The sequence below is a fragment of the Triticum urartu genome, chromosome 7A (genome assembly GCF_056163025.1).
Source record: "Triticum urartu cultivar PI428250 chromosome 7A, HENAU_Tu73, whole genome shotgun sequence".
Lineage (NCBI taxonomy): Eukaryota > Viridiplantae > Streptophyta > Magnoliopsida > Poales > Poaceae > Triticum > Triticum urartu.
This window is the reverse complement of record NC_141879.1, coordinates 171,899,748-171,971,836: the sequence shown is the minus strand read 5'-3', so window position 1 is coordinate 171,971,836 and position 72,089 is coordinate 171,899,748.

The following is a 72,089-nucleotide window of genomic DNA, read 5'->3' as shown; positions in this document are numbered from 1 at the left end:
TGAATATGATTATTACAAGAGTTGATCTACCACGAGATCGTAATGAATAAACCCAGAGGTCTAGTTTGTGTGGCTATGATAATGATTGTCGTCCCTCCGAACTAAGCCCTTCGGTTTATATAGACAGCGGGGGGATCTAGGGTTACATCTGGTCGGTTACAAAGAAAGGAATCTACTTATTTGATCACCAAGCTTGCCTTCCACGCTAAGGAGAGTCCCGTCCGGACATGGGTGCAGTCTTCGGTCTTCGTATCTTCACAGCCCATCAATCCGGCCCATATCCAATAGATCGGACACCCGAGGACCCCTTAGTCTAGGACTCCCTCAGCGGGCCTTCCCCTTCTCCGCGGCCGAGAACCTCTTCGCCGGCGCCATGAGTGTCGTTGAAGCAAGGAAGAAGAAGGAGCACGAGGAGCGAGGGGAGAGATGGGCGACGGGGGCTCTACTCCCCCTTTCCCATTATAGCCGAGAGGAGGCCAACCGCCGACCTCCACGATCTAAGGTAATAATGACCTTTTTCTGCATGCAGCAGAGACTCATCAAGTCGGGCAGTTGACCAGGCGGCATGGGGAAGTGGAGAAACCCATGTCCAATCAATAGCCACGCGACAAGCGAGGCTGCAGGCTGTTGGGGCCCGCGGCGCTCCGCACTTGCCCCTTGGCTTCACCTGAAGCCAAGTCCGAGTGCGCCTTGGGTCCGGGGGCTACTATCGACGTCCTGGGAATGGGGGTCCCCAAACTTGCCTGCCTGCGGCCCATGGCGTGGCTCCACCAGCGGCCCTGTATTGGCCATCTCCGCCAGCAAACACTCAAGACCCTCATGAGGGGCCGAGCCTCGCGAGGCGGACGACGCAAGACCTCCTCGGGGGCGGCCTCACCAGGCTGGCTCGCGAGGGTCGGAGAGATCAAGGCAAGGGGCACCTCGCGAGGTTCCTCTGACGCAAGCCATGATGATCAACGCCAGGCGGGCACTAGGCAGGCGCCAGCGCGCGCAATGTCCTTGTTTCCCCTTTGGTGCTAAAGAGGCAAGCGCAGGCGCGGAGTCCCAAGGCGTCAAGCAAAGGTTTCCATATCGGTGCAACGAGACCAAGACCAGCAGGACGACAGGATGTTGGTCACCGTGGAGCCCCGGACGGCGTCACCACCAGAGCCTTTGGCAGGCGAAGACCATCTTTTGTCAGGATAGCTTGTACTAGCTGCACCCCTTCAAAGTGGCCGTTGTGGGATCCCTTCCCACCTAATATTTGGGGAGAGGACCTGGGCCACTATAAATAGGACTAGCCACCACCTTAGAAGAGAGGACGATCCTATACCGCATCAACTGACCAAGCACAAGAGCACCTCTCCTCAGGAGGCTGTTCTTCCCTTGTAACTGTTCATCCTCAGCCCAAGAGGCAATCCACCACACACACTGGAGTAGGGTATTACACCATATCGATGGCCCAAACCAGTATAAACCTTGTGTCCCTTTTGTTCTTCGAGTTCGACGCACTAATCCTAGAGGGAGGAGAGATCTTCGTGCGCACCCTAGTGTTCGAACCTTAAGGGTTTTGCCGGAACCCGAAATCCGACATCCATCTTCGGTAAGTAACTTTGCATTGCAATTTTGCCTCAGTAAATTACTGTAAGCCGCCTTGTGACTTATCATATGTGGTGCATGCAGGCCCCAGAAGATCTAACCTTGGTCAAAGACATTCTAGTGAAGCTGAAAGCGGTTTATACTCTGGTGGAACAGCTGTACAGAGGCACACAATGATCATTAGCAGTTATCTCACATAACAAATAGCTGCCTTCACTTATCAAGGATGTCTTGGACAAGTTGACTGTCATGCCCAAACAGATTGAAGAAATGAAGCGATCCGCAGCTCGACTGCTTTGAGCCGGGCCAAGGCATGGAAGGCGGAGCTAGACCCGGAGGAACTAGCAACTGGTTGTCCTAGCTTGAAAGAGGACGAGTCTCCCTTTGACGCCAGCGACTTTACCAAATGTGTAAAGGACATGTGTCCTTTAGCAACCAAGCTGGCCGAAGAGACAGACTTGTCAAAGTATCAACCGGCTTACACCAAAGAGAATGCAAAAGTGAAGGCGCCGACTTATGAGATCATAGAGCTCGTACCTCCAATACGTAAGCACACTTTCGCTCCTGATGTCGATTCGTCTGATCTTATAGATGATGAAGCTGAATTCAAACCTTTAACTGGCATTGACTGGACATCGTCTGACTTCCATACTTTGGAGGGAGTAGAAGAAGAGCCGGTGCAGGATGACCAGGAAGCTTCAACTCTCCAAGACTAGGGCAGCTGATCCACAGGGCGGTTCTTCAAACTACAGCATGGCATTTCCTTTTGAAAGAAACTCTTGACCATTTCGGCTTGGAAAGCCGTGTAATAGGCTAGTTAAAACAATGATCTGCCATGCCATCGTGCATGTTTATCGTTTTTGTTTTTGAGAACTGTTGATGAAATACTTGATTTTCTACCGATGAGTTAACAGAAAATACCATCATCCTTTCCGGTGATCATATGAATTCCAATATTCCTGCACATATCTTTAAATAATATTTGCTCTGGCGGTTTAAGCCAAGGTGGGTCATAATGCCCAACAAAATATTTTCTGTCCACTTTGAAGTCTATAACTAGGGCGGTTATCAAACCTCGCATATTCATATAACATGTAAAAACATACATGTGAAATTGGTTCATACTGCCGGCTTACATCGCCATATCCTGTGAGAGTGACAGCCCAAAGACTTATAGCGCACAACTCCAATTGCGCAATCAAAGTATACTGGCGAGTTAATCGTCCAAAGCTAGGACGGGTTATCAAAACCCCAAATATGCTCAAATATGAGTCATAAAGATTAAGGCTACATGGCTTGTTTTAAACCATATGTTAATATGGAACAAGGATATGAATCCAAACAATGTTCAGAGAAAATAACAAATAAGAAAAAACAAGGCTTTCATAGGCCGCCAAGCCGAAATTTCAAGTGCTTTCAAGGGCCGCACAACTACTCTGTTAATCCTTCATTCAAACTTGTAAGCCGTCCCTCACATGACCAACTGCCATTTTAACCTCGACAAGTTCAGGGTCTTTATTACAAGATTGACTGTTGAGAGTACGGTGGGTAATTACAAGATTACCTGGGCAGAGTGACAAGGACATATAGGCATGATAACCCTGAATTTGGTGTTTACACCTGGCATACAAGCCGATCAAGATGGTAAGTATAGCTATGGTCATTGAACAGGAAGCCTCCAAGTGACCTATAATGAGCCCTCAAGGAAGGATTCCTATGTTTGAACTGCGCACTGCAACAAGTTCTCTTTGGTAACCTTTGATTTGGGAAGGAAGCCCCCAAGTGATTTATAACAAGGCGTGTAAGCCGGATCAAGAGGGTAAGCACATCTATGCTCATTGAGCAGGGAGCCCCCAAGTGATCTTATGAACTGTCAATAAAGACTCAGATACTCAGAAATGAAACGACAGAGGCCCTGAATTATCAGGAATGCCGACTTTATTATACTGACCATAATATATACATTGATGAAAGTATGTACAACACAAGAGCCAGTGGCTCAAGTGTAATAAGGCCGAAGATGAGCAATGTTCCAAGGCCGGCGGGTCTCCTCCTCTGATGTGTGTGTGTCCTTGTGGTCTCGACTATCAATGAGGTAGTATGACCCATTGTTCAGGTTTTTGCTGACCACAAAAAGCCCTTCCCAATGTGGGGATAATTTGTGCATATCTGTTTGATCCTGGATGAGCCGGAGCACCAAGTCAACTTCTTGAAAGGTCTGGGTTTTAACCCGACGACTATGATAACGACGCAGATCTTACTGGTAAATCGCCGAACGAGCTGCCGCAAGGTCATGCTCCTCATGCAGGAGGTCGAGATCATCCTGACGTGCTTTTTCCTTATCAGCTTCAACGTAAGCCGCCACACGGGGCGAGTCATGATGGATGTCAGTGGGAAGAACCGCCTCTGCTATGTAAACCATGAAGAAGGGCGTATAATTAACCCGTGGATCTGTTGGGGGTAGTATTGATACTCCAAAGCACCGAGGGTAACTCCTCCACCCAACAACTCGGCGTCCTCTGCAAAGGGACCATAAGCCGAGGCTTTATGCCTCTCAAGATTTCTTGATTGGCCCTTTCGGCTTGACCATTGGACTGGGGGTGAGCCACTAATGAAACGTCAAGACGAATATGCTCTCATTGACAGAATTCTTTCATAGCACCCTTAGACAGATTAGTACCATTATCAGTTGTGATGCTATGAGGGTAGCCAAAATGGGAAATCACCTTTTAAATGAATTGAACCGCCGTTGCCGCATCACACTTGCTGACCGGTTCTGCCTCAACCCACTTTGTAAACTTGCCAACCGCCACCAAAAGGTGGGTTTTTTTGTCCTTGGATCTCTTGAAAGGTCCAACCATATCCACCCCCAGACTACAAATGGCCAAGTGATCAGAATCATCCTCAATTCTTGAGTCGGCACATGAGCTCTTCTGGAAAATTTCTGACAACCGTCACATTTGCTAACCAGATCCTCTACATCAGCATGAGCCATCAGCCAATAAAACCCATGACAAAAAGCCTTAGCCACGAGAGACTTAGAGCCGGCATGATGGCCACAATCTCCTTCATGAATCTCTCTTAGAATCTCACGGCCCTCCTCAGGAGAAATACAGCGCTGAAGCACCCCTGTGACACTGCATCGGTGTAACTCACCGTTGACAATGGTAATTGAATTAGACCGTCGGGTTATTGGCTGGCCAAAGTTTCATCCTCAAGTAACTCACCCCGGGTCATATAAGCCAAATACGGAACTGTCCAGTCAGGAATAGCATGAAGATCCGCCACCAACCGTGCCTCCGGGTCGGGCATAGCAAGATCCTCTTCCGTAGGCAATTTAACTGAAGGATTATTCAGAATATCAAGAAAGACATTAGGTGGTATTGGCTTACGCTGAGACCCTAGCCGGCTTAAAGCATCAGCCGCCTCATTTTTCCTACGATCAACATGTTCCACCTGATAACCCTTGAGGTGACGAGCCATACCATCAACCACCCGACGATAAGCCGCCATGAGTGGGTCATTGGAATCCCAAGTTCTTGAGACTTGCTGAGCCACCAGATCTGAATCGCCAAAACACCTGACTGGCTTAGGTTCATCTCTTTGGCCATCCGAAGACCATGGAGTAAGGCCTCATATTCAGCTCCATTGTTAGTGCAAGAAAACATTAGCCTTAAGACATAACAAAACTTATCACCTCGTGGGGAAGTCAAAATAACTCCAGCCCCCGAGCATTCCAATTGCCTGGATCCATCAAAATGAATAGTCCAGTACAAATTATCAGGATTTTCCTCTGGCATCTGCAACTCTGTCCAGTCATTGATGAAATCCACAAGTGCATGAGACTTGATGGCTGTCCGAGGCAGATACTTCAAGCCATGGGGTCCAAGCTCAATGGCCCACTTGGCCACCCGGCCTGTAGCTTCTCTATTTTGAATAATATCCCCTAGAGGAGCAGAACTGACCACAGTGATGGGATGACCAAGAAAAAAATGATGCTTCAACTTGCGACCAGCCATGAACACTCCAGAGACCAGCTTCCGCCAATGTGGGTACCTCTGCTTAGACTCAATTAGCACCTCACTGACATAGTAAACCAGCCTTTGAACCAGATATTCCTTGCATGATTCCTTCCTCTCCAGAACAACTGCTACACTAACGGTTCTGCTGTTAGCATCCACATATAAAAGCAAGGGCAGTCTATCAATAGGAGCTGCAAGAACCGGTGGCTCAGCTAACTATTTTTAAGCGCCTTGAACGCCTGATTGGCAGCATCACTCCAGACAAAGCGATTTGTTTTCTTCAATACCTGGTACAATGGAATAGCCTTTTCTCCCAGGCGGCTTATAAGCCAGCATAACGCCGCAATACAACCTGCCAAACACTGGATGTCGTTAATACATGCCGGTTTAGCCAAAGAAGTGATAGCCTTATTTTTCTCCAGGTTAGCTTCAATACCTCTCTCAGAGACCAAAACCCAAGAGCTTGCCTGCGGGCACACGAAAGACACATTTGGCTGGGTTAAGCATCATCTTGTAGACCCGGAGCTTGTCAAAGGTCTCCTTCAAATCATCTAACAAGGTCTCCTTCCTAGATTTCACAACGATATCATCCACATAAGCATGAACATTGCGTCCAATCTGGTTGTGGAGGCAATTCTGAACACAACGCTGATAAGTCGCCTGGGCACTCTTGAGCCCAGAAGGCATAGATACGCTGTAGAAGGCTCCAAAGGGAGTGATGAAAGATGTCTTCTCCTGGTCCTTAACTGCCATCTTGATCTGATGATAACCAGAATAAGCATCTAAAAAACTCAACCGCTCACAACCTGCCATAGCATCAATGATCTGATCAGTACGAGGGAGAGCAAAAGGATCAGCCGGACATGCCTTGTAAAGGTCCGTGTAATCCACACACATACGCCAAGTGCCATTTTTCTAAAGTACCAGCACCAGATTAGCCAACCATTCAGGATGAAAAACTTCCACAATAAACCCGGCCGCCAAGAGTCAGGCCACCTCTTCTCCAATGGCCTTGCGCCTCTTTTCATTAAAACAACAAAGGAATTGCTTGACCGGTTTAAACCTTGGATCAATATTTAGAGTGTGCTCAGCGAGTTCCCTCGATACACTTGGCATGTCTGAAGGCTTCCATGTAAAGATGTCCCGGTTCTCACGGATGAACTCGATGAGCGCACTTTCCTATTTCGTATCCATATTTGCACTGATAATGAACTGTTTGGAAAAATTGCCAGGGAGAAAATCGACCTGCTTGGTGTCATCTGCCGACTTAAACTTCAAAAAAGAGTCATGCTCTGTGGTTGGCTTCTTCAAGGGGGTCATATCCGCCGGGTCAACAATATATTTGTAAAACTTCAAATCCTCTGTTGCACAAACAGACTTAGCATATGCAGCATCGCCCTCTTCACATTCCAAAGCTATCTTCCTATCACCATGCACCGTGATGGTACCTATGGGAGTCCTGGATTAAGGGGTCCTTGGGCGTCCGGCCTATGTGACATGGGCCGGACTAATGGGTCATGAAGATACAAGACAAAAGACTCTCTCCCGTGTCCGGATTGGACTCTCCTTAGCGTGGATGGCAAGCCTAGCGTGCAGATAAGAAGATTCCTTTCTCTGTAACCAACTTTGTACAACCCTAGTCCCTTCCGGTGTCTATGTAAACCAGAGGGTTTAGTCCATAGAGGAAATCATAATCTGACAGGCTAGACTTCTAGGGTTTAGCTATTACGATCTCATGGTAGATTAACTCTTGTAACCCCATACTCATCAATATCAATCAAGAAGGACGTAGGGTATTACCTCCATCAAGAGGGCCCGAACCTTGGTAAAACTTCGTGTCCCCTGTCTCTTGTTACCATCAACCTTAGATGCACAGTTCGGGACCCCTACCCGAGATCCGTCAGTTTTGACACCGACATTGGTGCTTTCATTGAGAGTTCCACTATGTCGCCACCAAAAGGTTCGATGGCGCCATCCATCATCTGCAACAATGCTACCCTGGGGGAGGTTTTTCTCCCTGGCCAGATCTTCATATTCGGCAGCTTCGCACTGCGGGCCAACTCGCTTGGCCATCTGGAGCAGATCGACAGCTACGCCCCAGGTCACCAAATTAGTTTTGGAAACCTAGATTATGTCGCTGATATCTGAGGAGACTTGATCTTCCAAGGATTCACGATCCCAACCTCCGCTCCAGCCATAGAGCCAGAGCTCCTCGTCAGGACCGAAGACGGGATTTCTAAACCCGCCAAACTATCTGTGGCCACTAGGCCCAGTACAGGAGAGCCGGAGGAAGCAGCGTTGCCGGCAACTATTACAAAGTTGGACCCTTCACCGGATACTGGCTCCGAACTCTCGGAGTCAGCATCGTGTGAGCTCGTCCAAGGAATTCCCTTCCCGCCATACTCCATGGATTCCTTTCTCCCTCAACAAACCTTGCCTTTAAGCGAGGCTCTGGACTTGATGCGATACCTCGTGATTACGGAGGAGCAATGTCCAAACTATGCCCAGCCCGGACTAGGGGCTGAGAGCGGGAAATTTTACGTCCCACCCACCACCCACTTCATCGCCATAGTTGAGGACTTAATTGACATGCTCGATTACGGCTCCGAAGATATCGACAGTATGGATGACGATGCCGGAGAAGAGCAAGCCAAAAACCCATCGTTTATGGGACGCTGGACGGCCACCTCTTCGTATGACGTGTACATGGTGGATACACCCAAGGAGGGTGACAGCGATAATGAGAAACAACCAGTAGAGGATGAACCTCCCGAAATACTACCAAAGCGCCGATGGCGCCGCTCTAAATCGCGCCACAGCAAAGACATCAATACCAGCACAAGAGACAAAAACACTCCGGACGATGTCGAAGACAAAGAAAACCCCGTCGAGCAAAACTCCGAACAAGACGATCGGGAAGATGGGCAAGTTAGCCCTAATAAACATGCTGCAAACAAAGACTCGGAGGACAGTAATTAACTTCCACCCTCCGAGGATGAGGTGAGCCTCGGTGATGAAGACTTTATCGTGCCTGAGGAACCTCTCGAGCAGGAGCTCTTTAAGCAACGGCTAATAGCCACTGCAAGGAGCCTGAAAAAGGAGTAGGAGCAGCTTCAAGCTGATCAAGATCTGCTCAACGATAGATGTACTGATGTCCTGGAAGGAGAGGAATACGACCTCGAGCACCCAACCAAAAGTTACCCGAAGCGTAAACTGCTACCTCAATTAGATGACGAGGCACTTGAGCCTGTACCATCAGCGCGTAATGCGGCTGATCGACCACCACGTGGCCGGGACAAAACGGCAACTCAAGACGAACACCAGCACGTCCCACCTTGCTGTAAAGGAGATAAAATAGCTCGGGGATACACGTATGACCTGTGGCGGGACCTGAAGAATAAAGCAGGCCCGGCCAGATCGATCTACGAATCACGGGGGCGTGCCCCGATGCGCGACGACGGCTATCAAGTCGAACATGGCAAACACAATCACGTCCGGGCCGAAAACCGTAGACGGACTCCATCCGAACTACGTCATGATCTGGCCCGATATAGAGGCGCTGCACACCCTCTCTGCTTCACTGATGAAGTAATGGAACATGAATTCCCAGAAGGGTTCAAGCCCGTGAATATCGAATCATATGATGGAACCACAGATCCCGTGGTATGGATTGAAGACTTTATTCTCCATATTCATATGGCCCACAGCGATGATCTTCATGCCATAAAATACCTCCCCCTAAAACTCAAGGGACCAGCCCGACACTGGCTGAACAGCATGCCTGAAAACTCTATTGGCAGCTAGGAAGACCTAGAAGACGCCTTCCGCGACAACTTCCAAGGCACATACGTCAGACCTCTGGATGCCGATGACTTAAGTCACATAGTCCAATAGCCCAAAGAGTTGGCGGGGAAATTGTGGACTAGGTTCTTAACTAAGAAAAACCAAATCGTCGACTGTCCGGACGCCGAAGCCCTAGCGGCCTTCAAACACAGCATCTGCGACGAATGGCTTGCCCAACCCCTCGGCCAAGAAAAGCTGAAATCCATGGCGGCCCTCACAGCACTCATGACCCGCTTTTGCACGGGCGAAGACAGCTGGCTAGCCCGCAGCAATTACAATGCAAGTGAACGTAGCACCTTGGAAGCCAGAAATAGCAACGGCAAGCCTCGACGCAACAGGCACAAGCGTTGAAACAATGGTGACAATACTGATGACATGGCGGTCAACGCCGGATTCAGTGGCTCCAAGTCCGGTCAGCGGAAGAAGCCATATAAAAGGAATAATCAGGGCCCTTCCAGCCTAGACCGCATACTCGATCATCCATGTCAGATCCATGGCACCCCTGATAAACCAGCCAATCATACCCACCGGAGTTGTTGGGTCTTCAAACATGCCGTCAAGTTAAATGCCGAAGACAAGGAGAAGGGGTCGCAAAGCGAGAATGACGATGAGGAGCCCCATCCACCGAACACAGGGGGACAGAAGAAGTTTCCCCCTCAGGTCAAAACGATGAACATGATATACGCTACCCATATCCCTAAGAGGGAGCGCAAGCGCGCCCTCAGGAACGTCTACGCGATAGAGCCAGTCGCTCCAAAATTCAACCCATGGCCGTCATGCCCGATCACCTTTGATCGCAGGGACCATCCGACCAGTATCCGTCATGGTAGTTCAGCCACACTGGTTCTCGACCCAATAATTGATGGATTCCACCTCACATGAGTCCTCATGGATGGTGGCAGCAACCTCAACCTGCTCTATCAGGATACAATGCCGCAAAATGGGCATCGATCCATCAAGGATCAAGCCCACCAAAACTACCTTTAAAGGAGTTATACCTGGTGTAGAGGCCCGTTGCTCGGGCTCAATCACATTGGAGGTCGTCTTGGGGTCTCCGGACAACTTCCGAAGCGAAGAGTTAATCTTTGATATCGTCCCCTTCCGCAACGGCTATCACGCACTGCTCGGACGAACCGCGTTTGCTCGATTCAATGCGGCACCATACTATGCCTATCTCAAGCTCAAGATGCCCGGACCACGTGGTGTCATAACAGTTAATGGAAACATGGAGCGCTCCCTCCGTACCAAGGAACACACCGCGGCCCTGGTAGCGGAAGTACAGAGAAACCTGTTAAGGCAGAACTTTAATTCAGCGGCCAAGCTCCTGGACACTGTCAAACGAGTCCGGACTACTCCACCGCATGACAGTACGGCTCGTCAGGTGTTAGACTAGCAATTCGACCTCCATCTCAGCCTCGACCAACTGGCGGCATACATACCGCGCGTACATAACGACACACTAAAAATACCATGGGCAGAGACAGAGGAATAACCACAATAAGGCTCGACCTTCCCGGGACACACATACTTTTACTTTTCTTTTTATCCTTTTCAGTTTTCTTTTCATAGGCCTCTCTTGACGGCCTGATGATCAGTCCTTTCGAAGGACGGGTATACCAAGGTGGCAAGTAGCATAGACGTGTGGGGAAATCTCTAGATGTTCTTCTTAACGTTCATCCTACCTGTTTTCAGGACCCGTACACAACCCCCCTAGGTCTCGGCATGTTAAATAGCCACTGTTGCTTATCTCACTATTTGTACAAATACACTTTGACGTATTAATCAAAATTATAATGGAAACAGTTTGCGGCCCAACTTATGTGGGACTAGCTTACTACTTCATTTTTATTTATATTTTTGCATCCGTACACTTTGGTATGTTGTAATTCGCTAGGGGCTTTATTGCGCCCCATGCCATGGCAACAAGTCCGAACACTTTTTACAGTATAGTTCGCCCCCCCCCCGAATTTAGCATTATATGCATTGACTCTGAATCATGTCTTTGGTCAATAGTTGGGTTGCCTGGCTCCTGTGCTTACTACCTTACGTTCCGCTCTATCGGCTAGGGTAGTAAAGGGATAACTACTGCGATTGTGTCCTGGTTTATCCGGATGAGCACCTCAGTAGAGAAAGCTGAAAACTGACTGTCATGATGCGGCGTGAGCCGGTCAGCTCTTCGGAGGTTAAAATCTCTTGCGATTTTTCCACATTATGTGATGGATCGGCCTTCACCCGATAAGGTGTCTACAACACCCTAATCCAGACTAACGAATACTAGGGGCTGCGCCTACATTTCTATTGTCAAACTCCTATGGCTAAGAGAGGGTGATAAAGCCAGATAGTCCGATTGCCTGGTTCATTGCGCTAAACACCTCCTTCAAGGACCAATTTCTTGGATCAAGAGTGCTTAGATTCCATCTCGAACACCCCCGTACTACCTACGTGGGGGCTGAAGCCGACGACTGGCCAACTCTCAGATTTAATAAAAATGGCCCCACAGGAGGTAAAAATCCAAAATAAACAACAAGCATTATATTACACATCAGTCCTGTTTTCATCATACAGGGCGGGATAACACGAAGGTACTCATTCAAAGATATTGTCTTTTGAGCACTGGCCCTCTACAATGCGGGATCCCTTGAGGACATCATCAAAATACCACTCCGGCGTGCGGTGCTCCTTGCCAGCGGGCGGTCCCTCGATCGCAAGCTTGACAGCGTCCGTCTTCGCCCACTATACCTTGACACAGGCAAAGGCCATCCTCGCACCTTCGATGCAGACCAACCGCTTGATGACGTCAAGCCGGGGGCAGGCATTGACCAGCCGCTTCACCAGCCCGAAGTAGCTACTAGGTATGACTTCGGCAGGCCATAGCCGGATTATCAAATCCTTTATGGCTAGTTCGGCTACCCTATGCAGTTCCACCAGCTGTTTTAGCTGATCGCTAAAGGGAACCAGATGTTCTGGTGCAAGGTATCCCGACTAGAACAACTTCTCCGTTGAGCTCCCCTCTTCGGCTTGGAAGAACTCCGCAGTGTCCGCAACACTGCGCGGTAAATCCGCAAATGCTCCTGGAGAACTCCAAATCTGGGTTAGTAAGATATACCTCTTCTTCACATATTTTCTCTACATAATGAAGGCCTTACCAGCCGCGATTTTGCTGGCCTCTTGGATCTCCTGGAGGGCGCCTTGGGTTTCGGCCCGGGCATCTTGTGCACTTTGACGGGCCTTGGCGAGTTCGGAATCTTGATCCGCAACATGGCGCTCCAAGGACTCATATTTCTTCATGGCGTCCTGGAGCTCCCGCTGGACCTCACCGACCCTGGCTTCATGCTTTTCACGGGCGGCTTGTTCCTTTGCCGCTCTCTCCTCGACCTCAGCCATCGCCTTCTTGAGGGCCTCCACCTCGGTCTCCGCCCCTAATAAATATCTTGGCACTATGGTTAGTACAAGTCATTCATCCTTTCCAGATATACACAAGGACATTGCATACCTTGTTTATCTTCTAGCTACTTTTTTCCACGGCCAAGTTCTTCCTCAGCCCGCTCCAGACTCTGCTTTAGTCCGGAGGCCTCAGCAGCAGGAGAGTTGGCGGCCAGCAACGACGCCTGCTTATTCACATACAACATATTTAGTTAGTCTCCTATGAAAATTACTTGATCCTCTGTCCGGCTTTTCTTTCCGAACACCGGACAGAGTCTCAGGGGCTATTATCTATACTATGACATTCTTTTTATATAATTGCGTCGCTTACCTCACAGCCTGTTAGAAGGCTTGTGTAGGCTTCGTTCAATCCGCTCTTGGCGGACTGAACCCTTTCAACCACCGTACCCATGAGGGTACAGTTTTCCTGAACAATGGAAGCACTTCGCAACGCTTCCAATAGAGTATGCGGTGCCTCTGGATGGACAGAGGTCACCAGTGGAATTGGCGCACCTCCTTCCTTCAAAGGAGGCTGCCTGCCGGATTTCAGAGCCATATAGGTCTCCAGTATCGTATTCGGCTGGGGGCCGAATTGGAGATGGCCCCCATCGCCAGTCTCCATGGGGATCTGCTCCCCCATGTGTCCGACGGCCGAGGTATTGTCCTCTGGCGCCCCCGTGACGGCCTCCTATGCCTCCCCCTGAGCCGGGAGTGTCCTTCGGGACAACACTTCAGCGTCTTCCACAGTCTTGGGAGAGGAGGCCGCCGGAAGAGTCCCAATGTCCGCCACCTTCGGATCCAGCGAGTTTCCTGAAGATGAGGATTGCTCGAGTTCGGAACGAGCCGGACTGCATGTGCAGGATTCAACATGTTAAAACTATAAAGTAAAGGAGCTAGATATTTGAGTGTGTCTTTGATTACTTATGATTCGGCCAGGGGCTTATCTCTGGGGCTCCACTCAGAGCTGCTATCAATCTCCCACAGGGTTGTCCGCGGCGGAGGCCTTCCCCTTCTTGGACGCCTCTGCCTCCAGATGCGTGGAGGCCACCCTTTTCTTCCTTTCCCCCTCAGAGGGAGAATCGCTTTGCTCCTCTTCCTCGTCATTGGTGGCAGGAGGGGAGTGGGTGTCGGCATCTTCGGACGTCACGTCCGAAGTGCCGTTGCGGCGGAGACCACCCCTGGTCCCCTTGGCCTACTTCTCTAGCGCCTGATAGGGCGTCGGAACCAGCATCTTCGTCAGAAATGGGATAACTGGTTCTTCGGGCAGCAGAGCGGGACACTGAATCCGCTCCGCCTTCTTTGTCCAGCCCTGAAAAAACAAATAGGGAAGTTTAGACATCTTCCTTGAGTATGCAAGTAAAGGGTACACCTTGAAATACGGAAAACTTACCGCACTAGCGGGATGGGCCAGGTCATGCCCGAGGTCCTCATTCATCACCGGCCACGTATCGTTGGCCTTGAAGAGCACCTTCCAGATGTCTTCATGCGTAGTGCCGAAGAACTGTTGCAAGGTCCAGTGCTTGGCCGGGTCGAACTCCCACAAGTGGCAAGTCCGGCTTTGGCATGGCAGGATCCGGCGAGCGAGCATCACCTGAATCATGTTGACAAGCTTGATGTCCTTCTCCACCATGCGCTTGATACACATTTGGAGTGCTGTCAGCTCGTTTGACAAAGACCAGTCCAGGCCCTTCTCTAGCCAGGAGGTGAGCTTCATCGGGGCGCCCAACTGGAATTCGGGAGCCACGACCCAGGTGGTGTCGCGAGGCTCTATGACATCGAACCACTGCTGTTGCCACCCCTTGACGGTCTCCACAAAGGTACCTTTGGGCCATGTGACATTGGGCAGCTTGCTCACCATGGCGCCTCCGCACTCTGCATGTTGGACATCCACCACCTTCAGCTTCACGTTGAAGACCTTCAGCCACAGTCCGAAGTGGGGAGGGATGCGGAGGAAGGCTTCGCACATGACAATAAATGACGAGATATTGAGGAAGGAGTTGGGGGCCAGATTGTGGAAATCCAGCCCATAGTAGAACATGAGCCCGCGGACGAAGGGGTAGAGAGGAAATCCCAACCCATGGATGAAGTGGGGGATGAACACGACCCTCTCATGGGGCTCCAGGGTGGGGATGATCTGTCCCTTGGTCGGAAGCCGGTGGGCGATCTCCTTGGCTAGGTACCCGGCATCCCGGAGCCTGGTGATGTCCTTCTCCTTGACGGAGGACACCATCGACTTGCCTTGCGCTCCAGATCCGGACATGGTCGGAGTGCTTCTTGGAGGCAGAAAGGGTGGAAGTTTGGGCACTGAAGCTTGAGAATGGATGGGCAGAAAGGAAGATGGCGTGGGTGAAAGAGGTGAATCCTTATCCCTTTACAAAGGCAGTGAATATCAAGTGCCTCCCTGCTCGCCTTAAAACTCGCCTATTCCCCAAGGGTCATGCAAATGGCGAGGTTGGGTTACCCACGCCCGTATTGATGAGAATCCTGCAATAAGGGGGCACGATCTCTGCCTTGACAAGACGTGCCAATAAAATCGCATCTTGAAACATGGAGCGGGAGACTAAAAAAAATGGTTCGAAATAATGACCGGGCTATGACATGATGTCACGCTACAAAAGTTGTCAGTGAATCGTACTCATAAAATATTATACTCTCTGCAGTATATGTGGTGTTTGTTTTAAAGATTCGGACATGTTCTCTATGTTCGAGAGATGTTTTGGAGTGTTCGGAGGAGGATCCCGCCTTGCAATGCCGAAGACAATCTGCGCGCCGGACACCTCGTCATTGAAGCATGGTTCAGGGGCTACTGAGGGAGTCCTGGATTAAGGGGTTCTCGGGCGTCCAGCCTGTGTGACATGGGCCGGACTAATGCGCCATGAAGATACAAGACAGAAGACTCTCTCCCATGTCCGGATGGGACTCTCCTTGGCGTGGATGGCAAGCCTAGCATGAGGATAAGAAGATTCCTTTCTCTGTAACCGACTTTGTACAACCCTAGTCCCTTCCGGTGTCTATATAAACCGGAGGGTTTAGTTCGTATAGGAAATCATAATCTGACATGCTAGACTTCTAGGGTTTAGCTATTACGATCTCGTGGTAGATCAACTCTTGTAACCCCCATACTCATCAATATCAATCAAGCAGGACGTAGGGTATTACCTCCATCAAGAGGGCCCGAACCTGGGTAAAACTTCGTGTCCCATGTCTCCTCTTACCATCAACCTTAGATGCACAGTTCGGGACCCCCTACCCGAGATCCGCCGGTTTTGACACCGACAGTACCCTTACGACCCGACATTTTAAGTTGCAGATAAACATAACAAGGCCGTGCCATAAATTTGGCATAAGTCGGTCGTCCGAACAAGACGTGATAAGGGCTCTTGATCTTGACCACCTCAAAAGTCAATGTTTTGGCCCTATAGTCATGCTCATTACCAAAAGCCACTTCCAAGGCTATCTTACCCACCGGATATGCCGACTTACTAGGCACCACCCCATGAAAGAAGGTAGAAGGTGGCTTAAGATCTTTGTCATTCAAATTCACGTGGCAAAAAGTATTATAATAAAGGATATTGATATTGTTGCCCCCGTCCATAAGCACCTTTGTGAACTTGTATCCTACAACCTGAGGAGCAACCACCAAAGCTAGCTGACCCAGGTTGTCAACCCGGGGCGGGTGATCCTCATGGCTCCATACAATGGGCTGCTCTGACCATCACAAGTATCGAGGGACTGCCGGCTCAACCACACTTACTGCTCATTTATGAATCTTTTGGTCTCGCTTGCACAAAATCGTGGTAAAGACATGATATTGACCACTATTCAGTTGCTTTGGATTGCTCAGTTAGCTGGATTGCTGCTGCTAATTACCCTTATTGGGGTGCTGATTAAAACCACCTTGATTGCCTTGGCCTTGAAATCTAGAGTCTGAGCTGCCACCTCCAAAACCAAGCCCATGAGAGCTGGATCTTGACCCGCCATTCGGGCCATGATGGTCCTGAGAAAAGCCGGAATTTCTATACTCCTTCATGATGAAACAATCTTTCCATACATGAGTAGCCAGTTTGTCTTGAGAACCACGCTTTGGGAAAGACTGATTCATTATCGCGTCAAGGTTGAACTTTGGCCCACCAAACCGGGGCATTGATGATTTCCCCTTCCGACGCTGATTGTTATTCTATTAGTTGGTATTAGCCACAAAATCTGAACCGCCGTCAGTTTGCTTGCGCTTACCATTATTGCCTTGGTTCTGACCTGCCGCGTTGTGTTGTTGTCCCTTTACATTACCGCTCTTCTTCCCCTTGCCAGACTTCTCCTCATCATACTCAGGGTCTTTAGTGTTATCAGAGTTGGCATATTTGATGAGAGCCGCCATGAGCTCTCCCATGTCATTGCAGTGCCGTTTGAGTCACCCCAGCTTCTATTTGAGGGGAAGGAACCGGCAATTCTTCTCCAAAATTAGGACGGCTGAGCCATCGTTGATGCTTTCTGATGAGCGGATATTGGCCGAGATCCAGCATACCCAATGGGCAGTTGACTCGTCCTCCCTCTGGATACAAGTGTCTAAATCAAGAATCGATAGAGGCTGCTTGCATGTGTCCTTGAAATTCTGAATAAAGCACGTCTTCAATTTAGCCCATGATCTGATGGACTTAGGGGGGCAGTCCCTTTAACTAGGTGCGAGCTGGCCCATCCAACATCATGGTGAAATACTTACTGCACACATCATCATTGACATCCAACATCTCCATGGCCAGCTCATAGCTCTTGATCCAAGCCTTTGGGGGTTGATCCGTTGTGTAATTGGGCACCTTGCGGGGGCCCTGAAAGTCCTTGGGAAGATGCTCATTACGCAAAGCCGACACTAGACACGGCACACCCACGGTCCTAGAACTCATCCCAGCTTCTATAGATACCGACGAGTTATGCTGAGGTTGCCGATGAGCCGCTAACTGACCTGCTAGCTCAGCCCTCTCGGCGTGCCTTGGCATGATCCACCAAAGCCCGAGCATTATTCTCAGGATGTGGCAGGTTATGCCCACGGGGCTGGTTACGGTGCCGCTCACTGCTCGACACCGCCGGTGACTCAATGCACCGGCTATGACTTCGGCTATGGCGTGGGGTTGAATGAATCTTCTCATGGCTATATGATTACGCCACTTGTTGAGCTACCGCGGTTTGAAGAAGTTCCACGGCCTTCCGCACCTCAACCACCGCTGGAGACTTGCCTTGCACCGGGAGAGCCGCCAGCCACGACGCCACATCAATCATGTTATCTAGAGGTTTAGAATAATGAGCCGGCGGTGTCGGCACCTGCTGAGGTGGGGTTAAATTCAAACGAGGCGGGTCTGCGACACGTGGTTGAGCAGTCGCCCAAGTCACAGGCGCCTTGACAACCCGGGTTACCTCATGCGGATTACTTGGTCCGGCCCCAGGTGTGTTGAAAAGATTCCTCGCGCCGTACTCCAAAGGTAAGCGACTCTGGTGTCTCCTGCGAAGAAAAAGGTTTGATGCAGTATGATCCAGTATTAACCGGAAAGTTTCTGCTTGAATCCATTGCGATTCAGCATCTAAGGCGGCTCGCTCTATTGCCATCGTAGCATTCTCAGCGTTAAGCTCCTCCTTGTCCTGAGCTATCTCATCTTGCAGTTTCGTGACGTCCACCTTATGCTGTGCTTGAGTCACCGGGGTCACATCTGTCGCTAATAGAGTTGCCAAGGCATCCAAGAGCTCGGACAAAACCCGAGCCGGCAGGCGCACGGAGCCGCTCGCTCCGGCCGTCGCCTTAGCCGTTGAACCGGAAGTCATAGCTGCAGCAGTTGATGAATTGAGCACCGGTTGTGTGCCGGCCATGGAGATCGCGACTCTGTTTGACGGCTCGTAGGGGTCCGGAATACTGTTACCACCGGAATAGCCCCCAAGCCCGCCGTATTGCAGTTGATGCATTGAGTTGTTCTCACCAGCCGAGGACTCATCATCAGAGTAGATGGCCATGTCTCCACCGGATACAGATCCTTCCTCAAGATCTGCTCCGTGAATAAAACCAACAAAAGTGTGCTTCACGATGGCTTGAACCTTGGTGGGTTACACACGTCGAGCCGTCTCGATGATGTTGGTGCAGGTGTCCGGCTCAGGCTTCGACTCGCCGATCTTGCCGATGAAGACGTGGATTCCGCCGAAGGGGACTCGGTACCCGTATTTGATTGAATCGGCCTCGGGACCCCAGCCTGCGTCGTCGATGTAGATTTTTCCGCGGTGACTCTTGGTCATCCGGCCCACGGCATGTCCCTTGATCCTTGAGAAGGTGCCCTTCAAGAACTCGAAACCACCATGCGTTGGTCCCACGGTGGGCGCCAACTATCGTGGTTTTGTCATGATAGATGCCCTAGCGAAAGGACTTAGGTGTGGAGCCATCGCAGCTAGGTTAGCTTAAAGGGGTTGAACGGGAAACAAGAGAAACAAGGATTTACCTAGGTTGGGCCCCTCTCAAAGATGTAAAAGTCTACTCCTGCTTCTAGTTGTATTACTTGGGTTTTGATCACCAGGGAGAGAATACCCTTGACCTAGCTATCGATTGATTGTTTCTTGAGTTAACCCGTAGCCGGGTCACCCCTTTATATACAGGTTGATGCCCGGCGGCTTACAAAGTCCCGACCGGCTCACACAAACGTGACCGGCTCGGTTTCCAACTAAACATGCCTTACAAAACAAGTTCTCATATGGCGGTTTACACCTTTGGGCCTTGAGTCACTTCCGGGTCTTGGTCCTTTAGACGCCTTGAGCCTCCTCACCTTAAGCTGCCAATGGTGTGACCCGGCCCCTCCTGGGCGGGTTATACCTAGGAGCTATATCACCAACAAACACATATTTTGTTTTTTGTTCACACCTGCATGAAAGTGATTCCATGGAAAAAATTTGCATGTATGTAAGAAAAATCAATGTTCCTTGCCAAATTTTTATTGGATTTTTTAATTCTTTTACTAGATTTACTATTTAGCTCAAGCTCACAATAGCACTTTCGCGCTTCTTTAAGTTACTATCAGTTTTACATTGATTATCTATAAACAGTCGTAATAAGTAAATGAGATATACTGGGTTCTTCAAAGACTTAATTAGTCTTAAATTCTAAGCGATTTTATACGATAACTAGGCAGGTTGGCATGTGTTATGTATTATCTCAAGAAAAGAAATGAAACATCACGAAAAATTGAAGTAGGAGCATGGTAGGTGGCAGCTTAGAGCATCTCGAATAGCATCTGTATATTTGAATGTCTATATATTCATATACACAATGGTCTAAAAAGATTCCCTTATATACACGTCCAGTTTTGCATCAGAATGTCTATATACAGGGACCATGACAGGTGGGTCGTCGCTGGGGAGAGGAAGAAATCAGGACTGCAGCTGAGTTTAGATGACACCTTCACAATGTCCAGGCGTGGACATTATCGAGGTCGATTTAGAGGATGTGTATATTTGGACGACCATATAGACAAGCTCTTGGACGCCTGTTTTGGGCTCACGTAGTGGAAAACGAGTATAGACATCCATATAGACAAGCTATTGGAGATGCTCTTAGTGGTCTCACCTATGGGTTGTCATTTTCAAATTTTGCTGCCATGCTCACAAATATGAAAAAAAGTTCTCATTCTCATATTTGTTCTGAGTTTCAACAGAAGTTTTCATTTTCAAAAGTTATCCAAATATTCAAAAAATATTAGTTCTCCGAATTTTGTTCAAAGCTTTTTTAAATGCACCTGTTTTCAAAAAATATTTACATATTAAAAATTGTCCGTGTTTTCATATTTTTCTAGAGTTTCAAAAAATGTTCACATTTTCAAAAATTCTTCACAAATTCAAACAATGTTCGAGTTTCTAAAAAAATTCTTCAAAAAATTGAAAAGTCCATGTTTTAAAAATATGCATGATTTTTTTGGGGGATTTCATTGTTTCTATTTACATCAAAGTACTCTTTATTGCAAGGTGGTTATTATATTATTTTTTACAAGAGTATCAAGAATCTCTATGGATGGATCTTTCATCCACCCCGCACACACCTTAATTCTAGCTAGTTTGGCTAAATCATGGATAACACAATTAGTTTCTCTAGAAGCATGCTCAAAAATAATATGCGGAAAATCAAATGCAAGGTGATATATATCATAAAAAATTGCCACCGATAGACCAAAAGAACGACCTTTATTCTTCGTTGTCTCTATCACACCAATGTTGTGGAGTTCACCTCTATGCGGTTACACATGACGATAGTTGCCAAATTGAGACCGAACCGTAAAGCCAGTGCCTCAGCCATAAGCGCATCTCCGCACCAATCAATTTCCCTATTTCCTGCCATGACGAATCTCTAATGACAGCGCCATACGATCCCTGAGTAAGTCTGGGTCAAAAGCCCCATCCAGGTTTAGCTTCACATAGTTGCTCCTTGGTCTTTCCCAACCATGTGCTTGATCGTTGCATTTGCATCACTCGCCATAGTAGCAACCAAAGCTCTGATTTCCATTGCTATGAACTTATATTCCTGGACCTTTACATCATGCACCAATTTTCTCCTTTCCCACCATAAATACCAGGAACCAATAGTAGTTGCTTCCATTGAATTTCCCAGACCGAGGACCACAAATTCTTCAGATGGTTGTAGCAATAAATATTCTAGCACAACTTCCCCCGCATGATCCACATCGCATGCTTTATCAATAGCAAAGTCCAAACTTAGTAATTGTCATACTTCTTTAGCTTTTGCACAAGTGAATATCAGGTACTTGGTATCCTCCACTCCTATACTGCATGTAGAACATTGTCCACTGACTTTTATATGTTTGTTAGACAAAGTCACCCGACATGGTAGCAATCCTAACAAAGTTTGCCAGAGGAAATTTTTAACCTTGGCAGGACAATTTAAACTCCAGATTTCCCCCAGATTGGTGAATTCCGTGAGGGTTTGACTGTTTTTTCTCCTGGTATTTTATGTCCATATTGGTTGTGCCACTCCGCAAAATAGGACGATCTCACTGAGAATGTCACATTTTTGCACAAGTTCCATGCTACGAAGTCCAACATATCAAATTCTAGGAGCAGACTGACAATGATCAATGCCAAGTCAACTTGTCATAATGTTTGAGAAACCAACTCTTCATCCCAACGACTCATAACAGGGTCAATGAAATCACTTAATTTTGATAGTATATTGCCTCCACGAGCCGTGATCACTTTCCTGGTAGGTGAGTTAGGGATCCATTCATCATCCTAAACATTGATCCGACTACCATCACCGATCCTCCATATATGGCCTCTTTTTACTATCTGCACCCCAGACATAAATACTTTGCCTTTTGAATGAGGCTCTCTTTTTCAGAGTTGCATTCAAAATATCACAATCTGGATAAAATTTGGCTCTAAGAACACATGCACAAAGGGAATTAGGATTATCAATTAATCTCCAAGCCTGTTTTGCAAACATGGCTAGGCTAAAACAAGGAATATCTCAAAATCCCATTCCACCTTTCTTTCTTTAGCACTAACAACTTTCACCATGCAAACTAGTGCATTCTCCTATGATTGTCACTGTCACCCCACCAATTATGCGGCACCGCTTCTGTAATTCCTCTACAAATCTGTTTTGGAATTTCGAAAACCCACATTGGATAAGATCGTATAGCCTGTACAATTGATTTGAGTAGCACTTCCTTTCCTCCTGTTGAATGTTGCCTTTCTTTCCATCCCATAATTCTTTTCATAGCTAGATCCAGCAAAAACTGGAAACAATCTGTCCTATCTAAATCCACTATGGATGGTAAGCCTAGATAGGTATCAGATGGTGCCTCAGTCATTATATACAAACTGCCACAAATTTGTTCCTTCATCTCAACTCTAGTATTAGGTCTAAAACAGATACTTGACTTGTCCACACCAATCTTTTTCCCAAAGCGGCACAATATGATGCAAGAATTTCTTTCAGCATTCTCATTATTGGCCTTCATCGGGATTAATGAATCATCTGCAAACAATAGATTAGTGATGGTTAGTGCTCCCCTACAAACCTGCACTCCATCAAGCTTCCCTTCTTCCTCAACTTTATTTAGTAGTCAATCTTTCAGTACATAACAAAAACAAATAAAGAGACAATGGTTCGCCTTATCTCAAGCCTCTAGACCGTTTACAAGTTTCTGGTTCTTCTGTGTTAAAATGTACATGGTATTCCACTTTAGTAGCACACTGCATAACCAGTTTAACCCACTCTTCATGAAATCCTAAGTTCAGCGGAATACCTTCTAGAAATGGCCATTCAACTTGGTCATATGCCTTCTGCATGTCCAGCTTCACTGCACACCAACCATTATGGTCATCTCTCCTATTCTTTATCGCATGAAAAATTTCATAAGATACCAAGACATTGTCTGTGATCAGACACCCAGGAACAAAAGCACTCTGTGTTGGTCTAATCATGTGTGGTAAAACAACTTTCAGCCTTGCTGCTAGCATCTTTGAGATTACCTTGTAAATAACATTGCATAGACTGATAGGCCAGAATTGAGTCACTTTCTCTAGAGAATTTATTTTCAGGATCAAAACTATAGAAGTGTCATTCCACCCTGATGGGATTATACCTGAATTGATAGACATCAACACTTCATCAACAAGATCTTCTCCAAGCATGGGTCAAAACCTCTTGTAAAATAAAGCGTGCAAGCCATCCGGTCCTAGGGCCTTCAGATCGCCAATACCGAATAGTGCCTTCTTGACCTCTTCGGCCCAATAAGCATTAATCATGTCATGTGTTACTCTTATTTTAACTAATGCTAAGACATTTGAATAGGATCATCAACTTCATCTGTGAAGAAACCGGAAAAGTACTGCATAATATAGTCACTAATTTCAGCCGTACCTTGAAGCCACACTCCCCTGTCATCGAAAAGCTTCTTTATACAATTTCGTTTCTTTCTTGCCATGGCCGCATTGTGGAAAAACTTTGTGTTTATATCGCCAGGTAATAACCATTCCAACTTGCCTCTTTGAAGCCAGAAGATCTCCTCTTGCTCCATAATATTCTCTAGAGGAAGAAGAATTTCCTTCTGCCTAGTAATGGAACCGGGAGACAAAACTCCATGGCTAAGTTTCTCAGGTTCCCTTTTCAATTTACCCACCCTCTTCTTCGGGCCTTTTAAGACATCTTTGTCCCATTGGTGCAAATTTGCATGTACCACATTCATCTATCAGCCCAGGACGGTCCCAGGCCAACTAACTTCACTTTTTCCCACGCCGTATTAATGATTTCATTCATTATTTCTAATGGAAATATGCCCTAGTGGCAATAATAAAATGGTTATTATTATATTTGCTTAATCATGATAAAGTTTTATTATTCATGCCAGAATTGTATTGACAGGAAACTTAAATACACGCGAGGATACATAAACAAATACCGTGTCCCTAGTGAGCCTCTACTAGACTAGCTCGTTGATCAAAAGATGGTTAAGGTTTCCTAACAATAGACATGAGTTGCCATTTGATAACAGGAACACATAATTAACAGAATGATGTGATGGAAAAGACCCATCCGTTAGCTTAGCATAAGATCGTTCAGTTTATTGCTATTGCTTTCTTAAATGTCAAATACATATTCCTTCGAGTATGAGATCATGCAACTCCCGGATACTGGAGGAATGCTTTGTGTGCTATCAAACGTCATAATGTAACTGGGTCATCATAAAGATGCTCTACATGAATCTCTGAAGGTGTCTGTTGAGTTGGCATGGATCGAGATTAGGATTTGTCACTCCATATATCGGAGAGGTATCTCTGGCCCCTCTCGGTAATACACATCACAAGAAGCTTGCAAGTGAAGTGACTAGGGAGTTAGTTGCAAGATGATGTATTACAGAACGAGTAAAGAGAGTTGCTGGTAACGAGATTGAACTAGGTAGAGATACCGACGATCGAATCTCGGGCAAGTAACATACCGACAGACAACGGGAATTACGTATGTTCTCATAAGGTTCGGCCGATAAAGATCTTCACAGAATATGTAGGAACCAGTATGGGCATCCAGGTTTCGCTATTGGTTATTTAAATGAGAGGTGTCTCGGTTATGTCTACATCATTCTTGAACCCGTAGGGTCCTCATGCTTAATGCTCGTTAACGATATATTATTGTATGAGTTATGTGAGTTGATGACCGAATTTTGTTCAGGTCCGGATGAGATCACAGACAAGACGAGGAGGTCCAAAATGGTCCGGAGGTAAATATTGATATATAGGATGACTGTATTTGGTCACCGGAAAAGTTTCAGAAGTACCAGGTATTTTTATCGGGGTGCTGGAAGGGGTTTCGGGAGGCCACCGGCAAGCGGTGGGCCTTATGGGCCAAAGGGGGGAGAACACCAGCCCACAAAGGGGCTGGTGCACCCCTCCACCACTTGCCCACGCACCAAAGAGGGAAGGAAGGAAGGGGAGGCGCCCCAAAGGCAGCCATCCCCCTTTACTTCCCCCATGCACAAATATGGAAGAGGGGATTCAGCCAGGGCAGGCGTCGGCCACTTGGGGCGACCTAGGGGCTGCCTCCCCTCCCCCCTCAACCTACATATATGAGAGGAGGGAGATGGGCAACACACACCATGATTCCCTCGCCGTGTGAAGCACCCCTCTCCCTCTAGTTCGTCCTCGGTCATATTTTCTTAGTACTCGGCAAAGCCCTGCGGAGATAGTTGCATCAGCACCATCACCGCGCCGTCGTGCTGCCAGATCTCATCTACTACTTTGCCCGTCTTGCTGGATCAAGAAGGCGAGGACGTCATCGAGCTGAACGTGTGTTGAACACGGAGGTGTCGTACGTTTGGTACTTGATCGAGCGGATCTTGAAGGTGTATGACCACATCAACCGCGTTGATAAACGCTTCCGCTTACGGTCTACGAGGGTATGTGGACACACTCTCCCCTCTCGTTTATATGCATCTCCATGAATAGATCTTGCATGTGCGTAAATTTTTTGTTTGTTTTCCATGCAACGTTTCCAAACAGTGGCATCCGAGCCAGGTCTATACGTAGATGATATGCACGAGTAGAACAGAAAGAGTTGTGGGTGGTGATAGTCATACTGCTTACCACCAACGTCTTATTTTGATTCGGCGGTGTTGTGGGATGAAGCGGCCCGGACCAACCTTACATGTCCACGCACATGAGAACGGTTCCACCGATTGACATGCAACTTGTTTTGCATAAAGGTGGCTGGCGGGTGTCTGTTTCTCCTACTTTAGTTGAATCGAATTTGACTGTGGCCAGTCCTTGAAGAAGGTTAAAACAGAAAACTTGATAAATCACCATTGTGGTTTTTTGCATAGTTAAGAGCGGTTCTTGCTAGAAGCCTGTAGCAGCCACGTAAAACTTGCAACAACAAAGTAGAGGACGTCTAACTTGTTTTTACAGGGCATGTTGTGATGTGATATGGTCAAGACATGATGTGATATATCACTATTGCAGGATGCTGCTAACGTGACACTACGATCAGAGACCCTTCGACGAAACTATGTGTGATGAAATAATCGCAAACGAAGGTGTAAAAACTGTCAAAAAGGTGCAAAATGTTTGCGATGATGGATGCATCAAACACGGTTTGGATTTTAGTTGCATGTGCGATGCAGGGCATACGGTTCAGTTCAATTAACTGTTTGCAATGAGGAGGAACAAAAGAAACGGTCAGCCAGATGGAGGTGTGTGCAATATACAACATACGGTTCACTCGGATGAATTTTTATGATTAGGAAACCCAAAAGAAATGGTCAGCCAGATCAAGGTGTGTGTGCTATACGGCATGCGGTTCACTCGGATGAAATGTTTGTGTTGAGACAAGAGAACAGAAACGGTCAGCCAGATGAAGGTGTGTGCGATGTACAATATACGGTTCACTTGGATGAACTATTTGTGATTAGGCAACACAAAAGAAACGGTCAGCCAGATCAAGGTGTGTGCGATATATGGCATGCGTTTCACTCAGCCTTGTCGTCAATGTGTCACCTCTGTGGCAACCGTTCGCTCCCCACTAGCCTCTTCTTGTACTGTGGCAACCGTCCACCGCCTCGTCCCCTTTCCCTCTCGATTTGGAACTATTGTCGCACGCTCTTCCTCCCACCATTTGCCTTCACCCTTCCTTTGTCCATTGTTCGATCATCTTCTCCATGGAGGGAACAGGCTGGAAACGACCCCATTATTCTTGCCCTAATCTGAAAGATGACGTGGTGGAGGAACTCATTGATCGGTGCGACGTCACACCTCGACTAGCATGGCAGGTTCATTCAAGACCATTCTCGACTCAACTAATAACATCATTACAAGCAACCCAAGGGTACAGGAGCGGTTTGATCTCCCCTATCTTGTTCGCCGTGACCCTGCTGACTGGCGCGGGGACAACGGAAGCCTCACCTTGTGCAAGTTGATGCCGCTTGATAATGATACGTGTGATTTTAAGATGCCATCGCTTGAGGGCAAGGCTTGGGCAGGTGCAAATGAAGATTGGGTTTTTTATATTGGGTACAACTGTGAGTGCGAACTTGTGAATGTGTACACTCGTCACCGGGTTCCACTTCCAAAAATCTCAGACTGCCCAGAGATTGAGGACACAAATGATCTACGTGAGTTCAAATATGATCATGGTAACTGTCATCTACAGAAGATAGCAATTTGTCGAGTTCCCAACCGCTCTTGGAATTACACAAACTATGAAGTTGTTGCTATCTTCGACAAGCTTGTTGCCTTCCTTACTTCCACGCCTCGATGGATATTTCTCAAAAATCAATTTATGTACATGGATGAGTACTGTGATGCAATTCAATACGAGGGTCTTGTGTTTGCTGCCACCACTCATGGCACTGTTTTTGCATGGAATCATCATGCTTTTTGTATGTTTGTCTTCCACCGTAATTATAATTGTTTCATCCACATGCATGCGGGTTAGCTAGTTTCCCTTTACTAATTAATTAACCTTCTTGTGTTTCCAAGGTCCTGTGAACATTCCACCAGCTATACTTGAAATTTTTTATAACCAAGGGGGAGATGACGATGCTGATGATCATGAGCATGAGGACGAGTAGGACCCATATACTCAGTGGTGCCTGGCAACTTATTCCAATGGATCACCTCTTATTGTCTGTATATAGGGTACTGCTGATGTTACTAAGGAAGCAGGTGTTGTCTCGCATGGTCGCACTCTCCGAACCTATTCCAACATCCATTGCAGGGTATTCGAGATGGATACTAGTGTACTAGCGCCAACACCTTCTCCCTGGTTCAGTATTGAAAGTCTTGGAGGAAACTCGCTCTTCCTCAGATAAAACTATCCAATGATGGTGAAAGGCGATCCAGCTGCTGTTGACACAATGTTACTACCATTTATGAGAAGCAACTATATATATACCTCGGTCATTGCTATGCTTCCCTACCATCGCACTATGGGTCCTGATATAGCCCGCTTCAGCTTGGATGATCAGTCCTGCGTTGGTCTCGAGATTGACAGTAGCTGGCCCTTCCCAGAGAATCACTTCTGGTTCAAAGCAAGCGTTTCCAACGCCGACGAGTGTTGAGCTGAAGTTCATTTCATCGCTTTGTTATTTGTTGTGTGAGAAAAACTTTACTTTACTAGAATGTTTTGTTGGAAATGATCTATAATCTAACGTGTATCCTCGTTGTCGTTGTGGGTTTGATGACTTGTTGTATGTAATCAATGGTACATTTTCATATGTGTCCATCAACTCACGCCGGCTAGTGGTGTCCATATGAACAGTGCCAGTGATTTTAGTTGCAAAAAATATATAGTGCTAGTGATTTTTAGCTGCATATTTTGACAAGTCGCAGTGTTACAAGGATGACAAATGGCAATGTTACTAGATAAACAAATGTCAATCTTTCCAGTTTGACAAATGGCAACATACCCAAAATGATAGATGAAAATCTTACCCAATTGTTTCTATGTGGTTGCACACGGGCCATGCAAAACAACCGTTTGCGTTGAAGGGATGCAGAAATCCTGCTCGGCACATTTTCGCTTGGCTTCCTGGGGAAGCTGTCGGTTTGCATACGAGTGTTCTAACTAAAACGTTTGTGATGAGTGTTTTATATTTAAAAACCATTCACATTTTTTCCAAAAGAAAATCATTTGATAAGTCTATACATTAAGAGAGAAAAACGCAAGTTCGTTCAAACCATATCTTTCATTCAGTCACACCGCGAATTTATATTCATATGATCGAGAATTCGAGATACAGTATTAAACCCAAAAAACTATTTCCGGCGGTGGTGGAGGCGGCGTGCCGCGCTGTCTTCTCCGGGACGCCGTTGTTGAAGTCTTCAAGGCAGCCCCAAATGTTCTTCACTTGTAAATCAAACATCATGTCATCGCACGATCGACAGGCGGGGCGCCGGAGGACGGCAACTGGCGCCGCTGAGAGGTAGCGGCCGACAGCAGCGTCCCATGCCGCTGAGGGGGGCACGCGCACGAGCACGGGCACGGTGGGTGCAGCCAAACATACGGGGACCGACACCGCGGTGGGTGGAGGGGCGCGCACGAGCAGGGGCACGGGCGCAGCGGATGCGGCCAAACGCATGGGGGCTGGGGCCACGGTGGGTGGAGGGGCGCGCACAGGCACGGGCGCTGCCGTTGGCATGTACATGAGCTCGCGTGGGTCCACGAAGACCTCGCTAACGCCCGCGGCTTCCAGCTCTATGATAGTGCCCGGCGACCAGCTCGTCAATGCTACAGGGATGGTCGCTGGCGCGGGCGCGGGGATGGGAGCTGGGACGGGAGCGGGGGCAGCAACCGCCGCGGCCAGCTTGTTCTGGGCCATGTCCATGGGACCCCATTCCTCCTTATTTTCTATCTCCTCCGGGTTGGAGTCGACTTCACCAAACTTGAAGATGAGTGGTAGATGATAATTCTGCACCATGGCGTTGGTGGAGGTCTGCAGGAGGGAGGGGAATGGGAGGCGAACAGTAAGGCCGCCCGTATTAAACAGCGGCTCGGGCACCATTAATGGAGAGGAAGGTGGGAGGCCATGTAAGTCAAAGGGCTCACTTCCCAGTGAGCCCGCGCAACGTATAGCTTGCACGCTTCCCGGTGAGCCTGCGCATTGGAGGACAGCTTGCACGCCTCTCAGTCAGCCGGCGCACCGAACTCCGCTCGCACGCCTCCCGTTTAGTCAATTCAAGCAGCTGTCCGCAATGAACCTCCTATAGCCATTAAAACGAAGACACGTGGCGCCACATGAATGGTTAACAGAACGCACATGATTTGAATTATACAACTATTTGAGATATTAAAGTGGCAGCTATTTTTTCAAAATGTCTTTGTTGGCTGTTATTCGAATGCACCTTCTCTCAAAATGGACACGAAAAATACCACGACATGTTGGGTGCCATTCCTTGAAAGCATGCCAAGTTTCATGAATTTCAGACAAGTTTTTGATTTACAAGAATTTAAAAACAAAGTATCTCAACGTTTGGTCGGCAATCAACGGTCCCCTGGTGTTTGAAATTCATTCCAATTTCTTGCATGGGAACTAAGCATGCACCCAAGGACACATATTTGAATTTTCAACCAAGTTATATGCATTAGAGCATGTGCATGTAGTTCAAATTTGAATTATTCACACTTGAAAACTCAATTAATGCATTAAAATGTCCAAACGAACCCCGGAAAATCCCAAGAATTGACACAACACTCTTGTTGTTCTAAGTTGACACAATAAATTTTTTGAAAGCAATAAGAGGCAATGGATATCGTTTCGTCCCCAAAGGTGGGACGTTCCCTATCGAAACCATCACGCTTGTTGTGAGAAGCTCTGGTTTGTGGGAAGCATATCCCCAAACTTGCCCCAAATGGGACAAAAAATTTACCACGGCATGTTGATGCCGCTCCATGATAGCATGCCAAGTTTCATGAATTTCAGACGAGCTTTGGATTTACTAGAATTTCAAAACCAGGTATCTCAATGTTTGCGGCCGAGTGACCGTGGCAGGGTGTTTGACATTCATTCCCATTTCTTGCATTGGACCTAAGCATGCACCCAAGGACACATATTTGTTTTTTCAACCAATTTATATGCATTAGAGCATCTGCACGTAGTTCAAATTTGAATTATGCACATAAATGCATTGAAATATCAATTAATGCATAAAAATGTTCAAATGAACCCTGAAAAATCGAAAAAATTGACACATCACTCCTGTTGTTCTATGTTGACACAAGAAAACTTTTGAAAGAAATAAGAGGCAATGGATATCATTTCGTCCCCAAAGGTGGGACGTTCCCTACCGAAACCATCCGGCTTGTTGAGAGAAGCTCTGGTTTGCGAGAAGCATATCCCCAAACCTGCCCCAAATGGGACACAAAATTTACCATGGCATGTTGATGCCGCTACATGATAGCATGCCAAGTTTCATGAATTTCGAACAAGCTTTGGATATACTAGAATTTTAAAACCAGGCATCTCAATGTTTGCGACCGTGTGACCGTGGCAGGGTGTTTGACATTGACTCCCATTTCTTGCATGGGACCTAAGCATGCACCCAAGGATAAAGATTTGATTTTTCAACCAATTTATATGCACTGGAGCATGTGCATGTAGTTCAAATTTGAATTATGCACATAAATGCATTGAAAACCCAATTAATGCATAAAAATGACCAAATGAACCCCGAAAAATCTCAAAAATTGACACAACACTCCTGTTGTTCTATGTTGACACGAGAAAAAAATTGAAAGCAATAAGAGGCAATGGATATCGTTTCGTCCCCAAAGGTGGGATGTTCCCTTCCGAAACCATCATGCTTGTTGTGAGAAGCTCTGGTTTGTGAAAAGCATATACCCAAACCTGCTCCAAATGGGACAAAACATTTACCACGGCATGTTGATGCCGCTCCATGATAGCATGCCAAGTTTCATGAATTTCAGACGAGTTTTGGATTTACTAGAATTTAAAAACAAGGTATCTCAATGTTTGCGGCCGAGTGACAGTGGCAGGGTGTTTGACATTCATTTCCATTTCTTGCATGGGACCTAAGCATGCACCCAAGGACAAAGATTTGATTTTTCAACCAATTTATATGCAATGGAGCATGTGCATGTAGTTCAAATTTGAATTATGCACATAAATGCATTGAAAACTCACTTAAGGCATAAAAATGTCCAAACGAACCCCGAAAAATCACAAAAAATAACACAACACTCATGTTGTTCTATGTTTCCACGAGAAATTTTTTGAAGGAAATAAGAGGCAATGGATATCATTTCATCCCCAAATATGGGGCGTTCCCTACCAAAACCATCATGCTTGTTGTGAGAAGCTCTGGTTTGTGAGAAGCTTATACCCAAACCTGCTCCAAATGGGACAAAAAATTTACCACAGCATGTTGATGCCGCTCCATGATAGCATGCGGAGTTTCATGAATTTCAGATGAGTTTTGGATTTACTAGAATTTAAAAACCAGGTATCTCAATATTTGCGGCCGAGTAATGGTGGCAGGGTGTTTGACATTCATTCTCATTTCTTGCATGGGACCTAAGCATGCACCCAAGGACAATGATTTGATTTTTCAACCAATTTATATGCACTGGAGCATGCACATGTAGTTCAAAATTTGAATTATGCACATAAATGCATTGAAATCTCAATTAATGCATAAAAAATGTCCAAACAAACCCTGAATAATTCCAATTCTTTTAGGACGCACATATAGTTGCATGTTTACTGCAAATAAAAGGTCTAGCAATTCAAACACCGTCCATGGCCGCTGTGACCCCATTATGTAATTCAAATGAAGACGAAAAATCAAGTAGATCCCACATAGTTTATTATAACCAACCGTGTGAGATGCAGCACAAAATATCTTGGAGCACTGCCAAAATATATTACGCATACGGCTTACGCGAGAAGGTGTGGCGGCTATAGTCCACAGCCCGCTCTAAATAAGGAACCATGTCTGATGACACTTTGCGCACCAGTTTTTTCGCTGAAGCGATTCCAAATTTTCGGCTTCCGTGGAAATATCTACCTCCCCGCCCCTCCACCTAACCAAAAGCCACATTTCCCCTATTTCCGCCTTCTTTTCCAAGTTGAAACCTTCACTCCTTGCTTGCAGCACCGCCTCCTCACCGGCGACCCTCCTTCACGCTGCTCGGCCTCGCCTATCCAGGCAGGTAATCCACACCCGACCCCATCCTCCTCCTCCTTCTACATCCCACATGCCCCGACCACCGGCGCGAGCGCGACACCTTCCACCCAAATCACCAACCCCTCCACCAAATAAGAAAAAACTTAAGCCATGGTGCACGCAACATAGCTAGGATCTGAAGGAGCATTTGGCAGCAGAGAAGCAAATTGCGGCCGCATGTATAGATGAGGTCGCGATGGCTACCATTTTGCCGACCCCCAGATCTTAGAGGAGCACCTCGCCGTCGAGGCCACCGTTAATGCCTCGCGCACCGACACTGTGACGCGGTTGGCTGCTTTAAACGATAGTTCATGGCGTTTTCTCGAGGCCATCGTTGGTGCCTTCGACGAAGACTATGAGGTGTTTTCTCAGCGTGCACGTGCTTAATTATCTCATCTCGAGAGCCAACAGGTTGGTGCCCGGAGCGGCTCAAGCAACTCACCACTATAACGAGGGCACCCATGATGCAGAAGTCTCACCCTCTTCCATGTCCAAGGAGCCAATTGTCATCGACATCTCCGACAATGAGGAGTAGCTTGTCTTATTATCTCACTATAATGACCCATGTTCAGTTTGCTAGCTACTGCCTTTCCTTAACAAATTCTAGTGAATTGTGCTATCTACTTTTACCATGAAATCTTCTGCTATAATGTATATGTTCTATATGTCGTGCAATGTGGTGTTCAGTTAACTGCTTGGTTCAATTATGCAAATGTGATGTTCAATTCTTCAGGGTGCAATATTGCCAAGTTGTTAAGCATGCTTGGTTTGGTTAACTATATGATCTTATATTACGAGTATGTTATATTGTGCAATGTGGTGCTCAGTTAACGTTTGGTTCATTTGTTGTGGTGTTTAGTTAATTGCTTGGTTCAATTCTGCAATGCGATTTTCAATTGTTGTGGATGCATTCTGTTATTGTATACCATGTGAGAACTAAATCAAATTTGGATGTACTAAATACATGAGAAACAAATACAATTGCTATATTTCCAAGTTGTTAAGCATGCTTGGTTTGGTTAACTGTCTGATCTTCTATTAGGAGTATGTTATATTGTGCAATGTGGTGCTCAGTTAACATTTGGTTCATTTTTTGTGGTGTTTAGTTAACTGCTTGGTTCAATTCTGCAATGTGATGTTCAATTGTTGTGGTTGCATTCTGTTATTGTATACCATGTGAGGAATAAATCGAATTTGGCTACACTTAATACATGAGAAACATATACAAGTGCTATATTTCCTAGTTCTTAATCATGCTTGGTTTGGATAAATGGGTTTTCCATGTGGCTTGAATTAATCTGATGAATCTGCAATGTGCTTATTTATCATCAACATATTTTACCGATAGCATGCGAACCCTTACTTAACCTGATGGCTAACTACCTTATATGTGTTGCAGGGAAACAATGGGAAGAACTGAGGTTTACAAGATGGTACTAACTATTATACCTTGCCTTTTTTTATTCCTTTGCCCCATTTCCAATATAGAGAAGATATTTATGCACATCCTTGTTTTCAGGGTTCACTGATGATTACCTCTCAAACCACCTCTGTGGTCAGGAGGCAAGGAAAGTTTTCATACAACACCCATGGTTCAATATTGAAGTGTTCCTGAAGAGGTAGAAGGATGGACAGTCAATCATCCACAGGCACTGGCCTAAAGTTGCAACGACCTTCAACATGAATGAAGGCTCAATATTCGCCTTCCGCTTCAGTAGTTTTCCAGATGAGATGCATCTCTCTATGTACCGTCTATGATGCTAATTTCGAAAGGTTCTAGATGTTGCATGGGAAACTTGCTGCTGGTGCAGTGATACGTCTCCAACGTATCTATAATTTTTGATTGCTCCATGCTATATTATCTACTGTTTTGGACATTATTGGGCTTTATTATCCACTTTTTTATTATTTTTGGGACTAACCTGTTTTAGGGTTTCAAAGAAAAGGAATATCAAACGGAGTCCAAACGGAATGAAACCTTCGGAAACGTGATTTTGTCATCAGATAAGACCCAAGAGACTTGGACCCTCCGTCAAGAAAGCCACGAGGTGGTCACGAGGGTGGAGGGCGCCCCCCTGCCTCGCGGGCCCCTCGAAGCTCCACCGACGTACTTCTTCCTCCCATATATATCCACGTATCCCCAAACGATCAGATACGGAGCCAAAAACCTAATTCCACCGCCGCAACTTTCTGTATCCACGAGATCCCATCTTGGGGCCTGTTCCGGAGCTCCGCTGGAGGGAGCATCGATCACGGAGGGCTTCTACATCATCATCCAAGCCTCTCCGATGAAGTGTGAGTAGTTTACTTCAGACCTACGGGTCCATAGTTAGTAGCTAGATGGCTTCTTCTCTATTTTTGGATCTCAATACAATGTTCTCCTCCTCTCTCGTGGAGATCTATTCGATGTAATCTTCTTTTTGCGGTGTGTTTGTTGAGACCGATGAATTGTGGGTTTATCATCCAGTCTATCTATGAATAATATTTGAATCTTCTCTGAATTCTTTTATGTATGATTGGTTATCTGTGCAAGTCTCTTCGAATTATCAGTTTGGTTTGGCCTACTAGATTGGTTGTTCTTGCCATGGGAGAAGTGGTTAGCTTTGGGTTCAATCTTGCGGTGTCCTTTCCCAGTGACAGAAGGGGCAGCAAGGCACGTATTGTATTTTTGCCACCGAGGATAACAAGATGGTTTTTTTATCATATTGCATGAAACTATCCGTCTACATCATGTCATCTTGCTTAAGGCGTTACTCTATTTTTAACTTAATACTCTAGATGCATGCTGGATAGCGGTCGATGAGTGGAGTAATAGTAGTAGATGCAGGCAGGAGTCGGTCTACTTGTCTCGGACGTGATGCCTATATACATGATCATACCTAGATATACTCATAACCATGCTCAATTCTGTCAATTTCTCAACAGTAATTTGTTCACCCACCGTAGAATACTTATGCTCTTGAGAGAAGCCACTAGTGAAACCTATGGCCCCCGGGTGTCTTTCTCATCATATCAATCTCCATTACTTTATTATTGCTTTGCTTTTTTACTTTGCCTATTACTTTTTACTTTGCATCTCTATACCAAAAATACCAAAAATATTATTTATCATCTCTATCAGATCTCACTTTCGTAAGTGACCGTGAAGGGATTGACAACTCCTAAGCGCGTTGGTCGCGTTGAGCTATTGTTTTTGTCTAGGTACAAGGGACTCGCGCGTGGCCTCCTACTGGATTGATACCTTGGTTCTCAAAAACTGAGGGAAATACTTACGCTACTTTGCTGCATCATCCTCTCCTCTTCAGGGAAATCCAACGCAGTGCTCAAGAGGTAGCAAGAAGAATTTTTGGCGCCGTTGCCGGGGAGTCTGCGCAAAAGTCAACATACCAAGTACCCATCACAATCCCTATCTCCCGCATTACATTATTTGCCATTTGCCTCTCGTTTTCCTTTCCCCCCCAATTCACCCTTGCCGTTTTATTCGCCCTCTCTCTCTATCCTCCCTCCCTCTCTATTTGCCCCTTTTTGCCCGTTGATACGACTCCAACGTATCTATAATTTTTGATTGCTCCATGCTATATTATCTACTCTTTTGGGCATTATTAGGCTTCATTCACTTTTTTATTATTTTTGGGACTAACCTATTAACCGGAGGCCCAGCCCAGAATTGCTGTTTTTTGCCTGTTTTAGGGATTCGAAGAAAAGGAATATCAAGCGGAGTCCAAACGGAATGAAACCTTCGGAAACGTGATTTTCTCATCAGATAAGACCCGGGAGACTTGGACCCTCCGTCAAGAAAGCCACGAGGCGGTCACGAGGGTGGAGGGCGTGCCCCCCTGCCTCGTGGGCCCCTCGAAGCTCCACCGACATACTTCTTCCTCCCATATATATCCACGTATCCCCAAACGATTAGATATGGAGCCAAAATCCTAATTCCACCGCCGCAACTTTCTGTATCCACGAGATCCCATCTTGGGGCCTGTTCCGGAGCTCCGCCGCAGGGGGCATCGATCACGAAGGGCTTCTACCTCATCATCCAAGCCCCTCCGATGAAGTGTGAGTAGTTTACTTCAGACCTACGGGTCCATAGTTAGTAGCTAGATGGCTTCTTCTCTCTTTTTGGATCTCAATACAATGTTCTCCCCCTCTCTCGTGGAGATCTATTCGATGTAATCTTCTTTTTGCGGTGTGTTTTTTGAGACCGATGAATTGTGTGTTTATGATCAAGTCTATCTATGAATAATATTTGAATCTTCTCTGAATTCTTTTATGTATGATTGGTTATCTGTGCAAGTCTCTTCGAATTATCAGTTTGGTTTGGCCTACTAGATTGGTTGTTCTTGCCATGGGAGAAGTGCTCAGCTTTGGGTTCAATCTTGAGGTGTCCTTTCCCAGTGATAGAAGGGACAACAAGGCACGTATTGTATTGTTTCCATCGAGGATAACAAGATGGTTTTTTTATCATATTGCATGAAACTATCCATCTACATCATGTCATCTTGCTTAAGGCGTTACTCTGTTTTAACTTAATACTCTAGATGCATGCTGGATAGCGGTCGATGAGTGGAGTAATAGTAGTAGATGCAGGAAGGAGTCGGTCTACTTGTCTCGGACGTGATGCCTATATACATGATCATACCTATATATTCTCATAACTATGCTCAATTCTTTCAATTGCTAAACAGTAATTTGTTCACCCACCGTAGAATACTTATGCTCTTGAGAGAAGCCACTAGTGAAACCTATGGCCCCCGGGTCTCTTTCTCATCATATCGATCTCCATTACTTTATTATTGCTTTCCTTTTTACTTTGCCTCTTACTTTTTACTTTGCATCTCTATACCAAAAATACCAAAAATATTATTTATCATCTCTAACAGATCTCACTTTCGTAAGTGACCGTGAAGGGATTGACAACTCCTAAGCGCGTTGGTCGCGTTGAGCTATTGTTTTTGTGTAGGTACAAGGGACTCGCGCATGGCCTCCTACTGGATTGATACCTTGGTTCTCAAAAACTGAGGGAAATACTTATGCTACTTTGCTGCATCATCCTCTCCTCTTCAAGGAAATCCAACGCAGTGCTCAAGAGGTAGCCAGAAGAATTTCTGGCGCCGTTGCTGGGGAGTCTGCGCAAAAGTCAACATACCAAGTACCCATCACAATCCCTATCTCCCACATTACATTATTTTCCATTTGCCTCTCGTTTTCCTCCCCCCCAATTCACCCTTGTCGTTTTATTCGCCCTCTCTCTCTATCCTCCCTCTCTTTCTCTATTGGCCTCTTTTTGCCCGTTTGCCTTTTTGTTTTCTTCTGTGTTAGTTTGCTTGTTTGTCGCGATGGCTCAAGATAATACTAAATTGTGTGACTTTACCAATACCAACAATAATGATTTCCGTAGCACTCCGATTGCTCCTCTTACCGATGCTGAATCTTGTGAAATTAATGCTTCTTTGTTGAATCTTGTCATGAAAGATCCATTCTCCGGCCTTCCTAGTGAAGATGCCGCTACCCATCTTAATAGCGTCGTTGATTTGTGTGACATGCAAAAGAAGAAAGATGTCGATAATGATATTGTTAAATTGAAGCTATTTCCTTTTTCACTTAGAGATCGAGCTAAAGCTTGATTTTCATCTTTGCCTAAAAATAGTATTGATTCATGGAACAAGTGGAAAGATGCTTTTATCTCTAAGTATTTTCCTCCCGCTAAGATAATCTCTCTTAGAAACGATATTATGACTTTTAAGCAACTTGATCATGAACATGTTGCACAAGCCTAGGAGAGAATGAAATTAATAATACGTAATTGCCCTACTCATGGTTTAAATTTGTGGATGATTATACAAATTTTTTATGCCGGATTGAATTTTGCTTCTAGAAATCTTTTAGATTCGGCCGCGGGAGGCACTTTTATGGAAATCACTTTAGGAGAAGCTACTAAACTCCTAGATAATATTATGGTTAATTATTCTCAATGGCATACTGAAAGATCTACTAATAAAAAGGTGCATTCGATAGAAGAAATTAATGTTTTGAGTGGAAAGATGGATGAACTTATGAAATTATTTGCTAATAGGAGTGTTTCTTCTGATCCTAATGATGTGCCCTTGTCTACTTTGATTGAGAATAATAATGAATCTATGGGTGTGAATTTTGTTGGTAGGAACAATTTTGGTAACAACGCATATAGAGGAAATTTCAATCCTAGGCCTTATCCTAGTAATCCCTCTAATAATTATGGTAATTCCTACAATAATTCTTATGGAAATTATAATAAGATGCCCTCTGATTTTGAATCTAATATTAAAGAATTTATTTCTTCACAAAAGAATTTTCATGCTATGATTGAAGAAAAATTGCTTAAGATTGATGATTTGGCTAGGAACGTTGATAGAATTGCTCTTGATGTAGATTCTTTGAAACTTAGATCTATTCCACCTAAGCATGATGTTAATGATTCTCTCAAATCCATGAGAATTTCCATTGACGAGTGCAAAGAAAGAACCACTAGGATGCGTGCTAAGAAAGATGCCTTTATAAAAGCGTGTTCTTCTAGTTCCTATGAAAATAATGATGAAGATCTAAAAGTTATTGATGTGTCCCCTATTAAATCTTTGTTTTGTAATATTAATCTTGATAATGATGGGACTGAATATGATCCACCTTTACCTAGAAGGCGTTCTAAGAAATCTGAATCTTTTGATCTTGATGCTAAATTTGTTAAAAGTGGGATTGAAGAAATTAAAACCCTAGATGTTGCTAAACCCACTATAATGGATTTCAAGGAATTTAACTATGAAAATTTCTCTTTGATTGATTGTATTTCCTTGTTGCAATCTGTGCTAAATTCTCCTCTCGCTTATAGTCAAAATAAAGCGTTTACTAAACATATTTTTGATGCCTTGATGCAATCTTATGAAGAAAAACTTGAATTGGAAGTTTCTATCCCTATAAAACTTTATTATGAGTGGGAACCTACTATTAAAATTAAAATTAAAGATCATGAGTTTTATGCTTTGTGTGATTTGGGTGCTAGTGTCTCTACTATTCCCAAAACTTTGTGTGATTTGCTAGATTTCTGTAATTTTGATGATTGCTCTCTAAACTTTCATCTTGCGGATTCCACTATTAAGAAACCTATGGGAATAATTAATGATGTTCTTATTGTTACAAATAGGAATTATGTGCCCGTAGATTTTATCGTTCTTGATATAGATTGCAATCCTTCTTGCCCTATTATTCTCGGTAGGCCTTTCCTTATAACGGTTATTGATATGAAGGAAGGGAATATTAGATTTCAATTTCAATTAAAAAGGGCATGGAACACTTCCCTAGAAACAAAATAAAATTACCATATGAATCTATCATGAGAGCCACTTATGGATTGCCTACCAAAGATGGCAATACCTAGATCTATTCTTGCTTGTTATGCCTAGCTAGGGGCGTTAAACGATAGCGCTTGTTGGGAGGAAAACCAATTTTATTTTTATTCCTTGCTTTTTGCTCCTGTTTAGTAATAAGTAAATTAATTAGCCTCTGTTTTTTTGTGTTTTTTGTGTTTAATTAGTGTTTGTGCCAAGTAGAACCGCCGGGAAGACTTGTGGAAAGTCTTGTTGAACTTGCTGTAATAACAGAAACTTTAGCGCTCATGAGAACTTCTGTCATTTTTATTTGGAGAGTGATATTTAGTTAATTATTTTTTCATATGATTAATAGATAAATTCCTCACGTCCAGAAATTTATTTTAGAATTTTTGGGGTTCCAGATATTGTGCTAGCTACAGATTACTACAGACTGTTCTGTTTTTGACAGATTCTGTTTTTCGTGTGTTGTTTGCTTATTTTGATGAATCTATGGCTAGTAAAATAGTTTCTAATCCATAGAGAAGTTGGAATACAGTAGGTTTAACACCCTTATAAATAAATAATAATTTCATTACAGTACCTTGAACTGGTCTTTTGTTTTCTATTGCTAACGGAGCTCACGAGTTTTCTACTTTAAGTTTTGTGTTGTGAAGTTTTCAAGTTTTGGGTAAAGATTTGATGGATTATGGAACAAGGAGTGGCAAGAGCCTAAGCTTGGGGATGCCCATGGCACCCCAAACATAATCGAAGGACACCTCAAAGCCAAAGCATGGGGATGCCCCAGAAGGCATCCCCTCTTTCGTCTACTTCTGTCGGTAAGTTTACTTGGAGCTATATTTTTATTCACCACATGATATGTGTTTTGCTTGGAGAGTCTTTTATGATTTGAGTCTTTGCTTGTTAGTTTACCACAATCATCCTTGATGTACACACCTTTTGAGACAGCCATACATAATTTTGAATTTGATATAATACTCTATGTGCTTCGCTTATATCTTTTGAGCTCTATAGTTTTACTCTAGTGCTTCACTTATATCTTTTCAGTTTTATAGCTTTGCTCTAGCACTTCACTTATATCTTTTAGAGCACGGTGGTGGATTTGTTTTATAGAAACTATTGATCTCTCATGCTTCACTTAGATTATTTTGAGAGTCTTAATAGCATGGTAATTTGCTTTATAATAATATGCTTGGTATTCAAGATTTGTAAAACTTTCTTTTGAGTGCGTTAAATACTAAGAAAAAAATTGATGCTTGATAATTGTTTTGAGATATGAGGATGGTGATATTAGAGTCATGCTAGTTGAGCAGTTGTGAATTTGAGAAATGCTTGTGTTAAAGTTTGTGATTCCTGTAGCATGTACGTATGGTGAACCGTTATGTGATGAAGTCGGAGCATGATTTATTTATTGATTGTCTTCCTTATGAGTGGCTGTCGGGGACGAGCGATGGTCTTTTCCTACCAATATACCCCCCTAGGAGCATACACGTAATACTTTGCTTTGATAACTTCTAGATTTTTTCAATAAGTATATGGGTTCATTGATTCCATGGATTATACGCACTTTCCTTCCTTCCACCATTGCTAGCCTCTCTAATACCGCGCACTTTTCGCCGGTATCATACACCCACCAAATACCTGCCTCAAAACAGCCACCATACCTACCTATCATGGCATTTCCATAGCCATTCCGAGATATATTTCCATGCAACTTTCCACCGTTCCGTTCATTATGACACGCTCCATCATTGTCATATTGCTAGCATGATCATGTAGTCAACATCGTATTTGAGGCAAAGCCACCATTCATAATTCTTTCATACATGTCACTCTTGATTCATTGCATATCCCAGTACACCGGCGGAGGCATTCATATAGAGTCATATTTTGTTCTAAGTATTGAGTTGTAATTGTTGAGTTGTAAGAAAAATAAAAAGTGTGATGATCATCATTTTTAGAGCATTGTCCCAAGTGAGGAAAGGATGATGGAGACTATGATTCCCCCACAAGTCGGGATGAGACCCCAGACGAAACAAAGAGGCCATAAAAAAGGAGAAGGCCAAAACAAAAAAAAGAGAGAGAAAAAGAGAGAAGGGACAACGTTACTATCCTTTTACCACACTTGTGCTTCAAAGTAGCACCATGATCTTCATGATAGAGAGTCTCTCATTCTGTCACTTTCATATACTAGTGGGAATTTTTCATTTTAGAACTTGGCTTGTATATTCCAATGATGGGCTTCCTCAAAATGCCCTAGGTCTTCGTGAGCAAGCGAGTTGGATGCACACCCACTTAGTTTCTTTTGTTGAGCTTTCATATACTTATAGCTCTAGTGCATCCATTGCATGGCAATCCCTACTCACTCACATTGATATCTATTGATGGGCATCTCCATAGCTCGTTGATATGCCTAGTTGATGTGAGACTATCTTCCCCTCTTTTTGTCTTCTCCACAACCACCATTCTATTCCACATATAGTGCTATATCCATGGCTCATGCTCATGTATTGCGTGAAGATCGAAATAGTTTTGCAAATGTCAAAAGTATGAAACAATTGCTTGGCTTGTCATCGGGGTTGTGCATGATTTAAATACTTTGTGTGGTGAAGATAGAGCATAGCTAGACCATATGATTTTGTAGGGATAGTTTTCTTTGGCCATGTTATTTTGAGAAGACATAATTGCTTTGTTAGTATGCTTGAAGTATTATTATTCTTATGTCAAAATGAACTTTTGTCATGAATCTTTTTGGATCTGAATATTCATACCACAAGGCACAGCAAGGCACGTATTGTATTGTTGCCATCGAGGATAACAAGATGGGGTTTTTATCATATTGCATGAAACTATCCCTCTACATCATGTCATCTTGCTTAAGGCGTTACTCTATTTTTAACTTAATACTCTAGATGCATGCTGGATAGCGGTCGATGAGTGGAGTAATAGTAGTAGATGCAGGCAGGAGTCGGTCTGCTTGTCTCGGACGTGATGCCTATATGCATGATCATACCTAGATATTCTCATAACTATGCTCAATTCTGTCAATTGCTCAACAGTAATTTGTTCACCCATTGTAGAATACTTATGCTCTTGAGAGAAGACACTAGTGAAACCTATGGCCCCCGGGTCTCTTTCTCATCATATCAATCTCCATTACTTTATTATTGCTTTGCTTTTTTACTTTGCCTTTTACTTTTTACATTGCATCTCTATACCAAAAATATTATTTATCATCTCTATCAGATCTCACTTTCGTAAGTGACCGTGAAGGGATTGACAACCCCTAAGCGCGTTGGTTGCGTTGAGCTATTGTTTTTGTGTAGGTACGAGGGACTCGCGCGTAGCCTCCTACTGGATTGATACCTTGGTTCTCAAAAACTGAGGGAAATACTTACGCTACTTTGCTGCATCATCCTCTCCCCTTCGGGGAAATCCAATGCAGTGCTCAAGAGGTTGCATGCAGTTGTGTAATGGGGTATACTACTAGGGAAAAGCCTATACACAGAATCTTACCAGCAGCGCGCTTTAAAATCAGGCGCTGCTGCTAAGTAGCAGTAGCGCGGGTTTTTAACCCTCGCTACTACTAAGTTGATAGCAGTAGCGCTGGTTTTTTTACCCTCGCTACTACTAAGCGGTCTCTACCGTGCCCCCCGGGACATGCCATAGTAGTAGCGCGGGTTTTTAACCCTCGCTACTACTAACTTCATAGCAGTAGCGCTGGTTCTTACCCCTCGCTACTACTAAGCGGTCTCTACCGTGCCCCTGGGCCATGCCATAGTAGTAGCGAGGGTTATAAACTCGCGCTACTACTAAGTTTTTACCCCTCTGTACTACTAAGAGGTCTCAACCGTGCCCCTCCGGGACATGCCATAGTAGTAGCGAGGGGTAAAATCCCTCGCTACTACTAAAGGTCCCATTTTGAAACTCTACCCCCCCCCCCCCCCCCGTGGATCGCCTTTTCGGTTTTGTAAAAAGCAAAAGAAATGATAAAAACTTCAAAAATTAAAATCCTTCGAGATGTAGTTATGTTACTACATCTAGTAGTTAGGAAAATTTATAAACTTAAATTTGGACATGTTTTGCAAAAAGTGTAGGGAAAATGTAAAACGACTATAACTTTTGCATACGATGTTAGAAAAAAACGTATAATATATCAAAATGTTTCAAAAATTAAAATCCTTCGAGATGTAGTTATGTTACTACATCTACTAGTTAGGAAAATTTAAAAACTTAAATTTGGACATGCTTTGCAAAAAGTGTAGGGAAAATGTAAAACGGCTATAACTTTTGCATACGATGTCAGAAAAAAACCGTATAATATATCAAAATGTTCAGCACGAAAATCCGCATACTAGTGGTGTCCATATGTGTCCATCAACTCACGCCTGCTAGTGGTGTCCATATGAACAGTGCCAGTGATTTTAGTTGCAAAAAATATATAGTGCTAGTGATTTTTAGCTGCATATTTTGACAAGTCGAAGTGTTACAAGGGTGACAAATGGCAATGTTACTAGATAAACAGATGTCAATCTTTCTAGTTTGACAAATGGCAACATACCCAAAATGATAGATGAAAATCTTACCCAATTGTTTCTATGTGGTTGCACACGGGCCATGCAAAACAACCGTTTGCGTTGAAGGGATGCAGAAATCCTGCTCGGCACATTTTCCCTTGGCTTCCTGGGGAAGCTGTCGGTTTGCATACGAGTGTTCTAACTAAAACGTTTGTGATGAGTGTTTTATATTTAAAAACCATTCACATTTTTTTCCAAAAGAAAATCATTTGATAAGTCTATACATTAAGAGAGAAAAACGCAAGTTCGTTCAAACCATATCTTTTATTCAGTCACACTTCGAATTTATATTCATATGATCGAGAATTTGAGATACAGTATTAAACCCAAAAAAACTATTTTCGGCGGTGGCGGAGGCGGCGTGCCGCGCCGTCTCCTTCGGGATGCCGTTGTTGAAGTCTTCAAGGCAGCCCCAAATGTTCTTCACTTGTAAATCAAACATCATGTCGTCGCACGATCGATGGGCGGGGTGCCGGAGGACGGCAACTGGCGCCGCTGAGAGGTAGTGGCCGACAGCAGCGTCCCATGCCGCTGAGGGGGGCGCGCGCACGAGCACGGGCGCGGTGGGTGCAGCCAAACGCACGGGGACCGACACCGCGGTGGGTGGAGGGGCGCGCACGGGCATGGGCACGGGCACAGCGGATGCAGCCAAACGCACGGGGGCTGGGGCACGGTCGGTGGAGGGGCGCGCACAGGCACGGGCGCTGCCGTTGGCATGTAGAGCTCGCGCGGGTCCACAAAGACCTTGCTGACGCCCGCGGCTTCCAGCTCTGCGATAGTGCCCGGCGACCAGCTCGTCAATGCTACGAGGATGGTCGCGGGCGCGGGCGCGGGGATGGGAGCTGGGACGGGGAGCGGGGGCAGCAACCGCCGCGGCCAGCTTGTTCTGGGCCATGTCCATGAGGCCCCATTCCTCCTTATTTTCTATCTCCTCTGGGTTGGAGTCGACTTCACCAAACTTGAAGACGAGTGGCAGATGATCATTCTGCACCATGGCGTTGGTGGAGGTCTGTAGGAGGGAGGGGAATGGGAGGCGAACAGTAAGGCCGCCCGTATTAAACAGCGGCTCGGGCACCATTAATGGAGAGGAAGGTGGGAGGCCATGTAAGTCAAAGGGCTCACTTCCCAGTGAGCCCGCGCAACGTATTGCTCGCACGCTTCCCGGTGAGCCTGCACATTGGAGGATAGCTTGCACGCCTCTCGGTCAGCCTGCGCACCAAACTCCGCTCACACGCCTCCCGTTTAGTCAATTCAAGAAGCTGTCCGCACTGAACCTCCTATAGCCATTAAAATGAAGACACATGGCGCCACGTGAATGGTTAACAGAACGCACATGATTTGAATTATACAGCCGTTTGATATATTAAAGTGGCAGCTATTTTTTCAAAATGTCTTTGTTGGCTGTTATTCGAATGCACCTTCTCTCAAAATGGACACGAAAAATACCACGGCATGTCGGGTGCCATTCCTTGAAAGCATGCCAAGTTTCATGAATTTCAGACGAGTTTTTGATTTACAAGAATTTAAAAACAAAGTATCTCAACGTTTGGTCGGCAATCAATGGTCCCCTGGTGTTTGAAATTCATTCCAATTTCTTGCATGGGAACTAAGCATGCACCCAAGGACACATATTTGAATTTTCAACCAAGTTATATGCATTAGAGCATGTGCATGTACTTCAAATTTGAATTATGCACACTTGAAAACTCAATTAATGCATTAAAATGTCCAAACGAACCCCGGAAAATCCCAAAAATTGACACAACACTCCTATTGTTCTAAGTTGACACAAGAAATTTTTTGAAAGCAATAAGAGGCAATGGATATCGTTTCGTCCCCAAAGGTGGGACGTTCCCTACCGAAACCATCACGCTTGTTGTGAGAAGCTTTGGTTTGTGGGAAGCATATCCCCAAACTTGCCCCAAATGGGACAAAGAATTTACCACGGCATGTTGATGCCGCTCCATGATAGCATGCCAAGTTTCATGAATTTTAGACGAGCTTTGGATTTACTAGAATTTCAAAACCAGGTATCTCAATGTTTGCGGCCGAGTGACCGTGGCAGGGTGTTTGACATTCATTCCCATTTCTTGCATTGGACCTAAGCATGCACCCAAGGAAACATATTTGTTTTTTCAACCAATTTATATGCATTAGAGCATCTACACGTAGTTCAAATTTGAATTATGCACATAAATGCATTGAAATCTCAATTAATGCATAAAATGTTCAAATGAACCCCGAAAAATCAAAAAAATTGACACATCACTCCTGTTGTTCTATGTTGACACAAGAAAACTTTTGAAAGAAATAAGAGGCAATGGATATCGTTTCGTCCCCAAAGGTGGGACGTTCCCTACCGAAACCATCCGGCTTGTTGAGAGAAGCTCTGGTTTGCGAGAAGCATATCCCCAAACCTGCCCCAAATGGGACACAAAATTTACCATGGCATGTTGATGCCGCTACATGATAGCATGCCAAGTTTCATGAATTTCGAACAAGCTTTGGATATACTAGAATTTTAAAACCAGGCATCTCAATGTTTGCGACCGAGTGACCGTGGCAGGGTGTTTGACATTGACTCCCATTTCTTGCATGGGACCTAAGCATGCACCCAAGGATAAAGATTTGATTTTTCAACCAATTTATATGCACTGGAGCATGTGCATGTAGTTCAAATTTGAATTATGCACATAAATGCATTGAAAACCAAATTAATGCATAAAAATGACGAAATGAACCCCGAAAAATCTCAAAAATTGACACAACACTCCTGTTGTTCTATGTTGACACGAGAAAAAAAATGAAAGCAATAAGAGGCAATGGATATCGTTTCATCCCCAAAGGTGGGATGTTCCCTACCGAAACCATCATGCTTGTTGTGAGAAGCTCTGGTTTGTGAAAAGCATATACCCAAACCTGCTCCAAATGGGACAAAACATTTACCATGACATGTTGATGCCGCTCCACGATAGCATGCCAAGTTTCATGAATTTCAGACGAGTTTTGGATTTACTAGAATTTAAAAACAAGGTATCTCAATGTTTGCGGCCGAGTGAGAGTGGCAGGGTGTTTGACATTCATTCCCATTTCTTGCATGGGACCTAAGCATGCACCCAAGGACAAAGATTTGATTTTTCAACCAATTTATATGCAATGGAGCATGTGCATGTAGTTCAAATTTGAATTATGCACATAAATGCATTGAAAACTCACTTAATGCATTAAAATGTCCAAACGAACCCCGAAAAATCACAAAAAATAAGAGGCAATGGATATCATTTCGTCCCCAAATATGGGGCGTTCCCTACCGAAACCATCATGCTTGTTGTGAGAAGCTATGGTTTGTGAGAAGCTTATACCCAAACCTGCTCCAAATGGGACAAAAAATTTACCACAGCATGTTGATGCCGCTCCATGATAGCATGCGGAGTTTCATGAATTTCATATGAGTTTTGGATTTACTAGAATTTAAAAACCAGGTATCTCAATATTTGCGGCCGTGTAATGGTGGCAGGGTGTTTGACATTCATTCTCATTTCTTTCATGGGACCTAAGCATGCACCCAAGGACAATGATTTGATTTTTCAACCAATTTATATGCACTGGAGCATGCACATGTAGTTCAAAATTTGAATTATGCACATAAATGCATTGAAATCTCAATTAATGCATAAAAAATGTCCAAACAAACCCTGAATAATTCCAATTCTTTTAGGACGCACATATAGTTGCATGTTTACTGCAAATAAAAGGTCTAGAAATTCAAACACCGTCCATGGCCGCTGTGACCCCATTATGTAATTCAAATGAAGACGAAAAATCAAGTAGATCCCACATAGTTTATTATAACCAACCGTGTGAGATGCAGCACAAAATATCTTGGAGCACTGTCAAAATATATTACGCATACGGCTTACGCGAGAAGGTGTGGCGGCTATAGTCCACAGCCCGCTCTAATTAAGGGACCATGTCTGATGACACTTTGCGCACCAGTTTTTTCGCTGAAGCGATTCCAAATTTTCGGCTTCCGCGGAAATATCTACCTCCCCGCCCCTCCACCTAACCAAAAGCCACATTTCCCCTATTTCCGCCTTCTTTTCAAAGTTGAAACCTTCACTCCTTGCTTGCAGCACCGCCTCCTCACCGGCGACCCTCCTTCACGCTGCTCGGCCTCGCCTATCCAGGCAGGTAATCCACACCCGACCCCATCCTCCTCCTCCTTCCACATCCCACATGCCCCGACCGCCGGCGCGAGCGCGACACCTTCCACCCAAATCACCAACCCCTCCACCAAATAAGCAACAACTTAAGCCATGGTGCACGCAACATAGCTAGGATCTGAAGGAGCATTTGGCAGTAGAGAAGCAAATTGCGGCCGCATGCACAGATGAGGTCGCGATGGCTACCATTTTTGCCAACCCCCAGATCTTAGAGGAGCACCTCGCCGTCGAGGCCACCGTTAATGCCTCGCGCACCGACACCGTGACGCGGTTGGCTGCTTTAAACGATAGTTCATGGCGTTTTCTCGAGGCCATCGTTGGTGCCTTCGATGAAGACTATGAGGTGTTTTCTCAGCGTGCACGTGCTTAATTATCTCATCTCGAGAGCCAGCAGGTTGGTGCCCGGAGCGGCTCAGGCAACTCACCACTATAACGAGGGCACCCACGATGCAGAAGTCTCGCCCTCTTCCATGTCCAAGGAGCCAATTGTCATCGACATCTCCGACAATGAGGAGTAGCTTGTCTTATTAGCTCACTATAATGACCCATGTTCAGTTTGCTAGCTACTGCCTTTCCTTAACAAATTCTAGTGAATTGTGCTATCTACTTTTACCATGAAATCTTCTGCTATAATGTATATGTTCTATATGCCGTGCAATGTGGTGTTCCGTTAACTGCTTGGTTCAATTATGCAAATGTGATGTTCAATTCTTCAGGGTGCAATATTGCCAAGTTGTTAAGCATGCTTGGTTTGGTTAACTATATGATCTTATATTACGAGTATATTATATTATGCAATGTGGTGCTCAGTTAACGTTTGGTTCATTTGTTGTGGTGTTTAGTTAATTGCTTGGTTCAATTCTGCAATGCGATGTTCAATTGTTGTGGATGCATTCTGTTATTGTATACCATGTGAGAAATAAATCAAATTTGGATGTACTAAATACATGAGAAACAAATACAATTGCTATATTTCCAAGTTGTTAAGCATGCTTGGTTTGGTTAACTGTCTAATCTTCTTTTAGGAGTATGTTATATTGTGCAATGTGGTGCTCAGTTAACGTTTGGTTGTGGTGTTTAGTTAACTGCTTGGTTCAATTCTGCAATGTGATGTTCAATTGTTGTGGCTGCATTCTGTTATTGTATACCATGTGAGGAATAAATCGAATTTGGCTGCACTTAATACATGAGAAACATATACAAGTGCTATATTTCCTAGTTCTTAATCATGCTTGGTTTGGATAAATGGGTTTTCCATGTGGCTTGAATTAATCTGATGAATCTGCAATGTGCTTATTTATCATCAAAATATTTTACTGATAGCATGCGAACCCTTACTTAAGCTGATGGCTAACAACCTTATATGTGTTGCAGGGAAACAATGGGAAGAACTGAGGTTTACAAGATGGTACTAACTATTATACCTTGCCTTTTTTTATTCCTTTTCCCCATTTCCAATATAGAGAAGATATTTATGCACATCCTTGTTTTCAGGGTTCACTGATGATTACCTCTCAAACCACCTCTGTGGTCAGGAGGCGAGGATAGTTTTCATACAACACCCATGGTTCAATATTGAAGTGTTCCTGAAGAGGTAGAAGGATGGACAGTCAATCATCCACAGGCACTGGCCTAAAGTTGCAATGACCTTCAACATGAGTGAAGGCTCAATATTCGCCTTCCGCTTCAGTAGTTTTCCAGATGAGATGCATCTCTCTATGTACCGTCTATGATGCTAATTTCAAAAGGTTCTAGATGTTGCATGTGAAACGTGCTGCTGGTGCAGTGATACGTCTCCAATGTATCTATAATTTTTGATTGCTCCATGCTATATTATTTACTGTTTTGGACATTATTGGGCTTTATTATCCACTTTTATATTATTTTTGGGACTAACCTATTAACCGGAGGCCCAGCTCAGAATTGATGTTTTTTCCTGTTTTAGGGTTTCAAAGAAAAGGAATATCAAACGGAGTCCAAACGGAATGAAACCTTCGGAAACGTGATTTTGTCATCAGATAAGACCCAGGAGACTTGGACCCTCCGTCAAGAAAGCCACGAGGCGGTCACGAGGGTGGAGGGCGCCCCCCCTAGGGCGCACCCCCTGCCTCGCGGGCCCCTCGAAGCTCCACCGACGTACTTCTTCCTCCCATATATATCCACGTATCCCCAAACGATCAGATACGGAGCCAAAAACCTAATTCCACCGCCGCAACTTTCTGTATCCACAAGATCCCATCTTGGGGCCTGTTCCGGAGCTCCGCCGGAGGGGGCATCGATCACGGAGGGCTTCTACATCATCATCCAAGCCTCTCCGATGAAGTGTGAGTAGTTTACTTCAGACCTACGGGTCCATAGTTAGTAGCTAGATGGCTTCTTCTCTCTTTTTGGATCTCAATACAATGTTCCCCCCTTCTCTCGTGGAGATCTATTCGATGTAATCTTCTTTTTGCGGCGTGTTTGTTGAGACCGATGAATTGTGGGTTTATGATCCAGTCTATCTATGAATAATATTTGAATCTTCTCTGAATTCTTTTATGTATGATTGGTTATCTTTGCAAGTCTCTTCGAATTATCAGTTTGGTTTGGCCTACTAGATTGGTTATTCTTGCCATGGGAGAAGTGCTTAGCTTTGGGTTCAATCTTGCGGTGTCCTTTCCCAGTGACAGAAGGGGCAGCAAGGCACGTATACAATTGTTGCCATCGAGGATAACAAGATGGGGTTTTTATGATATTGGATGAAACTATCCCTCTACATCATGTCATCTTGCTTAAGGCATTACTCTATTTTTAACTTAATACTCTAGATGCATGCTGGATAGCGGTCGATGAGTGGAGTAATAGTAGTAGATGCAGTCAGGAGTCGGTCTACTTGTCTCAGACGTGATGCCTATATACATGATCATACCTAGATATTCTCATAACTATGCTCAATTCTGTCAATTTCTCAACAGTAATTTGTTCACCCACCGTAGAATACTTATGCTCTTGAGAGAAGCCACTAGTGAAACCTATGGCCCCCGGGTGTCTTTCTCATCATATCAATCTCCATTACTTTATTATTGCTTTCCTTTTTACTTTGCCTCTTACTTTTTACTTTGCATCTCTATACCAAAAATACCAAAAATATTATTTATCATCTCTAAAAGATCTCACTTTCGTAAGTGACCGTGAAGGGATTGACAACTCCTAAGCGCATTGGTCGCGTTGAGCTATTGTTTTTGTGTAGGTACAAGGGACTCGCGCGTGGCCTCCTACTGGAGTGATACCTTGGTTCTCAAAAACTGAGGGAAATACTTACGCTACTTTGCTGCATCATCCTCTCCTCTTCAGGGAAATCCAACGCAGTGCTCAAGAGGTAGCAAGAAGAATTTCTGGCGCCGTTGCCGGGGAGTCTGCGCAAAAGTCAACATACCAAGTACCCATCACAATCCCTATCTCCCGCATTACATTATTTGCCATTTGCCTCTCGTTTTCTTTTCTCCCCCAATTCACCCTTGCCGTTTTATTCGCCCTCTCTCTCTATCCTCCCTCCCTCTCTATTTGCCCCTTTTTGCCCGTTGATGCGACTCCAATGTATCTATAATTTTTGATTGCTCCATGCTATATTATCTACTATTTTGGACATTATTGGGCTTCGTTCACTTTTATATTATTTTTGGGACTAACCTATTAACCGGAGGCCCAGCCCAGAATTGCTGTTTTTTGCCTGTTTTAGGGTTTCGAAGAAAAGGAATATCAAACGGAGTCCAAACGGAATGAGACCTTCGGAAACGTGATTTTCTCATCAGATAAGACCCGGGAGACTTGGACCCTCCGTCAAGAAAGCCACGAGGCGGTCACGAGGGTGGAGGGCGTGCCCCCCTGCCTCATGGGCCCCTCGAAGCTCCACCGACATACTTCTTCCTCCCATATATATCCACGTATCCCCAAACGATCAGATACGGAGCCAAAAACCTAACTCCACCGCCGCAACTTTCTATATCCACGAGATCCCGTATTGGGGCCTATTCCGGAGCTCCGCCGCAGGGGGCATCGATCACGAAGGGCTTCTACATCATCATCCAAGCCCCTCCGATGAAGTGTGAGTAGTTTACTTCAGACCTACGGGTCCATAGTTAGTAGCTAGATGGCTTCTTCTCTCTTTTTGGATCTCAATACAATGTTCTCCCCCTCTCTCATGGAGATCTATTCGATGTAATCTTCTTTTTGCGGTGTGTTTTTTGAGACCGATGAATTGTGGGTTTATGATCAAGTCTATCTATGAATAATATTTGAATCTTCTCTGAATTCTTTTATGTATGATTGGTTATCTGTGCAAGTCTCTTCGAATTATCAGTTTGGTTTGGCCTACTAGATTGGTTGTTCTTGCCATGGGAGAAGTGCTCAGCTTTGGGTTCAACCTTGAGGTGTCCTTTCCCAGTGATAGAAGGGACAACAAGGCACGTATTGTATTGTTTCCATCGAGGATAACAAGATGGTTTTTTTATCATATTACATGAAACTATCCATCTACATCATGTCATCTTGCTTAAGGCGTTACTCTGTTTTAACTTAATACTCTAGATGCATGCTGGATAGCGGTCGATGAGTGGAGTAATAGTAGTAGATGCAGGAAGGAGTCGGTCTACTTGTCTCGGACGTGATGCCTATATACATGATCATACCTATATATTCTCATAACTACGCTCAATTCTGTCAATTGCTGAACAGTAATTTGTTCACCCACCGTAGAATACTTATGCTCTTGAGAGAAGCCACTAGTGAAACCTATGGCCCCCGGGTCTCTTTCTCATCATATCGATCTCCATTACTTTATTATTGCTTTCCTTTTTACTTTGCCTCTTACTTTTTACTTTGCATCTCTATACCAAAAATACCAAAAATATTATTTATCATCTCTAACAGATCTCACTTTCGTAAGTGACCGTGAAGTGATTGACAACTCCTAAGCGCGTTGGTCACGTTGAGCTATTGTTTTTTTGTAGGTACAAGGGACTCACGCATGGCCTCCTACTGGATTGATACCTTGGTTCTCAAAAACTGAGGGAAATACTTATGCTACTTTGCTGCATCATCCTCTCCTCTTCAAGGAAATCCAACGCAGTGCTCAAGAGGTAGCCAGAAGAATTTCTGGCGCCGTTGCTGGGGAGTCTGCGCAAAAGTCAACATACCAAGTACCCATCACAATCCCTATCTCCCGCATTACATTATTTTCCATTTGCCTCTCGTTTTCCTCTCCCCCAATTCACCCTTGCCGTTTTATTCGCCCTCTCTCTCTATCCTCCCTCTCTTTCTCTATTGGCCTCTTTTTGCCCGTTTGCCTTTTTGTTTTCTTGTGTGTTAGTTTGCTTGTTTGTCGCGATGGCTCAAGATAATACTAAATTGTGTGACTTGACAAATACCAACAATAATGATTTCCGTAGCACTCCGATTGCTCCTCTTACCGATGCTGAATCTTGTGAAATTAATGCTTCTTTGTTGAATCTTGTCATGAAAGATCCGTTCTTTGGCCTTCCTAGTGAAGATGCCGCTACCCATCTTAATAGCGTCGTTGATTTGTGTGACATGCAAAAGAAGAAAGATGTCGATAATGATATTGTTAAATTGAAGCTATTTCATTTTTCACTTAGAGATCGAGCTAAAGCTTGATTTTCATCTTTGCCTAAAAATAGTATTGATTCATGGAACAAGTGGAAAGATGCTTTTATCTCTAAGTATTTTCCTCCCGCTAAGATAATCTCTCTTAGAAACGATATTATGAATTTTAAGCAACTTGATCATGAACATGTTGCACAAGCCTAGGAGAGAATGAAATTAATGATACGTAATTGCCTTACTCATGGTTTAAATTTGTGGATGATTATACAAATTTTTTATGCCGGATTGAATTTTGCTTCTAGAAATCTTTTAGATTCGGCCGCGGGAGGCACTTTTATGGAAATCACTTTAGGAGAAGCTACTAAACTCCTAGATAATATTATGGTTAATTATTCTCAATGGCATACTGAAAGATCTACTAATAAAAAGGTGCATGCGATAGAAGAAATTAATATTTTGAGTGGAAAGATGGATGAACTTATGAAATTATTTGCTAATAGGAGTGTTTCTTCTGATCCTAATGATGTGCCCTTGTCTACTTTGATTGAGAATAATAATGAATCTATGGGTGTGAATTTTGTTGGTAGGAACAATTTTGGTAACAACGCATATAGAGGAAATTTCAATCCTAGGCCTTATCCTAGTAATACCTCTAATAATTATGGTAATTCCTACAATAATTCTTATGGAAATTATAATAAGATGCCCTCTGATTTTGAATCTAATATTAAAGAATTTATTTCTTCACAAAAGAATTTTCATGCTATGATTGAAGAAAAATTGCTTAAGATTGATGATTTGGCTACGAACGTTGATAGAATTGCTCTTGATGTAGATTCTCTGAAACTTAGATCTATTCCACCTAAGCATGATGTTAATGATTCTCTCAAATCCATGAGAATTTCCATTGACGAGTGCAAAGAAAGAACCACTAGGATGCGTGCTAAGAAAGATGCCTTTATAAAAGCGTGTTCTTCTAGTTCCTATGAAAATAATGATGAAGATATAAAAGTTATTGATGTGTCCCCTATTAAATCTTTGTTTTGTAATATTAATCTTGATAATGATGGGACTGAATATGATCCACCTTTACCTAGAAGGTGTTCTAAGAAATCTGAATCTTTTGATCTTGATGCTAAATTAAGTTTTGTGTTGGGAAATTTTCAAGTTTTGGGTAAAGATTTGATGGATTATGGAACAAGGAGTGGAAAGAGCGTAAGCTTGGGGATGCCCATGGCACCCCCAAGATAATCGAAGGACACCTCAAAGCCAAAGCATGGGGATGCCCCGGAAGGCATCCCCTCTTTCGTCTACTTCTGTCGGTAACTTTACTTGGAGCTATATTTTTATTCACCACATGATATGTGTTTTTTTTGGAGCATCTTTTATGATTTGAGTCTTTGCTTGTTAGTTTACCACAATCATCCTTGATGTACACACCTTTTGAGACAGCCATACATAATTTTGAATTTGATATAATACTCTATGTGCTTCGCTTATATCTTTTGAGCTCTATAGTTTTACTCTAGTGCTTCACTTATATCTTTTGAGTTTTATAGCTTTGCTCTAGCGCTTCACTTATATCTTTTAGAGCACGGTGGTGGATTTGTTTTATAGAAACTATTGATCTCTCATGCTTCACTTAGATTATTTTGAGAGTCTTAATAGCATGGTAATTTGCTTAATAATAATATGCTTGGTATTCAAGATTTGTAAAACTTTCTTTTGAGTGCGTTAAATACTAAGAAAAAAATTGATGCTTGATAATTGTTTTGAGATATGAGGATGGTGATATTAGAGTCATGCTAGTTGAGCAGTTGTGAATTTGAGAAATGCTTGTGTTAAAGTTTGTGATTCCCGTAGCATGTACGTATGGTGAACCGTTATGTGATGAAGTCGGAGCATGATTTATTTATTGATTGTCTTCCTTATGAGTGGCTGTCGGGGACGAGTGATGGTCTTTTCCTACCAATATATCCCCCTAGGAGCACACACGTAATACTTTGCTTTGATAACTTCTAGATTTTTTCAATAAGTATATGGGTTCGTTGAGTCCATGAATTATACGCACTTTCCTTCCTTCCACCATTGCTAGCCTCTCTAGTACCGCGCAATTTTCGCCGCTATCATACACCCACCAAATACCTTCCTCAAAACAGCCACCATACCTACCTATCATGGCATTTCCATAGCCATTCCGAGATATATTGCCATGCAACTTTCCACCGTTCCGTTCATTATGACACGCTCCATCATTGTCATATTGCTAGCATGATCATGTAGTCGACATCGTATTTGAGGCAAAGCCACCATTCATAATTCTTTCATACATGTCACTCTTGATTCATTGCATATCCCAGTACACCGCCGGAGGCATTCATATAGAGTCATATTTTGTTCTATGTATTGAGTTGTAATTGTTGAGTTGTAAGAAAAATAAAAAGTGTGATGATCATCATTTTTAGAGCATTGTCCCAAGTGAGGAAAGGATGATGGAGACTATGATTCCCCCACAAGTCGGGATGAGACCCCGGACGAAAAAAAGAGGCCATAAGAAAAGGAGAAGGCCAAAACAAAAAAAAGAGAGAGAAAAAGAGAGAAGGGACAACGTTACTATCCTTTTACCACACTTGTGCTTCAAAGTAGCACCATGATCTTCATGATAGAGAGTCTCTCATTTTGTCACTTTCATATACTAGTGGGAATTTTTCATTTTAGAACTTGGCTTGTATATTCCAATGATGGACTTCCTCAAAATGCCCTAGGTCTTCGTGAGCAAGCGAGTTGGATGCACACCCACTTAGTTTCTTTTGTTGAGCTTTCATATACTTATAGCTCTAGTGCATCCATTGCATGGCAATCCCTAATCACTCACATTGATATCTATTGATGGGCATCTCCATAGCTCGTTGATACGCCTAGTTGATGTGAGACTATCTTCCCCTCCTTTTGTCTTCTCCACATCCACCATTCTATTCCACATATAGTGCTATGTCCATGGCTCACGCTCATGTATTGCGTGAAGATCGAAATAGTTTTGAAAATGTCAAAAGTATGAAACAATTTCTTGGCTTGTCATCGGGGTTGTGCATGATTTAAATACTTTGTGTGGTGAAGATAGAGCATAGCTAGACTATATGATTTTGTAGGGATAGCTTTCTTTGGCCATGTTATTTTGAGAAGACATAATTGCTTTGTTAGTATGCTTGAAGTATTATTATTCTTATGTTAACATGAACTTTTGTCTTGAATCTTTTTGGATCTGAATATTCATACCACAAGGCACAACAAGGCATGTATTGTATTGTTGCCATCGAGGATAACAAGATGGGGTTTTTATCATATTGTATGAAACTATCCCTCTACATCATGTCATCTTGCTTAAGGTGTTACTCTGTTTTTAACTTAATACTCTAGATGCATGCTGGATAGCTGTCGATGAGTGAGTAATAGTAGTAGATGCAGGCAGGATTCGGTCTGCTTGTCTCGGACGTGATGCCTATATACATGATCATACCTAGATATTCTCATAACTATGCTCAATTCTGTCAATTGCTCAACAGTAATTTGTTCACCCACTTTAGAATACTTATGCTCTTGAGAGAAGACACTAGTGAAACCTATGGCCCCCGGGTCTCTTTCTCATCATATCAATCTCCATTACTTTATTATTGCTTTGCTTTTTACTTTGCCTTTTACCTTTTACTTTGCATCTCTATACCAAAAATACCAAAAATATTATTTATCATCTCTATCATATCTCACTTTCGTAAGTGACCGTGAAGGGATTGACAACCCCTAAGCGTGTTGGTTGTGTTGAGCTATTGTTTTTGTGTAGGTACGAGGGACTCGCGCGTATCCTCCTACTGGATTGATACCTTGGTTCTCAAAAACTGAGGGAAATACTTACGCTACTTTGCTGCATCATCCTCTCCTCTTCGGGGAAATCCAATGCAGTGCTCAAGAGGTTGCATTGTGACGCCCCCGATTTGACCGTACACTAATCATACACGCAAACGTGTACGATCAAGATCAGGGACTCACGGGAAGATATCACAACACAACTCTACAAATAAAATACGTCATACAAGCATCATATTACAAGCCAGGGGCCTCGAGGGCTCGAATACAAGAGCTCGATCATAGACGAGTCAGCGGAAGCAACAATATCTGAGTACAGACATAACTTAAACAAGTTTGCCTTAAGAAGGCTAGCACAAACTGGGATACAGATCGAAAGAGGCGCAGGCCTCCTGCCTGGGATCCTCCTAACTACTCCTGGTCGTCGTCAGCGGGCATCACGTAGTAGTAGGCACCTCCGGTGTAGTAGGAGTCATCGTCGACGGTGGCGTCTGGCTCCTGGGCTCCAACATCTGGTTGCGACAACCAGGAAGAAAGGAAAGGGGGAAAAAGGGGGAGAAAGCAACCGTGAGTACTCATCCAAAGTACTCGCAAGCAAGGAGCTACACTACATATGTTTGCATTGGTATCAACTGGAATAAGGCTAATATGTGGGCTGGACTGCAGAAAGCTGGAATAAGAGGGGGATAGCTAGTCCTTTCGAAGACTACGCTTCTGGCAGCCTCCGTCTTGCAGCATGTAGAAGAGAGTAGACTGAAGTCCTCCAAGCAGCATCGTATAGCATAATCCTAACCGATGATCCTCCCCTCGTCGCCCTGTGAGAGAGCGACCACCGGTTGTATCTGGCACTTGGAAGGGTGTGTTTTATTAAGTATCCGGTTCTAGTTGTCATAAGGTCAAGGTACAACTCCAAATCGTCCTGTTACCGAAGATCACGGCTATTCGAATAGATTAACTTCCCTGCAGGGGTGCACCACATACCCCAACACGCTCGATCCCATTTGGCCGGACACACTTTCCTGGGTCATGCCCGGCCTCGGAAGATCAACACGTCGCAGCCCCACCTAGACCAACAGAGAGGTCAGCACGCCGGTCTAAACCTAAGCGCCCAGGGGTCTGGGCCCATCGCCCTTAGCACACCTGCACGTTGCGTGGGCGGCCAGAAGCAGACCTAGCCTAGTGGCGTTCCAGTCCAATCCAGCGCGCGCCGCTCCGTCGCTGACGTCAAGAAGGCTTCGGCTGATACCACGACGCCGGGATACCCATAACTACTCCCGCGTAGATGGTTAGTGCGTATAGACCAAATGGCCAGACTCAGATCAAATACCCAGATCTCGTTAAGCGTGTTAAGTATCCGCGAACGCCGACCAGGGCCAGGCCCACCTCTCTCCTAGGTGGTCGGAACCTGTCCTGTCGCTCCGCCTCAAAGATCCACACAGAGGGCCGTTGGGACAAAGGTCCTTTCAGCCCCCAATCCGTGAATCACTCGCGGGGGCTCCACAAGCCGACCCGTCTTTAGTCACCACATGTATCATGTATAAAGCATATAGTATATACCCGTGATCAACTCCCGAGTGATCACGGCCCGATAGTATAGCATGGCAGACGGACAAGGATGTAGGGCCACTGATGAAAATACTAGCATCCTATACTAAGCATTAGGATTGCAGGTAAAGGTAACAACAGTAGTAGCAAGGACAGGCTATGCATCAGTATAGGATTAACGGGAAGCAGTAACATGCTACACTACTCTAATGCAAGCAGTATAGAGAAGAGTAGGCGATATCTGGTGATCAAAGGGGGGGCTTGCCTGGTTGCTCTGGCAAGAGAGAGGGGTCGTCAACAGCGTAGTCGGTCGGGGCACCAGTAGCGGCGTCGGTCTCGGTGTCTAGCGGAAGAAGAGGGGGAAGAAACAATGAATATAATGCAAACAGATGCATAACGATGCATGACAAGACAAGTAACGGCGTTAGAGGTGCCCTAACGCGGTAGTAGGTGATACCGGTGAAGGGGGATGACATCCGTGAAAGTATCCCTGGTGTTTCGCGTTTTCGGGCAGAGGAGCCGGAGGGGGAAAGTTGCGAGTTTGATAGGTTAGGGATGCGTGGCGGACGAACGGGCTGCGTATCCGGGTTCGTCTCGTCGTTCTGAGCAACTTTCATGTTGAAAATATTTTAATCCGAGTTACGGATTAAAAGATATGATTTTCTAAAGATTTTATTAATTTCTGGAATTCAATTAATTAATTATTTAATTCGAAAAATGAATTTATGACATCAGCATGATGTCATGCTGACGTCAGCAGTCAACAGAGTTGACTTGGTCAACCTGACATGCGGGTCCAGTGGGACCCACCTGTCATTCTCTGTTTAGTTTAATTACAGATTAGTTAATCTAATTAGTAATTAGGTTAATCTAATCAGAATTAATTAACTTAATTAATCACTTAATTAATTAATTAATTAACATTTTAATTATTATCTATTTATTTTTAATTTAATTTAATTTTTTTATTATTATTATCATTTTTTTTAAATCATTTTGGGCGTGGGCCCCGTTCGTCATTGGCCCAGGGGGCTTATCGGGCGCGGGTTAACGGGGATGGAGCGGAGCAGAGCCACAGGGCTCGCGGGCGGACCCGGCGAAACGGGGCGGAGCCCCGCTGTGCGGGCATAACCCGCCCAGACAACGCGCCAGAGCTGGCCGCGGGCGCCGGCGGCCAAGGGCACACGAGCGCCGGCCGGAACAGGGCAGCGGGACGGAGGGGACCGGAGCCATGGACGCGCGTGTGTCGGCGAGCGACAGCGCGGCGTAGGCGGACGGGCGAGGCGCGGTGGCCGCACGCGCAGGCGGCGACGGACGTAGCGGAACGGCGGGGCAGGGCGAGGTGCGTCGGTGCGGGGCGACGGGCGCGGCCAGGGAGCGGCCCGACCGCGGTGAGCGGGGCGACGCGGTCGCGCGGTGACTGGGCCAGGAGAAGGGGAGCTCACAGGGGGGGCGTAGGGATCTGGCAGTGGCTCGGGGAGGAGTTGAGGTCGCGTCGGAGAGGACGGCGGGGCAGCTCCGGCGAGGTGTCGAGGAGGTGGCCGTGGCGGTGGTGGGCAGCAGTGTCGAGGGTGCCGGCGTCGGGTGGTGGCGGCGTCCAGGCGGCAGGGCGCGGATCGATCCGGCGGCTTCGGGGTTGGTGGCGGGGCGAGGCGACGGCGGCGATGCGAGGCGGCGCCGAGGACGCGCGCCAGCGTCGAGGAGTGGGGGGGGCGCGGTCGCCGGGGAGAGGCGGCGGGGTCGGCGATGGTGGTCGACGCGGGCGTCGGGGTCGAGGGGTGAGCGCCCCCGATCCAGGACGTGGGGAGGGAGTGGGAAACGGGGGAAGTGGGGGTGGGATCGGGCTAGGGTTTCGGTGAGGGGGATAAGGGGAGTTCGGTGGGCCGGCGTCGGTGGGCCGGCGTCGGTGGGCCGGCTGGGCCGGCGTGGTCGGCTGAGCCAACTGGGCCAAGGGGCCCAGTGGTGGGGGGGGGGGGCTTGTGGCCTGCTGGGCCGAAGCCCAGGGGGCAAGGGGGGGTTCTCCTTTTCCCTTTTCTTTTGTCTTGTTTTCTGTTTTCTTTATTATATCTTTATTTCTTTATTTTAGTTGCATTTTAATTTAGTAAAATATACACTTAGTATCTAATTCAATATTTTGACTTAGTCCATAGTCACAAAAAGTCTAGACCCCAAATAACTTAGTTTGACATTTTATTAATCATAAAAGTTATTCAAATAATCATTTTTACTACTGTTTTATTCATCTCATAGTATTTAAACATTTTATAAATGTGTGGTTTTTCCCCAATAATTATCTATGCAATATTTGGTTCACTCCGAACATTTTAGTTTTAATATTTGAAAACTTTTATTGTTTGCCTAATTTTGAATTTGAATTTGAATCGGTTTCGAACTAACTGGAGATTAGCAACTATAAACGAGGTCACGTGGCATCATTAGCAGAGGATCACTGTAGCTTAATTACCCGGGCGTTACAAAACTCCTCCACTACAAGAAATCTCGTCCCGAGATTTAGGAGGTAGAAGGAAACAACGCGGGGTATTCATCACGCAGGCGATCCTCGCGTTCCCAAGTGGCTTCGTCTTCAGAGTGATTCGACCACTGGACTTTGAGGAATTTGATCGCCTTCTGACGTGTGCGGCGTTCAGCTTGGTCAAGAATGCGGACCGGATGCTCTTTATACGAGAGGTCCTGTTGCAATTCGAGCACTTCATGATCCACCGCTCGGATTGGATCCTTGAAGCAACGGCGGAGTTGTGACACGTGGAACACATCGTGAACCTGAGAAAGGTTCGGTGGAAGCTCCAGTTGATATGCCACCTTTCCACGCCTTTCGAGAATAGTGAAGGGACCGATATAGCGAGGAGCTAGCTTGCCCTTGATCTCGAAGCGGTGAGCACCCTTCATTGGTGTAACTCGTAGATAAGCCTTTTCGCCAGGTTGATAGACCATGTCTTGGTGATGACGGTCATACTGACTTTTCTGACGTGACTGAGCAGTCTTGAGATTCTCGCGAATAATGCGAACTTGTTCTTCGGCCTGTTGGATAATATCCGGACCGAAGAGTGGGCGTTCCCCAGTTTCTGACCAGTTCAGAGGGGTTCGACACTTTCGTCCATAAAGCACTTCGAAGGGGGACATCTTCAGACTAGCTTGATAGCTATTATTATAAGAGAACTCGGCATATGGAAGAGATTCCTCCCATTTCTTGCCGAATGAGATTACACAAGCTCGAAGCATGTCTTCGAGAACTTGGTTGACACGTTCAACTTGCCCTTGCGACTGAGGATGGAACGCAGTACTGAACGACAGATGAGTCCCCATAGCTTCTTGGAAACTCGCCCAAAACCTTGAAGTGAATAAGCTGCCACGGTCTGAACTGATAACCAGTGGGATACCGTGAAGTGAAACAATTCTAGCCATGTAGAGAGTAGCAAGCTGACTAGCAGTGATTGTCTCTTTGACCGCCAGAAAATGGGCAACTTTGGAAAGCCGGTCAATGACGACAAGAATAGCATCATTACCTTTCTGCGATTTGGGAAATCCAGTGACGAAGTCCATTTCAACATGGTCCCATTTCCATTCAGGAATAGAGATAGGTTGCAGAGTCCCAGCAGGCCTTTGATGCTCTGCTTTGATTCGGCGACAAATGTCACACTCAGCAACATAACGAGCAATGTCCTGCTTCATATTAGACCACCAGAATCTTTGACGAATATCCTGATACATCTTTGTACTACCAGGATGGATGGACAGAGGCGTATCATGAGCTTCTTGCATAACCCTTTTAGTCTTATCCAGGTTTTTCTTCGAACATGGTACCACTAAGCGGCCTTTGAAATACAAGGCGCCATCGTCGGCGATCGTGAAGAATGAGGGCTTTCCCCTTTTGAGGTCGCGCTTAATCTTGAGGACTTCATCGTCACATTTCTGTATCCATTTGATGGTGTCCACAAGATCTGGTTTCGCAACCAGGGTATTGAGAGAACCCTTGGAAACAACATGGAGGTTCTGTTTGGGGAAATCTTCGGGAGGGGGAGCGAGTGATCCCGGAGGAACAATATGGAGGTTCAGCCTTCTAAATTCTTCGGTAAGCGAGGGCTGAACTTTATGAACCTGGAGGTGGTTGCAGTAAGACTTGCGGCTCAAGGCATCAGCCATCACATTAGCCTTGCCGGGGGTATATGATATATCCACGTCAAAGTCTGCAACAGTTTCCATCCATCTTTGCTGGCATAGGTTCAAATCTGGCTGAGTAAACAGATACTTCAGACTTTGATGGTCGGTGAAGATCTCGCAACGATTACCGAGAAGGTAATGTCGCCACTGCTTCAGTGCATGAATGACAGCAGCAAGCTCGAGGTCGTGAACTAGGTAGTTTTCTTCGTGAGGGCGCAGTTGACGAGAGGCATAAGCAATCACTCTGCGCTCCTGCATTAGGACACAGCCTAATCCTTGACGGGAAGCGTCGCAGTAAATGACGAAGTCCTTCTTAGTATCAGGTGGTGCAAGCACGGGGGCAGAAGTCAACTTGTCTTTGAGCGCCTGGAAACTTTCCTGACACTTGTCTGTCCAGTCAAACTTGACACCCTTATGCAACAGATTAGTCAGGGGCCTGGCAATCTTGGAGAAGTTCTCGACGAATCGACGGCAGTAGCTGGCGAGACCGAGGAAACTTCGGACTTGCTTGACGTTCTTCCGAGGAGTCCAATCGAGAATAGCTTGAACTCGTTCAGGGTTGACGGCAATACCATCCTTGGAGATGACATGCCCAAGATAGGTTACTTCGGGGAGCCAGAATTCACACTTGGAATACTTAGCATACAGTTGATGTTCTCGAAGCTTCTCTAGCACAAGACGCAGATGTCCAGCATGTTCTTCCTCGTTCTTGGAAAATACAAGGATATCGTCCAGATAAACCACGACGAACTTGTCGAGGTAATCCATGAATATATAATTCATCAGACGAGAGAAGGTGGCGGGAGCATTCGTTAAGCCCAATGACATGACTGTGTACTCATATGATCCATACCGAGTCACGAAGGCGGTTTTTGGGATGTCCTCTTCACGAACACGGATCTGGTGGTAACCCAACCTCAAGTCGAGTATGGAGAACACTGATGAACCAGCCAGTTGATCATAAAGATCATTGATCCGAGGAAGAGGGTATTTCTTCTGAATGGTAGCTTGGTTTATAGGACGGTAGTCTTGGACCAATCGGTTTGTTCCATCCTTCTTCCTAACAAAGAGAGAAGGTGCTCCCCAAGGAGAGCAACTTGGGCGAATGAAACCTTTGACAAGAGATTTGTCGATTTCCTCCTTAAGCTCAAGGAGTTCATGCGGCGGCATCTTGTAGGGTCGTTTAGCTATAGGGGTAGTGCCGGGTTTCAAGTCGATGATGAATTCGACAGCTCTAGCAGGGGGAATCCCTGGAAGTTCTTCTGGGAATACATCTTGGAATTCACGAACGACGGAAACGTTTTCAATGCCCTCGAGTGGTGCAGCGTTCAACGCGTTCAAGGCATAAAGTCGTGCCTCGGCGTTCTGAACTAGATGAGCTTGATAAGCTATTATTTCATCAGAAGGGTGTAGCAAATGGACGACCTTAGTGGCGCAAACTATAGAAGCAGTATGCGCTTTTAACCAATTCATTCCCAGAATGAGATCAATGCTACAGGACTTCAGTACGATGGGAGAGACAAGGAATTCCAGTCCTTCGATTTCTACAGGGACGTCGTTGCAAATCATGGAGGTTCGACATTGGCCCGCAGGGGTGTGTACTAATAGTGAAGCATCCATGTTCTCACATTTAATGTCGTGCAAGCATGCAAAACCTTCTGACATGAATGAATGCGATGCACCTGTATCAAATAAAACGGATGCTGGTACTGAATTTACGAGGAGGGTACCCATCAGAGTAGCAGGCTGGTCTTGAGCTTCGCTCAGATCAACGTGGTTGGCATGAACACGACCATAAGACTTGGCATTGTTGCTGCGGGGCTGGTTGCTTCCACGGCCAGTTGCTGGAAGGGCCAGTTGATTCGGGTTTTGGTTGCATTCCCTAGCACGATGCCCTGGTTGTCCACACCTGAAGCACAATCCATTATTGGGAGTGGGAACAGGAGCTTGTGGTGGTGGAGCTGGGAGTCTTGGCCGCCTAGTCGGAGGAGTAGGCAGACGAGGTGCAGCATAGGTCTGCCTTGGGGTAGGTGCATCCGGCTGGTACAAGCTATTGGGAATCCATATCTTGCGCTTCTGTGAGGACGGGCCCGAAGATGAGCCCGTGTCACGGTTGCGCCTGTGAGAGCTCTGGTATTCCTGCAGACCAGTTTCGACATTGATGGCTTTGTTCACTAGAGTGGCGAAATCAGCAAAATCATGCACTAGAAGTGCGAGTTTGATGTCAGCTTGAAGGCCATCCCGGAACTTCTCCTGTCTGCGTGCATCAGTTGCAATGTCCTCTTCAGCATAGCGGGACAAGTCCAGAAACTCCCGCTGATAAGCTTCCACAGTTTTGTTGCCTTGGGTGAGGTTGCGGAACTCACGCTTCTTCCGGTCCATAACTCCCTGAGGAATGAAGCGAGCACGGAAGGCAGCTTGGAAGTCTGGCCAGGTGATGATTGTTCCAGCTGGCAGTGTACGCCTGTGGCTGTCCCACCATTGAGCTGCGGGTCCCTTCAGGAAGAAGAAAGCAAAGGTGACATAGCTGGCAGGGGCTACATCAGCAGACTCCATCTCATAGGTGATGTCACGGAGCCAGTCATCAGCATCCAGAGGCTGAGTTGAGCTGCGGTACACTGTTGGGTTCAGGCGCATGAAATCCTGCAGAGTTACTGGGGTTGGCTGCTGGTTCATATTGGGGCGAGGAAACTGAGCCATCATATTCTCCATGAACTGGCGATTCATCTCAAGCTGTTGGATCATACCAGCCATGTACTAAGGCGGTGGTGGGGCGTTGCCACCACGACCACGACCACCTGGTCTAACCATCCTGCTAATATTTAACAGGGGTAGTTCAGCATTGAGGAATTGTAAAAACAAGAATCATTCATGATGAAACATGCACAACGAAAGCAGCACGATAGATACCACATAGTAGTCGGCATATCTTACAAAAGAGATCATGCATAGATTTCGTTACACAGTGTTCAGTACATAGACTAAGACATCATAGGCGGCACGCAGGCTCGCGGCGAATGCATCTAACACTAATAAGCAAGTCTACGTCAGTCCCATGCGGTACTGCGGAGGTAGGTGTAGCCCGACAGCTGGCAGTGACGCGAAGGGAAGACCTCCATGCGAGTAGCCTGGGGTCCGCGGATACTCTGGTGCGGAACCCGACGCGCAGGTGGCAGGAGAGGGCCCAATGCAGGAGAGTAGCCTCCCACATCTGGCCAGCCGACGCCCTGGGGCATCACGGTCCTGGCTGGGTAGATAGCAGAACGCGACAGCTCCCCAGATCCGACGAAGGGGTGCAACATCGTCAGAGCACGGTAGAGGTGCTGACGTGTGGTGTACAATTCGTGGCGAAGAGCTCGGTTAGCTCGATCCAGCCCATCAGCATGCAGAACCAGGTTCTGATGGTAGAAGGGCTCTCGGGTGACAGTGGAGTAGGCAGCAGTGTAGTAACCCTCCGCACCAACATCGGATGCGATAGCAATGTGCCTGAAGGGGGAGGTATCCAACTCCTGATACTCTCCACAGAGACGGGTCAGAGCAGCATAAGCAGCATTGTGGACCGCCATATCGATAGTCACTCCAACACCATGAGCAGTGTGCAGCACGGTAGTGGAGTCATACTCCCGAGAGTAGAGGTGGACGATGGCACGGTACTGCTCCTGGTTGAAGTCCTGATACTCCTCATAGACGGTGTACTCAGGGTGCCAGCGATAACCCAGATAGGTCATCATCTCAACCAACACAGCAGGTGATCCTGAGGTACCAATGGCCGTCGTGTGGCGCACGACCTGCCCCGTGGGTTCCATCTGAAAACAAAGATGTTTTCACAGGAGTCAAATGACAATGTGGATAATGTTCAAGTACTACTCTAAAGAACAACTAGGGCTTATCCAACTTTGGGGTGAATGTCGTAACGGGATCCTAGTGTCAGAGTTAGTAGATTCGTTTAACCCGAGTAGAAGAGAGTTCAGAGTCCCAGAGTAAAGGTCGAGGAGTAAAAGATCCTAGTACCACCCGATGGCGACGTGGGCCCGTAAGGCACACAGCCAAGTTAGTAAAAGTTTTTACAATGTCTAGACTCGACTTCGGCCAAGGAGTGTGGAAGGGGGATTCCTACAGGCAATCGGCTCTGATACCAACTTGTGACGCCCCCGATTTGACCGTACACTAATCATACACGCAAACGTGTACGATCAAGATCAGGGACTCACGGGAAGATATCACAACACAACTCTACAAATAAAATACGTCATACAAGCATCATATTACAAGCCAGGGGCCTCGAGGGCTCGAATACAAGAGCTCGATCATAGACGAGTCAGCGGAAGAAACAATATCTGAGTACAGACATAACTTAAACAAGTTTGCCTTAAGAAGGCTAGCACAAACTGGGATACAGATCGAAAGAGGCGCAGGCCTCCTGCCTGGGATCCTCCTAACTACTCCTGGTCGTCGTCAGCGGTCATCACGTAGTAGTAGGCACCTCCGGTGTAGTAGGAGTCGTCGTCGACGGTGGCGTCTGGCTCCTGGGCTCCAACATCTGGTTGCGACAACCAGGAAGAAAGGAAAGGGGGAAAAAGGGGGAGAAAGCAACCGTGAGTACTCATCCAAAGTACTCGCAAGCAAGGAGCTACACTACATATGTTTGCATTGGTATCAACTGGAATAAGGCTAATATGTGGGCTGGACTGCAGAAAGCTGGAATAAGAGGGGGATAGCTAGTCCTTTCGAAGACTACGCTTCTGGCAGCCTCCGTCTTGCAGCATGTAGAAGAGAGTAGACTGAAGTCCTCCAAGCAGCATCGTATAGCATAATCCTAACCGATGATCCTCCCCTCGTCGCCCTGTGAGAGAGCGACCACCGGTTGTATCTGGCACTTGGAAGGGTGTGTTTTATTAAGTATCCGGTTCTAGTTGTCATAAGGTCAAGGTACAACTCCAAATCGTCCTGTTACCGAAGATCACGGCTATTCGAATAGATTAACTTCCCTGCAGGGGTGCACCACATACCCCAACACGCTCGATCCCATTTGGCCGGACACACTTTCCTGGGTCATGCCCGGCCTCGGAAGATCAACACGTCGTAGCCCCACCTAGACCAACAGAGAGGTCAGCACGCCGGTCTAAACCTAAGCGCCCAGGGGTCTGGGCCCATCGCCCTTAGCACACCTGCACGTTGCGTGGGCGGCCGGAAGCAGACCTAGCCTAGTGGCGTTCCAGTCCAATCCAGCGCGCGCCGCTCCGTCGCTGACGTCAAGAAGGCTTTGGCTGATACCACGACGCCGGGATACCCATAACTACTCCCGCGTAGATGGTTAGTGCGTATAGACCAAATGGCCAGACTCAGATCAAATACCCAGATCTCGTTAAGCGTGTTAAGTATCCGCGAACGCCGACCAGGGCCAGGCCCACCTCTCTCCTAGGTGGTCGGAACCTGTCCTGTCGCTCCGCCTCAAAGATCCACACAGAGGGCCGTTGGGACAAAGGTCCTTTCAGCCCCCAATCCGTGAATCACTCGCGGGGGCTCCACAAGCCGACCCGTCTTTAGTCACCACATGTATCATGTATAAAGCATATAGTATATACCCGTGATCAACTCCCGAGTGATCACGGCCCGATAGTATAGCATGGCAGACGGACAAGGATGTAGGGCCACTGATGAAAATACTAGCATCCTATACTAAGCATTAGGATTGCAGGTAAAGGTAACAACAGTAGTAGCAAGGACAGGCTATGCATTAGTATAGGATTAACGGGAAGCAGTAACATGCTACACTACTCTAATGCAAGCAGTATAGAGAAGAGTAGGCGATATCTGGTGATCAAAGGGGGGGCTTGCCTGGTTGCTCTGGCAAGAGAGAGGGGTCGTCAACAGCGTAGTCGGTCGGGGCACCAGTAGCGGCGTCGGTCTCGGTGTCTAGCGGAAGAAGAGGGGGAAGAAACAATGAATATAATGCAAACAGATGCATAACGATGCATGACAAGACAAGTAACGGCGTTAGAGGTGCCCTAACGCGGTAGTAGGTGATACCGGTGAAGGGGGATGACATCCGTGAAAGTATCCCCGGTGTTTCGCGTTTTCGGGCAGAGGAGCCGGAGGGGGAAAGTTGCGAGTTTGATAGGTTAGGGATGCGTGGCGGACGAACGGGCTGCGTATCCGGGTTCGTCTCGTCGTTCTGAGCAACTTTCATGTTGAAAATATTTTAATCCGAGTTACGGATTAAAAGATATGATTTTCTAAAGATTTTATTAATTTCTGGAATTCAATTAATTAATTATTTAATTCGAAAAATGAATTTATGACATCAGCATGATGTCATGCTGACGTCAGCAGTCAACAGAGTTGACTTGGTCAACCTGACATGCGGGTCCAGTGGGACCCACCTGTCATTCTCTGTTTAGTTTAATTATAGATTAGTTAATCTAATTAGTAATTAGGTTAATCTAATCAGAATTAATTAACTTAATTAATCACTTAATTAATTAATTAATTAACATTTTAATTATTATCTATTTATTTTTAATTTAATTTAATTTTTTTATTATTATTATCATTTTTTTTAAATCATTTTGGGCGTGGGCCCCGTTCGTCATTGGCCCAGGGGGCTTATCGGGCGCGGGTTAACGGGGATGGAGCGGAGCAGAGCCACAGGGCTCGCGGGCGGACCCGGCGAAACGGGGCGGAGCCCCGCTGTGCGGGCATAACCCGCCCAGACAACGCGCCAGAGCTGGCCGCGGGCGCCGGCGGCCAAGGGCACACGAGCGCCGGCCGGAACAGGGCAGCGGGACGGAGGGGACCGGAGCCATGGACGCGCGTGTGTCGGCGAGCGACAGCGCGGCGTAGGTGGACGGGCGAGGCGCGGTGGCCGCACGCGCAGGCGGCGACGGACGTAGCGGAATGGCGGGGCAGGGCGAGGTGCGTCGGTGCGGGGCGACGGGCGCGGCCAGGGAGCGGCCCGACCGCGGTGAGCGGGGCGACGCGGTCGCGCGGTGACTGGGCCAGGAGAAGGGGAGCTCACAGGGGGGGCGTAGGGATCTGGCAGTGGCTCGGGGAGGAGTTGAGGTCGCGTCGGAGAGGACGGCGGGGCAGCTCCGGCGAGGTGTCGAGGAGGTGGCCGTGGCGGTGGTGGGCAGCAGTGTCGAGGGTGCCGGCGTCGGGTGGTGGCGGCGTCCAGGCGGCAGGGCGCGGATCGATCCGGCGGCTTCGGGGTTGGTGGCGGGGCGAGGCGACGGCGGCGATGCGAGGCGGCGCCGAGGACGCGCGCCAGCGTCGAGGAGTGGGGGGGGGGGGCGGTCGCCGGGGAGAGGCGGCGGGGTCGGCGATGGTGGTCGACGCGGGCGTCGGGGTCGAGGGGTGAGCGCCCCCGATCCAGGACGTGGGGAGGGAGTGGGAAACGGGGGAAGTGGGGGTGGGATCGGGCTAGGGTTTCGGTGAGGGGGATAAGGGGAGTGGGGTGGGCCGGCGTCGGTGGGCCGGCTGGGCCGGCGTGGTCGGCTGAGCCAACTGGGCCAAGGGGCCCAGTGCTGGGGGGGGGGGGGGCTTGTGGCCTGCTGGGCCGAAGCCCAGGGGGCAAGGGGGGGTTCTCCTTTTCCCTTTTCTTTTGTATTGTTTTCTGTTTTCTTTATTATATCTTTATTTCTTTATTTTAGTTGCATTTTAATTTAGTAA